Source organism: Carassius auratus, chromosome 41 (genome assembly GCF_003368295.1).
Source record: "Carassius auratus strain Wakin chromosome 41, ASM336829v1, whole genome shotgun sequence".
Classification (NCBI taxonomy): domain Eukaryota; kingdom Metazoa; phylum Chordata; class Actinopteri; order Cypriniformes; family Cyprinidae; genus Carassius; species Carassius auratus.
Genome location: NC_039283.1, coordinates 24,249,897 through 24,317,931, shown reverse-complemented (window position 1 = coordinate 24,317,931; position 68,035 = coordinate 24,249,897). Strand labels below are relative to the sequence as shown.

General features: G+C 36.9%; 1 protein-coding gene across 5 annotated transcripts; it reads right to left on the bottom strand.

Annotated features, from left to right (window-relative positions):
- Positions 1-13,252: 13,252 nt before the first annotated feature.
- On the bottom strand, positions 13,253-66,612 carry LOC113059345 (DNA-binding protein SATB1). Of its 5 annotated transcripts, none has more exons than XM_026227786.1 (13): positions 66,292-66,612; positions 55,895-56,133; positions 53,630-53,806; positions 51,543-51,669; positions 50,003-50,126; positions 44,711-44,822; positions 44,021-44,098; positions 40,678-41,129; positions 35,877-36,089; positions 32,348-32,419; positions 31,379-31,534; positions 18,177-18,383; positions 13,253-15,884 (listed from the first exon to the last, which is right to left on the bottom strand). In XM_026227786.1, the coding sequence occupies exons 2-13, from the start codon at positions 56,103-56,105 to the stop codon at positions 15,321-15,323; spliced, it is 2,493 nt and encodes an 830-aa protein (XP_026083571.1). In that variant the 5' UTR covers positions 56,106-56,133; positions 66,292-66,612; the 3' UTR covers positions 13,253-15,320. The 5 variants fall into 5 exon arrangements, with proteins under 5 accessions (XP_026083571.1, XP_026083573.1, XP_026083572.1 ...); XM_026227788.1 differs by having other exon boundaries at positions 50,078-50,126; XM_026227787.1 differs by lacking the exon at positions 66,292-66,612 and adding an exon at positions 57,304-58,292.
- Positions 66,613-68,035: the final 1,423 nt, after the last annotated feature.

The following is a 68,035-nucleotide window of genomic DNA, read 5'->3' as shown; positions in this document are numbered from 1 at the left end:
ATCCAAATCTGAACACATAAGACTCGAATGTCATCCTTTTGGCTAAAAAGTGCTAGAAAAGTGCCTCCAAGAGGAGCAATTTGCGACAGATGTGAGCATGTACAGTAGGCCTGCCGTGATTAAAGTGCCTCTGGAATAAACAGCACAAATCAATAATGGGCTTCTCTATGAGCTGGATATCAGTCCTTGGATTCCACACTGATAGTGTTTGTCCAGGTGTCATATCAGGGGCACACACTGCCAAAGCTGAGCCACTACACCCCTGGTTATATCCATACCATACCACACACACACACACACCTCCCCCAGCACACACTCCGCAGCGGAGTCCGGGTGGCATCTGGGAGGCTGTGATTGAGAAGTGTAAATAAATAATAATCCCTGGAAAGGGGACCGGCACATCAGCATCTGTTTACTCCCCTGCTAATAGTTTTATTGTGGCACCATCAATTTAACACTCTTTGTTTCAATGGATCCCTCATTCAGGAAGAGATATTTCCTCTTTTAATTGAACAGAACAGCTTTGTTTGAGAATCTTTTTCCTCTGGCCCTTAACATTAAACGCAAAAACAAAAGCTAGCGTAGCCGCATGTCAGAGAGCCTTTTGGGTTTTGAATGCACAAAAACCACCGCAGTGTAGAACTGTAATGCGCCTGCTAGCTTTTATTGTCATTCAAATGACACAATGCACCCTTTAACGCCAAACCTCTATTCAGATTACATGCTGTTCAAGCTAAAAGTTGTCTGAGCTGCTGTTTTATACATGCACGGGTGTGTAAACACAAAAATCTGTTGGTCTTTGGGTCAGGCAAATGGAAAGGATAGAATGGAAAAGAAACATTAGTTTTAGCAATTGCATGTAACTTTTAAGTATATATCAATTGAGTAAATACTGGTTAAAGATTTTCCAAGTAACTATTAAAATAAACATGATTTTTTTTATTTTTCTTTATTATTATTTTTTTTACTTAAGTTACAAAAAATACCTATTCAGTGACAACTGGTTTGGAAAAACTTAAACAATTAAAAATGAATAATTTAGCATTGACTTATATTGGTATCAACAAGTAATAATCACTTATTTATTAATTATTACTTATTTTTAAATAATAAAAGCGAGAAATTTAATTCTAAAACTATTTAAAAAAAAAGATGTAATATGAAATTAAAACATTTAAGAATAGAAAATGATGATACATAAAATAGTGTGCAATCAGTTTGGACATACCACATTGCTCATTCAGTAAAAAGCACAACACTGACTTACAACCATATATATAATTAGTATGGTAAATATCATATTTGTCTAATTAGGTACCAGCGGTGTTTAAAAAGTACATCCATGATTTGAGGTATGTGGCAAAAATAAGGTGGGAGTAACATGCCAAAGTTTATTAAGGAACTTGGAAAACTCTCTTAACACTGAGCAATACCAGAAGTAATACTTTCCAACTTGAGCTGACTGATTTTACTTTCTAATTTTGCCTTAGTTTCCAAAAGCATCTCAAAGTTTATTTTGCATGGTCCACACACATCAATAGCAATGATAAACGACAAAAATCATGGAGTATTACAGTATGTGTTAAAAAGGCCTTGGCTAGTACTGAGAAAAAAAAACTGATGTAAAGCGTTTTTGTGGATATCAGAACATAGCTGATGGCAAAATAAATAAAGCATGCTGGAACATCTGGTCTTTGTTGTGCGTTCAGCTTTTTAATGCCTTCCAAGAGCAACTCCGACGCTTTACTGACTACCACTACTTTCTGCCCGCTTCATTTTAGCATGGAAAAATAAACCATCTTTGGGGAATTGAGGCAGCCTGCACCACTCGTTCTGCTATGCCACTTATATGTCCCCCCCACCCGTTTAAAGAAACTTTATTTTTTACTTAGTTGGTTTTAAATTTTTATACCTCTGGGAACGCAATAGTCTCACTGTAACTGTGGCTATGTATGCAATTAAAATGCATACAGCTCTGTCCTGGTTCGCCTTCTGCTCTCACACTACCTCTGTAGATGGCACTGACTTAGAAAGTTGTGCATTTGTATGCAAGATAGCCGACCAGCCGGATAGGGGCTTCCTAAGACTCAATTAAGAAAAGAGGTAGTGTGCATTAAACACACAGGTTTTAAAATCTGAATGATTAGAGCTGATTTGCTTGGCCGGGACAGCCCTGTTTAACAGCTAGCGTTCATTATGATGATAGCACCAGTTCTCAGACAGAAATTTATGCTTCTAGAAGTAGTGCATGGTGTGATTTAAACATGCACTTGAAAAATGAATCCAATTGTACGGGTTTACATGGTGCATATTAATGTTGAAAAGTTCACAGACATATTTCAAGTTTATATGACTGTATAAGGAAAGGTGTATATCTTTAGATCTGGTTTAAACACGCTTTTACTTTTAATATAACGAAAAACTTTCTAAAACAGGCATTCTTCCCATGTTTTCCACTCAAACATCCTTGAAACAAGATAAGGCAAAATTGCATAAGACTTTAAAACTTGTGTATATACAGTATTTATATATATATATATATATATATATATATATATATATATATATATATATATATATATATATATATATATATATAATATATATCTCAGAGAACATATTTTGTATTATGTTTATTTTAATACCCCCACTAGCAATGGTTTTTATTCTGGTTTTATGCATAAATCTAACAGAACCAAGTGAGGTTTATACATGAATCAAGACATAATTTGCCAGTGTGGTAGGACAAATAAACTTAAAATATATTCTCTGAAGAGAAAAGCTAAATTAAGTTTGTACTTAATTTGATATTTAGGACATTTATATGTTTTGACTGGAAAACAAGAAAAATACTGATTAAGACAGCACTTCAATTGTTTTTGTTTTCTTAATTAATGAGTGCATAAATAGACATGCATTTATGAAAGAATTAGCGAAATGCTGTTTAAAAATAGTTCTGCATGTCACACCACAGCATGTCAACTCCCCATAAGTTTTTTACATCAACTACCTAACATTTTGAAAGATGTTAAAACACAACTAAGTCTGTGCAGATGATATATAATTCGTCTGGAAAGTATGATTGCGTTATTTTCAGAGTTCATTGACTTTAACACACAGTACTTGAAAAGCACGACAGACACCGTTCCCAAGAGAATGATCATTTTGCTCGGGTTGAATTGTGGGAAACGCAGAGGGACAAAGGGCATTTTTATGGCCATGCAGAAATCTCGTTTTGTACTCAATACTGTGAGTTTCTCTGACAGACTTTTATTATTAGAGCATATCCTGTCTCAGATGATGGTGTCGCTCTGCTCTTTTCAGACGAGTTTCAGCATGTGTGAATTACTCGGAAATGACGTGTCTGAAAAGCACAGCTCCCGATAAGAGAAGAAATGCACTCCGGATGAATTGTGGAGCTGTCTAGTTAGGGAAACGATGATGTTGTACAGCATCATTTAACAATTCAGTGGTACGAGAGACTGATGTGTGTGTTGTGGCATTTAATGACTCTGGGCTTTTGTTCTGTCAGTCTATGCACTGTGTATAAACTATTGGGTGACGATGGATATAAACTTACACATACATCAAAAAAGAAAATTTCCTGTGACCAAGTCAAAGCACATCAACATGTGTTGTGCTCAAATTAGTAAAGAGATTCTGGTAAAGCAAGCTTTATATATCACACCCTATAAATACATATCCCAGCTACTCAAAAATAACTGATAACAGTCATTTTCTGGCTATATAAAATGAAACTATGTGAACCTGACATAATTATAATTAACTTTTGTTTTCTAAAGAGCTAGTCATGCTAGTTCCAAATCATTTGACTCTGTAAGACATTTATTGTGAAAATTTTTACTACACTTTTCTGTTTCATTCTTGCATAAAGTATTTGATTTCTGATAGGCTACAATGGATTTTTTGTTCAAATAAAAAGATAAAAATACACGTAGAATTCCATCAAATGACTGACAAATAGTTTGAGATATATTGTCCAGACCTATTCTTAAGCAAAATTTCATTTGAAGTATAAAGGTAATACAAAGGTTGTTCTACTTCATTGGATCTGAATCGACGATACTGGACAAATCTTAGAATTAAGACCATGTTTAGTTGCCATATTCTAATTAATCTATTTAAGTTGCAAATGTCAAGTCTTACTAATAAGGCATAATTAAATAATGTATGCTAGTTCATTTCTCAGTTTATCATCTGAATTTCACAAATATATAGATTAATAAGCTGACCCATACTCAGAATTCGTGGTCTGCTTTTAACCCATCCAAAGTGCACACACACACACGCACACACACACACACACACACACAGCAGTGGGCAGCCATTTCTGCTGCAGTGCCCATGGAGCAGTTGGGGGTTCAGTGCCTTGCTCAAGAGCACCTAAGTCGTGGTACTGAGGATGGAGAGAGCACTGTACATGCAATCCCCCCACCTACAATTCCTGCCGGCCCGAGACTTGAACTCACAACCCTTCAATTGCGAGTCCGACTCACTAAGCATTAGGCCACAACTTCCCTTGTATAATTGGCCATCAGCATGAATACTGACTGTTTGAGCATCTATCAGTGTGAATGCTGTATTACTAGCAATCTCAGGATGTACTGTAATTGGCATACATGGTTAAATCTTTTGTTTTAATTATTACTCAATAAATTCTTATATTTTTCTAGTGCTCAAATAAATCACTAATACGATGTCTAAGACTGGCTCTATTGTTTTATAATTGAAAAACTATGCAGACATTGGTTTAGAAAAATGGTTGCAGGAATCAAATTTTTCATGGCATCTGCTTCAGATTTGAAATAGAAACTCACGACACAGGTGACGTTCAACCCATTACTTTTCTGGATTGCTGTAGGAATGATTTCATGTATTTTTATATGAAAATAGAGACTTCAGTGTCTATATTATCTTTTTGAGCATTATCAACTCTGGATGATGGATAGTAAAGCCCAACGTGTCTTCTTTCCAAAGTCACCTAAATTGTGTGTATACCAGACTGAAGTCAAGAACTGTTGCAATTTTAAGTTAGGTAGAGCACCTTCAGCTGTGAGTCCCAAAATGGGGGGTGCAGGTTAACAGGTAAAAATCTATGGCATTTCTTTCCATCGACTGGTCATTAGCTATTGCAAGGAAATGCTTACATGACAGTAGTGATAAACACAGAGTTTAAAATGTTTTTAATAAATGTAGGGAAGGGACTTTTACTTTGTAATAACTCTTAAACAGGAGCAAAACCACTGGAGGAGTAATTATTTAAAAGTGAGCTTCAAACAAACCGAGGTAAATCAGCCACAAAACAGAGATGTGTTCCTTTGGAGTTTCGCCTGCGTTCAATTAATGCGACAGCCCCACCCATAGCTGCTGAATTAGCCCTATTCATCTCCGTTAAAGCGCTGAGAGGTGATGCTTCACTTTAACTGCACCACACCATGGTTCATTTTCCTGCTAATCAGCATTTAGTGCTGTGAAAATCCAGGTGTGAGACTACTGTTGCAAGTTAAATCTGTTCCCAGTTTTAGACTTTTCCCCCTGAAATCAACCATTAATTAGTCACAAACATTTCTCCTCCATTTCTAACTGGCTTGTATTTGTAAAGATACAGTTAAAGAGAACGTTTAATTAATTAAACATGAAAGTCACACCTTTCAGAGTGTTGGAGAATACAGATGTAATGGATGTTATTTTTTCCCTCCAAAATCCAGCGCCACCATCAGATTTGCTCAACTCTTTATCACGTTAATTAGCACCTCAATCCTGTCCTTTTTGCAAATGAGGCTAGGTGAGAGGTGCGGGTATAATGGTTTAAAATGCACAGAGCTAACAAGTTATTCATCCCTCCACAGCTGTTTCATCCATTCAAACACTTAAAACCATTTTTTTCTGGGTTTTATCTTTATTTTTTCCCCTTCATGATGGCTAGCTAGGTGTAAGTTTAGTGTGTATGTACGGTTGGTCTAGTGACGTACTGTTTTGTGGCAAGGCTTGGTCTCGGTTTGGCTAAAGTAGATCTAGGTGGAAATTATGTTCACAGTTTAAACAAACAGGTGTGAGAAGCCCAACTTGAAGTGTTATTTCACTTGTCACATTAACAGCAAAGGACTTTCAGGCTTAAATGTTAGCGGCTTAGCCGCTTAGTTGTTATACCATACCACAAACACCTCTGAGAATCTTTGTTAAATTAATCATTGTTAAAAGGATTTCAGACAACTATAAAACACATTTCACTCAGGATCAGAGAACAACACCATTTGGGTTTTCGAGTAACAGAGTGAAATGGATTCCATTAACCCGCTGGTTTTGTTTGAGGACACCGATTTTACATTAAACAAGATGCAACCAAATGCAATATTGAAATTGTTATGCCCTTGAACATCAAAATAGAGTGATCCGTTTACTGGCTAAAAGAAATAATAATTATACTTTTCCAGAACTGAAAAAAAAAAGCTGCTGCAATTAGATTTACAACTTAAAATTGGTTGAGATTACTTAAATAGCTAACTTATTAATACTAAACTTATAATTTTAAGTCAAGCGTGAACACTAAGTTACAATGCATTACAGAGACAACACATTATTTACATTATTTTTTTTTTTAAAACCTTCTTGATGTCAATTTAGATCTGTGCATTATGACTCACAGCCTATAAGAAACTCAACACAGTTTGCAAGAAAACCGCAGGTAAGAACCGTACTGACCGTGATTGAATTGCATAACGTGGAGATGAACTGCAGGGAGGTGCTGCTGTTTTGGTCACTGCATAAGTGGAGCCATCAATGTGAGTGGTGTTGCTCATCCTCGAGTTATTGCTTTAAAATGAATGCAGGTAGACAGGCTTCGAAAAGGAAAATAGGTTAAATTAGTACTTCAGATAATAAGAGGCCACTTCAGCTAAATTTCCTGAAAATGAATAAGTGGACACCTAGTGAGTAAATGGCTATGGTTGTGTTGTTCAGAGTATTTTACCCCGCCTGAACCATTCCTGCAGGGGGAAAAAAATAGCATTAGATTGTGGAGTACGCTGCTTGCATAGCACCTGAGAGCAAAAACGTTATTACTCTTCAAAGAAAAAGTGAATATTTTTTAAGAAAACTCCAAAAGGTTAATTTGTCGGGTCTGCTCACAATATTCATTATATTGCATTATATTTTATCAGTAATGACCCAAGTCAAAACAGGGCTTAAATCTCCCCTTGTAAAATGTTATTGTTTGCCAGGTCAAAAATCCAATAAAATTAACTTAATGCTCACTGAACTTAAAATGTTTTTGGAATTTACATAAAACACACTGAAGTAGATACAGTCTTTACGAAAATGTCATGCTTTCCTTTAAAAACGTGTCACAATGCCAGGGCGTTGCTGCTATATGAAGCATTTTTAGCCAATGCTATCTCACGACCAATTCGTAAGTATTTTAGTGGCTTATTCGTACGAATTTGTACGACCTCACTCCTACGACTTTATACGATTTGTCAAACGGTTAGGTTTAGGGGAGGGGTTAGGTGTAGGTCATTCGTACAAATTCATATGAATTGTGCAACTCGTAAAATACGTACGATTTGGCAACAATCGTATGAAATTGTAAGAGTGTGATCGTACGAATTTGTAAGAATAAGCCACCTTGTAAAATATGTATGAATTTCCGTGAGATCGGGTTGTTTTTAGCACATTGCTACATGGTTTCTAGGTGGTTGCCTTTTGACAAACGTCAAAATGTAGCTTAAATCTCCCCTTGTGAGTCTATGAGATTTAAACTTTTTATTTTTCACCAGACAAAAATACTTTTTAAAGAAAACTCCAAAAGATTACCTTGTTGTCTGCTTGTCAGCTCCTAAAATGCACACTAAATTTGCAAAATGACTGAATTTATGACACAAAAAAACACTAAAGTAGTTATTTAAGAAAATATGTAAAGCTTGTCTATTCAAAACACGTCCAGGCTGTTCCCATGTTAGCACATTGCTACATGGTCCAATTCGGCCTAAAATCTTCCTTTGTGGGTGTATGTTTTTTTGAGGCAAAAACATTCATATTTTAAAAGAAAGCTCTTGTTTGCTTGCTTCCACATTGATCAATAAGTTTTTTTTTTTTTTTTTACAATTTACAAATGAAAACACACTAAAGTAGATATTTACTCAAATGATTCATTCATGCCATTTCAAAACATGGGTCACAATGGTATATTTTAACATTTAGCTGTGGTTGCTAGGGTGCTCTGACTGGTTGTTAGGTGTTTGCCTACTGGCCCAAGTCAAAATATAGCTTAAAATATAAATACGGCTAAGTATTTTTGTAGTGACCAAATTGCTAAATCTAATCATTTAGAACGGTTTGTTTAGAAGTTGAGCATCAGCTTAATACTTCAACAAACCCCTAATCTTGCATATAGCCTACATTGAGAAAAGTGGTCAAATTTTAGGAAACACATTAAATAAAGGGTGAAAGTTTGAAAAAGAAAGACTGAAAAGTATCTTTTATTTCATTTATTTATTTATTTTTTGTGCAAAATACTCCAATAATACTTATTTTACAAATTTAAAAAAAGATATAGATCTCTCTCTTATTTATTTTTTTTTTTTACAGTGTTAAGCAATAGTAAAAAAATAATGCTGGCCTTAGCAAACCACTATTTGCACACACAGAAACAGCAATTACATACTATTATGTAAACTTGTACCATCGGAACGCATGGCAGTATGCATTTGCTTGTTTTGTGCAACACCTTTAAACTTGTTCTACAGAAAAAGACAGACAGTCTAGTGTTTCTAAGAGATAAGAGACAACTGGGGACGCTGTAAAGCTGCGCTCCTGGCACTATACCATGCGGTTGCTTGGCAACATCTCAATTTAGCCGCAAAGTGGAGGTGTTTGAGATCGTCGCTGATAAATATTGAGCATGATGATATCTTGATCTCAACCGACCTGCTTTGTAGAGGGTCATCAGTGCTTTGTTCAGGTTTGAATATATTGCATAGGTTTACAGCGGGGTAAAATGGTGCCTTGCTGCACAATTACACCATTAAATTAGATTATTTTTGTAAGGCACCGAGTTTGGGGTGGGTTAATTGAGCTGAGCAATGCTCGTTCAGTGCAGAGACCACAGGCTTGGAAGTAACTGATCAAGAGACTACAGATCTAATTAGTCATCAGGCCACAGACCTAAATCTGATTGGACCTCCTGAGCCCACCTGCATCTCATTAACGTTACACTCCTCGGCTGCATTCAGAATGGAATTCTAGCACACTGCCTACTATATTCTGTGCTGTCTAGTAATTTTTAATAGTAGCATGTGGAACAATACTTAGTTTTTCAGGTTACAAAGAAAACGATGTTGGAACAAGCCGGGGGCAAATAAAAGATGACAAATAGCAGTATTGGTTGTACATTTTGACAAAAGTAGTATGTCATCTGAACCCTTTAGCATGAAAAAAATGTTTGCACAGTATACATGCTGCAAAAAATATATATATACAAGTAGTTTGCATCTCGTGTGCAGTTTCGGAGTATTTAACCCATGGCAGGTGAGCTCTCAGATTCTGGCTACTGAGTAAAATTTTGAGTCCAGCCTTCCTCTGCCCTCTTGCCTCTTCAGATGTCTACTCAGAGGAGCCGTGCTAGCTTTGAATCTATCAGGCTGTTTGGACTGAATGGCTCTTACAATTTTATCAGGCCATCCAGCTGTGCTGAGAGCCACTGCTGTTCGATTTTTCAACACATCTCTTCTATTTACAAGAGCAACACGTACAAACCAGGGCTGCTTTCTCTGAGGAGGCCTTGCATTGCCCTCTCCAAAAGAATATATATATATATATATATATATATATATATATATATATATATATATATATATATATATATATATATATATATATATATAATCAGGTTAAATATTGGATGAGAAAATGGTTTATATTACAGATGTTACAAACAATTACATTTATGCATTTAGCAGACACTTTTATCCAAAGCAACTTACAGTGCATTCAGGCTATAAGTTTTTTTTATCTAACATGTGTTCTCTGGGAATTGAACCCACAACCTTTTGCACTGCTAACACAATGTTCTACCACTGTGCTACTGAATTACATATAATAAAAAATTTTTTTTCTTAAGTAACCCTGTCCAAGAGACAAACAAATAAAGGCCAACCCCAGTTGGCAGCAACGAATTAAAGGTTATGCCCAATTTGAAAATTTACGAGCATGAATCTTTCCTTATTCCTGATTCGCGAACCCGCTTTGAACTCCCGAACTGACTCAAATGATTCGCGATCCCGCTACGAACTCCCGAACTGATTCAAATGATTCGCGATCCCGCTCTGAACTCCCGAACTGATTCAAATGATTCGCGAACCCGCTACAAACACTCGAATTGATTCAAATGATTCGCGATCCCTCTCCTGAACTGACTCAAATAATTCGCGAACCCACTCCGAACTCTCAAATTGATTCAAATGATCCGCGAAGCCGCTCCGAACTCCCGAACTGATTCAAATGATTTGCGATCCCCAAACTGACTCAAATGATTCGCGAACCCGCTCCGAACTCCCGAACTGATTCAAATGATTTGCGATCCCCAAACTGACTCAAATGATTCGCAATCCTGCTCCAAACTCCCAAACTGACTCAAATGATTCGCGATCCTGCTACGAACTGCCGAACTGATTCAAATGATTCGCGATCCCCAAACTGACTCAAATGATTCGCGATCCCACTCCGAACTCCCGAACTGACTCAAATGATTCGCGAACCCACTCCGAACTCTGACATATTTTCAGATATAAATGTAATTTAAAAACTAAATGTATAATTTTTGATTTTCAAATATTGCACCTGTCAAACATAGTCTATTTTGCTGTCAATACTGTTGACGGTGTCCTTTATCAGTAGGCTTTATATGCTCAACATGAAGTATTGATATTGTTGTCATGAATTGTTGTCACCTACAGTAGCAGCAGATAATCCATTGGTTATTGCATTTGTAGCTGCATATAAATAGGCTACAAAAATAATAATAAACATGGTTCTTTTTGTTCATGTTGTGAAAAAATGTATACACCCTTTTATTTATTATGTTATTTGAAGCAAACATGGCATACATGCGCATACATACATACAAAAAAAAAACTAGAGAAAGAAAGAAAGAAAGAAAGAAAGAAAGAGAGCAATGCTAAGCTAAATTTTTTCTTGCTTCAGCCAATGCCTTCTGTCACTCATGTTGTCAGAAATCACTGGCCTTAAACTATAAACATAGTACGAATGTTCCTTTAGGAGTTAACATAATCCCAGAATGCACTGTGATGAAAAAAAAGTCCTTATCAGATGGCCTAAAAGTGTAGTTAAAAATAGTTCAGTCTAACTATATATAGCCTTTCAGTGTGTAATACTGAAAGCAATTGTGAGTTGAGTTTCCTGTGCATTCGAGTCATTTATAGAATGTGCCAAATGTCAGATTTCACTTAGGCAATGTAGACATTACACAGCAATGCACTGCTGAATTCTTTACAAAAAGACCAGAAACATGTTAAGAAAGTACATGGGCAACATGAACTCAGCATTGACCCAATATCACACCTTCTGTGGCCTCCATCTCTATAGAAAGAAAAGTTAGTGAACAGAGCTACAAGACAGAGAACTTATTTTCACAGCAGTTCCAATAAAGCTCACATCATAATATGTTTATTAGTGTTTCTGCTGCATTTCCTGTTTGATTTACTGAGAAGTCCCAGGGGCTGATGGGTAATTGTTGCACACTCCCACTATGAGCCAAAACCTGCTATTATTGTGTCAACCTGTTGAGTCTTCATTTATTCTCCAGGTAAAATATTGAGTTGAGTATTCTCAAAGCATGGCTATGATCAGAAAAGCTAACATGCTGCTCTTTCTGCAGTATATAGCATGTACAGTATAGCCTACAGTATATACTGTATGCTAAATTCCTGCATGTGAATGCCAAGATGTCTATTATTGTGGACCACCTAATATAAAGTTGTGAAATCTAATAAAAGAGGACATGGCAGTTTTTGAATTGGTTTGTATTTTTGTGTTTTAGTAAATTTTAGTAATTTTGTTTTTGTAATCCAACCACCCCCTCCCCCTTTTTATAATGTCTATAGGAGAACTAAGAGTCTTTCATGAACTCTTAGTTTTTAGTTTATTTAGATTTTTTTAAAACTTCAACTTCAACTAAATTAAAATGATAAACATTATCGTGGCAATTAGCTGAAATAAAATTTGCAGTTAATTTGCATTTTTATTTTTCAATAATTTTAGTTTAATTACAATAACCCCAGGACATAGCAGTTTTTGTTTCTAGATTTCTTTAAGATTAAGATTACTATACATTTTAATCTTAAGCATGGGACGAACATTAGGTGGTTTTTAAGGGGTTGTTAGTGAAAATGTTGTTTCAATTTTGTAGTATATATAGTATATTAAGAACATTCAATTAATCTGATCAGATTTACTTCAAAGTGAAAATGTAATGATCTAAAAACAAACAGGAGAAGCTTTCTGTCAGTGGAACACATTTAAGTCAAGGGCCTCTATAGAGTAAAGAATTTTATTACAAATTTCCATGAAATTTGATACCTGCTATTAGACAGTACACATTAAAATATTTAACTTCACATACTTTAAAAGAAAATAAGCTTGCAGTAATAATGGACTTCTGTGAGTTCGACAACAAACGGTAATACGGTTTAACTGCAAAATAGTTTTTTTTCTTTTCGTGTTTCATATATAATTTATGTACATACTCCCCTTCATCTCCTGACACATGTATATGTCTATACAGATTATTTGAAGAAAAACAAGTCATTTACTGTACTGTATGTTGAATTGTTTAGAGCTATTTCCATTTAAACTTACCCTCATCCTGAAGTCTGAGTAAACAAAGCATGCTATTTCTCCTCCTATCATCTCTAAAAATGCTTGCAAACAACACAGTGATGTTTTCAGGCAATCTGTGATCACAGAGGTCACCGATGATTTACCTCCATATGGGCGAGCCAGATTTCCATACGCTTCTTAGAGCTTCACCTGGAGTTCATCGGGAAGTCAAAGCACCTTCTCAGCTTTACACCTCCAATCCCTGCAGATCGACTCATTAACACGGCCTTAACACCTGCCTCTATTTACACTTAAACACACTTCTAATACGACTTCATCCCACCTTCCGCCTGGGAGCTTATTCCTCATAGAAGAAGCGCTCGTCTGACTCGGCCTGCGCTGTGGATATTCTTTAATGCACATTAACTCAAAGATTCAGAGTACAATACAAACAGTTTAATTGTGTCATTAACAATCAGTAACCACTCCTAGTTAGAACATTTCTGCATAAAGAAACTGAGAAACACTTATAAAACAGTCAGTCGTAACAAAATAACTGGTGTTCTCATTGCAATAAACTCATAAAAAAAGAAACACTTTTTTATACATCATATTTATACAGGAATAGCTTTGAATTGAATCGTTAACCAAAGGAAGACACATTGCAAACATCGATTTCACACAAATTGCATATGTTTTTCTCTCTAAGGTGGTCTCTATAGGTTAGTCATTTACCTAAGATTATTTGCATGATAGTAAAAATTGCATACAAGATGAATTGTGAAGCTCGTAGCATGAGTTGCTTGACATACAGCACTTTTTTTAGGCAACCGTTAAAGCACATTTTCCATTTAAAACGTTAAGACACTTCTGATTTTACTGCCCATCAAAATTACATTTATAAATAGAAAAAGATCAGTAAAACGAAAAGCGCCGGGTGACGGAAATGTTCCCGAGACGTAATTACATCAGAACGCAAAATAAATAATGCAGGATGATGCTTGTGATTCACATTTGAAACTGTGGAAATCTAGGATTTTACAGTGACCAAAGTTTGCAAAATAATCTAACATCGGCAGTGCCATATAGTACAAGGCATTTGTTGGCATAGTTTCTTTAAGACTGTATACTTTTTTTACAATTAATATAGATCTCTCTCTCTATATATATATTTATATTTCTTCAAACCAAATAATAAGAGTGAGCTGTTTTCCCCTGGTTTACCTGCAGGTCGTAGGGATCCAGAGAGTGAGCCATCCTTTTTATTTCAAAGAGAATAACTCATTAGCCAGCAGTGCTCGACTCAGTACCTCATCATTAAGGCCTTTGTCTACCCCTCTTCTCCAATTACATGCATTTTTTTCTTCTTAAAAATCCAGTTAACATCACATACGTAAACATCAATGTCTATCAAACTCCGTTCACTTTACTTTTTTTTTTTTTTTTAAATCAGTGTAAAAACAACAGACAACAAGTGCAGTCAGCAAATATCCACAGCAACATACTGTTCTCTTAAAGGAATAGTTCAGGCAAACATGAAAATTCTGTCAGAAAGTGACTTCTAAAATATGCAACTACTCTTTAATATAAAAGTGAATGAGAACTGGGGCCATCAGTGCAGTTCAGATAACCAATTTGTATTATTTATACTGTTAAACATGATATAAAATTACTCATACCATGATATATTTATGAATGATTAGTCCTATTGCTCTTAGTCCATTAGAATAGAATAAAAAATAAATATAAAAATGATAATAAATGAAGATAATGAGAGAAGTGAGAGAAATTATATAAGTATATATATAATTTTTTTTTTTTTTTTTTTTTCGCAACTAACATGCTTGTACTGTCAACGTGAAATAAAATTCCTCATACTATAATATATGATTTTGGTCATGTCGCTCACCTCTAACACATCTACAGTATTTTGTTTCGAACTCAAGTGTTTAATAATTTCACACTTTTTGCACTGATGTCAGACTTGATTTTTGTTTTGAATAATTTAACTAATTCTATTGGTTTGAGTCCATTAGGCTGATTAAATAAAATAAAATATTAAAGAGAGATGAAAAAAAATGTTTTAGTTGTATTTAAAGGGGGAAACAAATCATATACTACCCCATAAAATGACTTTGTTAAAACTTCATATATGATGCTTTTGTGCATTTTGGAGCTTGACTGCCCACGTTACCATTCACTTGAAAGGAAACAACAGTTTCGACAAAGATTTTCATTTAGGAGTGAACTACTCCTTTAGGATTTATTTTTACATTGTGTTTGGTTGTGCAGATTACTGAAATGATGCACGAGTCTCTACAGTGAAATAACCTACGCTTTACAAAACAGTGAAAGTTCATCATCTCTGTATTATTCAGTCTTGTGTTAAAAGTCTTTTAGTTTCGTTCATGGAACACTGGCAGGAGTGAACGAGGATACGATTCTAAGCTAAAGCAAGCCGTCCGTTACTCTTTCGCCTCCTGCTCAGTTTGGGCCTGTCCAATGGTGTGCGTTTCAGGCACCAGGTGCTCTTCCATTTTAATGGAGAACATCGTGCTGTTGGTCTGCACGCTCTCGTCTAGCTCGGTCAGTAGCTCCCTCTCCTTGAAGTCCGTCAGGCCCTCGTCCTTATTGTGGTTGGAGGTGAAGCCCAGGGGTGGCTCTTTCAGCTTGCCGGCGTGGTTGATGTAGAAGCGCTGGTTCTGGAAGAACTTGATGATGGTGTGTTTGGGCAGGTCCAGCTGTGCTGAGAGCGTGTGGATGGCCTCCTCGTCCGGATACAGGCCCACGTCCTGAATGAAGCTCTGGAGGATGCCTAGCGCCTCCATGGAGATGCGGTTGCCTTGGCGGCTCTTGCAGCGGCTCTCGTCCTCGATCTCGGCGGGCGAAGCCATGGAGGGCTGCCGCGGGGGCAGCCGTGGTCCTGTCTGCTGCTGTTGCTGCTGCAGGGGCTGCTGGGATAGAGGAGGCTGTGAGGGGTGCGACAGGGGCAGCGGCGCTTGGAGCTGAGAGGAAGGCTGTTGATGAGTCTGAGAGGGACGAGAGACAGACAAACACGTTACATGTCAAACTCAAGTGAAGTTTTCTGTTAAAATACTTATTCGTATCCAACCACTTAAGCTATTTGACAACAGTTCTGAATTTATCTGAACTCAAGTGCCCAATGATTATATTAAAGTTTTCGCAATTATATGCACTTATTTATTTGTATGGTATAATTTGATATATTGGATTAAGTCCAATATTTTTTTTTTTACCTTTTTAGTGTCCAACCAAGTTGAAGTTGAAGTTGAAGTATACTTTTTTATTTTTATTTTAATGAGCTATTTTTAGATTATGTTTTATTCATTTGAGATTTTGGCACTAATGTTAGACTTTATTAGGATTTATTTGATTTATTTGTTTGAAAAAAATAAAAAAAAGTTAATTGATTTACAAGTTTGGAATAAGTCTCACTCTTTTTGAATGAAAGTTACTCTTCTCAGTCTTGTTTTGAACTCAAGTGTGTTTTTTTTTTTGCATCAAGTTACGAAAATAATAAAATGAAACTAAATTAAATTCAATAAAATACAAAATAATAAATGTTAGTGTGAGAGACGGCGAGATGAAAAATATATTTTTTAGTTGATTTTTCAGAAAAAAATAACTACTTTGTGATATATTACCATGCTATAAAATTACTTGCATTATAATATATGACTTTGGTAATGTTGCCCACTTCTAGCAATCAGATGTGGGGATTTTATAGCTTTACCTGTTTCCTTTAATGCTCTGCTGTTAACAAGAATGTGAACTCTTTCATCAGAATATTCACATAAAAGCGCCGGTCTGTTGATTCCTTATCGAGCTCTATTCAAAAGCTGTTGTTTAACACAGTAAATACAGATTCAATATGTGGCGAGATCTCATTGCGCGAGAACTGCGAGTGAAGTGTGAGCGTTATCGCTGTCTGTGTTTAGGCCACGGTGTAAACATATGACACATTTGCTCTGAAATGCACCATTGTTTGCGAGTTTAGGCCATTGTGACCGGCTGCTGCTGTTTTCCATACACCATACAGACTGCTTTTCCTGGGACATTCCCAAGAGGAACGGGAATGCTTGTTACCATTTTTTATAAATATTTCAGTCTCCTGATAACATATCAAAGACACTGGAATACAATGGGCAGAAATAAATGGTACTTGAGCATGTTGTCCAGCAAGATTTATGTGCATCAAGGTCAAAATCCGACGTGTGTTAAATTAAATCTGAAATACAATTTTACATTTTGAAACAAATAGTGAAGAAAAAATAAGTGTTTGCTCATGGAAAAGTTCTAGTAACAATGTTATTATGAGGTTGAGGTCTCTCTTTCAATGCAAGTCTATGGAATTAGCTTCACACTGTGTGCATAATCTTTTTAACCGTCGTAAAACTCACTATGTTTTAAGTTGTAAAAAAATAATAATAATAATATTTGAGTATGTTTTACAATAGAATCTTTCAATATTCCATGTTTAATTCATTGTTTCTTGCCATATCCATAATTATTTGTGGAATTTGTTAGCAATTTCTGAGAGAAAAATTCCTACACCATTTTTTTTTTAGTAGTAAATGTTGAAATGATCATGAACTAACATGCTGTAGGAGTATGTCATTTTTTTGTGTGTGTTTAATGCCAACTACTGTAGTTAACTAATGTTAACTAACAAATCCTTATCGTGAAGTGTAGTTAAATGTTTTAGTCGACATCTGAGATCTCTAAACCTCCAGCACTCATGCACACATCTCATCGCCTTAAGTGGTGAAAATGGAAGTGAATAAATGTTTTTCTTCCCCTCATGCTTTTTTCTTGGAATGACCATATGCTTGCGAGTAAACAAAATAATATCTGATCAAACACACAGCTGTAACCACAAGAACTGTGGGATTTTGTGATTAAATATGGATTCAGAATATTGATGAATTTATTCAAATAGCTAGCTGTCCTTAATATCTAGATGCAGACAAATGATGTTGCTAATGAATGTTCTGCTTACACAGCAGCGGAGCGCAAAATTACCAGCGTTTGAAAAAGTTCTACAGCACCTCCAAAACAGACTTAATTAGACACGTTTTTGGTAAAAATGGCATTACCATATGGTAAAAAATAAAAAAAGGTGAAAAAACTGTCACATTTTGGCACTAATATGTACATCGGAGATGCTAACATGCATCTTTAATATGCACTTTTAATATGCACTTTTTAGATGTAAATAATGTATCTTCTGAAAGGGTACCGGCCCACTGCTTTTGTACCTTTTTTTCTGAGTGTATATGGTGTGTGTTTGTGCCACTGACCTGCAATGGGTCGGAGGGCATGTGCAGCAGGTGAGGAGGTCTGTCCACATGGTGCTGCTGTCCTCCGTTGCTCTCCTGCTCATATATAGCGTCACGTTCCACTTGGGATAAACTAAGGAAGCGTCGGATCATGGACAGGTTCTCCCAGAGCGTGCGGTTCTCCGGGGACGGGTCCTCTTTCCAGCGCAGCAGTTCACACAGCCAGCCCTGCAGGAGAACACCGAGACGACACGTCTGACGTGAAAAGAAACAACTAAACAATAAATTCAGGCTAAAGTGAAATTTGGGGTCGGTAAGATTTTTTTATGTTTTCAGAATAGGTTTAATTATGTTCACCAATTCAGTAAAAAAATATATATATTTCTGTATTTTCTGCATCATTCCTGCAGTCTTCAGTGTCACATGATCTTCAGAAATCATTCTGATATGCTGATTTGCTGCTCGAGAAACATTTCCGATCATTATCAATGATGAAAACCATTGTGCTGCTTCATGTTTTTGTCGACAGTGTTGCATATTTTTATTTCAGGACTCTTTCATGAATACAAAGTTCGAAAGAACTGCATTTATTTAAAACAGAACTCTTCCATAAAATTCTTATAGTCTTAACTGTCACTCTTGATAAATTTAATGCATCCTTGCTGAATAAAAGTATCTTAATAACTTTTTTTTTTCAATTTTGTATTCACTGAATTGTTTCATTGAATATATAGTAGAAAATAACATAACAAATAGAGAACAGTGACAATTTTAACACTACACCATTTATATAATTTTGTATTTCAAGAGTTATGCATGGCTGCAATGCAAAATACAAACATTGTAACATAATGAAGACGTTGAACATAATCGCATAATCAATATTCATGAGTCAGCAACCAAGTTTAATAACTTCTCACGCAATTAATGCTGTAAACAAACTAAAATATGTATAAATGCTAAATATAGGGTGGCCATATGCGCCGTTCATACGGGACACATCCCAGCCAGGATTTTAATTATGCCTAAAATATCCAGGTTTGGTTATTTGCACTGTGCAGGTTGATCGTTTTGTAACATTCATTCAAGAGCATTCAAGAGCAGAGCAGACAGCTCCTTATGCTTTCGAATTGCTTTAAAGTGTTTGTTCGTTTGTTTGACATGAAGCATTGTGGCAGACTTTGTTTTTTGGGGGATTTGTGCGTCAATCGAATGAACAAACACGTGCGCATAATTGTATCGCTTTGAACGTTCCCTCTTGATCTCACCTTCTCACACGCAGCCCCACGATTGGTCGATTATGTACAATACCTGCATGTTATTGGTCAAACTGCTCTGGATGTTTTAGGCAATATTAAAATCCTGGCCGGGACATGTCCCGTATGAACAGAGCATATGGCCACCCTAGCTAAATATCACTGATTTTGTTTAGTTTGAGAGAGGAGTTTCTTCCTGAAAAGTACTAAGGGATTGGTTAAGGAACTGGGAAAGGAATCGGAACGATTAAATTCCTTCCAATTCCTATTCCTAATATAAGGTATGGAAAAATCTGAGTTCAGGAAAGGAAAAGAGGAAAAAGCAGCTTTAGTGTGTGTTCCAGCAGTCGAGTCCTGGCACACTTACAAACGTGATGCCCTAATCTCCAGGCCAGTGTGTGGCAGCACCTTTCATTTCCACAGGATTACCCAGCACACACACACACAGGGAGCAGAAGCCAGAGCCACACCAGAGCCCTGCACGGCAAAGATAACTCAGCATTTCTGTTGTCCCATGTTCCTGCTCCTCCCAAAAACCATGTAAAGCCCCAGAGAGAAGCTCATCACAGCTCACCTTGTTCCTCTGCCACGTTTATTGTCAAATTTTGTTTTATTTGCACGCATAGGGATTTGAGTCCCATTCCTGCTGTGATGTCTGTTGCATGACGCGGTTCAAACACGCACACACCTTATCACAGCCATTAAGCGTCTATCGTAAAATAATCCTCAATCAAACATCTGCGGATAAAACACCAAACAAATCCCACTGAGGCAAAGAACGAGCCACCAACATAAATAAATCAATCAATCGTTGTAACCAAACCGTAAAAAGTCAACATAGGTATTGGCATTAATGCTGTTGTATTATAGAACAAAAACACAAACACTTTTGCATTGGACAGCCATACAGAGCAATGCTCTTTGGGCCTTTAAGACCCTTGTATTTGTCTAATTACATTGCTTCCACCATCTTACCATAAACAGAGAGAGCTCACAGAGAGTCGGCCTGGAAACTGTAACGTTACTGGGATTTGTTCAGCCAATTCTGATAAACACTATGAAGGATAATGCATATCATTGGAGAAAATGGAGATAGGAAAACTAATCATGTACATCTAACATGGACTAATGCTTGGCTAGTGATGGTAAAAGTGAATTGCGCTTCATTACATTATGTTTTAACGTTCCTCCTAAAATCATAGTGAGAAATAAAAAATTACCATTGAGTCAATAGTTCACATACAGTGAGGGGAAAGAGCCATACAATTGAATGAGAAATGCCTGAGCTCGCAATGAGATCTTCTGACTTTGGTGTCTTGGCAAAACTAAGCACAGATTGAGAAACTCTTACAATCACTTTTGAAGCACTACATGATACATATATAATAATTTTAGTATATTTAAAGTATATATAGTATATATATATATATATAAAGTATATTTAGTATATATAATAGTATATTTAAAATAGAATAAATAATATGCCTGATCTTCTTTAAGCCAAATTCACATTAAAAAATGTGTGAAATAAACTAAAATAAACTATTTTATTTAAATAAAACAATTTTATAATTTTTTTTTTTTTAATCTTAATCTTAATATTAAAACAAATTTAATTAACTCACCCATTTATAGCTCAACTTTATAAGATCATGTTACCCAAACATCAATAAAGGCCGTGGACGGGTGGACGGGTCAAGTGGTACATGAAGAGAGGGTCCAGGCGGCCCACTAGAGCCTCCATTGTGTTTGGGGTATAAATAGCAGTGGTACATTCAGATAAAAATATTTCTCTGGTGCACAAAGGCTGAATTCATGCGTAAGATTGACCCAGCTAAGCAGGATATGGTGTGTCTATGTGTGTGAGGGCCGAGCGGTCACAAGCTGCCAATGAAACAAGCACAGGACACTACTGTGAGAGAACAGCGTGGTGTTTATGCCCTCGTCCGGACCCAGATGAGTTCAGGAGCCCCAGACAGTTGTGGTTTTCCACATCACAGTCACATGGCACCATCAACACCTTTTTATTATCTCATTTGCTCCTTATCGTCCCCTCCGCTCACCCTGTTCTGCCAGGCCTCAGACTCCTGATACCCGTCTCAAATCACTTGGACCTTGATGTCGCCAACAGTCCCAAATCGGCCAGCATCACTGCACCGCATCCCAGTTTGCATACTTCTACTATGCACTAATAGTGTGTACTTGGGTAGTGATTGTTAAAGAAAATACCTTAATTATAGAGGGAAATTATCGAGACTAGTATTGGAGATAAGTATTTGGCAGCTTGCTATGGTGTAAACTACCCATAACGAAGAATAGGAAGCTACATTAAAGTTACAAACTAAAACAAAATTGAAGCGATTTAAGAGAGCAATATTTTCCCTAAATAACAATCACATTTTATCTGGTAGCAAAACATTATTTTAAACGGCACTCTTGGTGAGGGTAATAGCATTAAACAGCATATGAGCAGATCAATTTACACTAAATACCACCTATAAAATTAGGGGGGAAAAATATTAATATATTTCAGTAAGAGAAAAAATTACATTTTAATTATTTATATATAAAAAAAGAAGATATACCGTATACACTAGGAAAAAACATTATAAACTAAAACAAAACAACTAAATAGAACGTGATAAACAACGTTATAGTAAACATTTAGTAGCAAAAAATAAATATGTGTGTGTGTGTGAGCTTGTTTATGTGGTTAACGAGGACACAAATTTGTATAATGACATAGGTATGACACAGGTATCACAATGAGGAGGTGGTTTATGAGGACGGACATTTTTTGTGTCCCCGTAATTCAAAACGCTTATAAATCATACAGAATTAGTTATTTTGAAAATCCAAAAGAGTTTCCTGTGAGGGTTAGGTTTAGGTGTAGGGTTGGGGTAGGGCAATAGCAAATACAGTTTGTACAGAATAAAACCCGTTATGCCTATGGAGAGCCCCATAAACCACATATACCAACATGTGTGTGTGTGTGTGTGTGTGTGTGTGTGTGTGTGTGTGTGCGTGCACATGGCTGATGATTTTTTCTTGTTTTGATACAATATTGATGCAGAATTATACAGAATATAAAAAAATATTACTCTTTTTTTTCAATTGAATTTTATTTTGATTTCTAATTATATTTTTATTTATCATTTTTATTTATAGTGCCCACGGTTGATGAACATTATACCTCCATACACCAAGTCATATTACTGAAGATTTGGGATGCTCTAATCGAATCGAATCGAATCTAATGTAGGATCAGCTGGTCACGGCTGTCTCCAGATCAGTGCTGTGCCCTCTATGTCACGGCTGTTGGTTTATCAGTCATCACATCGTTGGATGCCGCTCTCAAACAAGCCAGCAAGTTTACCCAAACTCCTCTATTAAACAAACACACAAACCTGTTAAAAATCGCAGTCAGGGGGCAGATGTTAAAGAGCTATTTCCATTGTTTTTAAATAAAGATGCTAATCCATTGTTATGGCTTCAGTGTCGAGCAAGTTGAAGTAAAAACAAAAGCGAGAAGCAAACATCTTGATGTCAGGCAGAGGCCTGCAGTGTTCAGCAGACAAAGCGTTATTGTTTCCTGCTCTACCGCCCCTCCTGAATCTGGCACCGACTCAGCTCTGGCAGACAGTGTCATGCAGATCAATTCAAAAGATAATACAGTATGTTCAAACCTGTTTTCGTCTGCGTGCGGGGCCCTAAGAGCGAACCTGTGTGGGGTTTGCGGATATTTGAGCGAAGAAATTGGACCCGCTGCATGCGCATCAAGTCCATCTGTTGGCTGAAATATATTAATGCGCCAACACAGCATATGTGAATCTTCTGCAACAATAAGGACCAAAAATAGGCCAAAAATGCACTGACTTTTTGGATTTCTTACTATGCAAATAGATCTGCTCCCAGTATTTATTCAAATGGTCTTGGCATGGAGGAAGAGAAGATGAGGCCAGTGCCCCAAATGAACTCTAAACACACAGAAACTCGTGCGTTCCCAACAGATCTGGTCAAGCGAACACTGCTACTGACTTCATCGTCAGGCTACAAAAATATTTAAGATGGGAATGCATCGCAAAAACACTAACAAACCTCCAAACTCAAGGGGGCGATAGAAAGAGCTTCCTTTAACCAGCGGAGATTCTCCTCAACTGTTGTATGATCACATTTGACCAAAACTAACTGTAGAAGAAGAGTAGAGTAAACTTACTGAAGTAAGAGTATTTATTGCTCAGCACGTTCATATTTCTCACCATGTATGTAATGCTAAAGAGTGACATGTCCTGTCTTGTTTGATTGCAACATGTAAATGTATAGCGCTGTTTTTATGAGAAATACCCTCGGGGTCAATAATGCCTGTCTGTTTGTCTATCCCTCTATCTAGAGATCTGTAACCAGAGACAAAAGGGTTGTTACAGTATGTGCAGGAAAACCTGCTTAACAGCATGAATATGATGCAGTTAATATGTTCCTTGTGAGTTTTCTAGAAGTTTTAATACACTTTGACCCCAAAAAGTATTTGGATGCTTAAGCTGCATTTCAGAAATGAAACAAACACACAAACTCGTGCGGACGCCTGTTAAAAATCGCAGTCAGGGGGCAGATGTTAAAGAGCTATTCTTTCTTTTTCACTCTTTTCCATTGTTTTTAAATAAAGATGCTAATCCATTGTTATGGCTTCAGTGTCGAGCACGTTGAAGTAAAAAAATTGAGAAACAAATATTGCATTATATAAAAAGTGTCCATTTTTGTAAATATCATGCACTTTAAGCAAATCATTTTACAACGAAGTCGACAAAAAATGCTTTTCAGCAGATGATTAAAGGATAGTGAACAGAAAACGATCTGTATTTAATTGCAAATCGCATTTGCTTGGTATTTTGTCTTTTTCTAAATTTTGCCAGGTCATTTCACATAGAAGTGACCTCCTATGTGAGCTTAACTGACCAAAACTGCCCAAAACAACTTTGCACCTTGATACAATGTCAACAAAATGATGCAAGGAGGTTTATCACAACATAATTCAAACAAAGAGCCTGCAAGGAGCCCTCGACACACAAGCAACCTATGAGAAAACACTAGTCCATCAATTATAAGCGTGTGATTGAGATTTAATTCAAAGCTGGAGTTTAATTGCTAATATCAGAGAGTAATTAAGCATATAAATCATGCCTGATCTTATTGAATTATAGATTAAAATGGTATAAAACCTGCAAATTGTACATGTCAGCTCCAACAGCACTCTTAATTAACACAAGTTTGCTTTAAAACGGCAAAAATATATCAAGTCGTTAACTTTTATGGCAGAGGCTTCTGAAGTGTTTGATGATGTTTGATTAATTGTTTTATTGCGCAGGGTCAGAGTGTAATTTTTTTGGTAGCGTGTGTATACTGTATACACATAAAGCAAAATAAATTAAATGGCATCAGAATACTCTGAATGAAGTATGTGGATAATTTTTGATAATTTTAAAATTTTTTCACTTAACTTTTTCCAATATGTCCTTCAAAAATGCACCTTTTGTTTTGCATACATGAGTTAAAGTCATTCAGAATAATGCGAGGCGGAGTAAAATAAACCAACTGTGCAAATGCATTGGTCAATAATGGAACAAATGGATGGATATCGACCAATTTATCTGGTCACTAATGTCCAAAAAGTGGCATAAAACTAGAAGAAAGAGAGCAAAGAAGGGGAAGTGCAGAGCAGGCCCGGCGCTGTTGCGGCCATTGGCTGCAGTTAAATTGAAATATTTCACAGCGTGTGTCAGAAGCATGCAGAATGGTAATTATGACAGATCTGATTAACCGGGCGAGTCGGGGGCCGGGCGAGGCGGCTCCGGGCTGCAGGTGCGACCTTGTGCATTCCTGCGTATGTAAATAAAATTAATTACAAGCATGGGGGCGCGTGGTGCGTGACATAGCTACGTGCAGGGAGTCCCACAGGGGGGACCCTAATGGAATATTTTCCCGGAGTCTAATAATACAGTTGGTATTGACTTGAGGTAATTAGGGGGATCATTAAAGCCGCTTTTCTCTGCGTATTTGCCTGCCTGATCAGATTAGCGAGAATGGGCCTCAGAACAAGCCCTGTGTGGTCTGACAGAGGAGAGTGCAAGAAACCGGGCCACCTCTAACGCTACCTTACATGCTGAGGAGAGAGAGAGAGAGAGAGAGAGAGAGAGAGAGAGCATAACAGATGGAGAACAAGCTGGAGAACCACAAGATGGTCAACGAACGAGTTAAACAACAAGGAAAAACATTCGTTTGGAAGCGAGCACTGTGATAAATCATACGCGGAATTAATTTCCCAGACATCTGGGTCTCTGGTTCACGAATATTGTGTCTTTAATAATACAGGGGGACTGCAGCTGTTTCCAAGGCAACCTAATAACCAGGCAGCCAGATAAATAAATAAATCAATTAATAATCAGTCATCATGGCCCTATTTCCACTCTCACAGGCCCGCCGCTCCCATCTGCCTCGCACACACACCTGGGAGACAGTGAATTCATAACCGCAAACAAACAACTCTTCAAAATGAAGCATGATAATGAAAACATATATTCTCTTTCAAATTATAGGGTCCATCAGAACAGGAAGAGGGAGGACTGAACTTCCATATACAGTAGGAGCGTAATTTCGTTTGCATCCAGCATTGGGTTCTTGTGCCTTAATGAAAGCAAATGCAGAAGTGCAGAGGCAGAGGATGAGTCTAACTTGCCCTGGAAATACAGACCAAATAAATGCTATTTATTTAGGCCACGCCTGCTCCTCAAACGCCCCGCCCACAGGAACAGCTCAAACACAGCTGATCAAATGAACAGTTCACTTTACAGCCTACTTGCTAGTCAGAAGCAGGTCTTATCAGGAGAAGGGAACGTCTCAGTCTAAATTTTACTAGACAAAAATCTGCACGACACCCCTGAGTGCAAGGTGATGTCATCAAATTTGCTGATCTGTTTTCCTGGAAACTGTTATTGGGATTGCCTGGTTACATTAACCTGATTACAGATACAATACAAATTTAAAAAACACTTATTTTACACAATATTCAAATCAAAATTCAATGAAAAAATATCTGAAAACAGAAACTTTTAATAAATGAACCAGGCCAAGATTTTTTGGTTGACTGATAGGCCAGGTTGATATATATTGGTTTATTAGAAGTGTAAACATTTGAATGAATGTAGCTTCCTATATATATATAGGAAGCTACATTCAGTTATTGGTCAGTTATTAAAATAACTGACCAAAATTTCATAATTTTTGTAATGGTCAAGTATTTATGATGGCCAGTATCAAAACACTATGTACAAGTGTATAATGGTAATATATTATAATTATGTAATTGGAAACTATGAAGTAGAATAAAATGAATAAAAAAAATGAATGAATAAATAAACATTTTAAAATGTAAAAAAGCAACAATATATATTTATATATATATATATATATATATATATATATATATATATATATATATATATATATATATATATATATATATATATAAACGGAAATGTTATGATTAGAATGACTGATAAATGCGGGGTTTATCATGTTGACAAGGCTGTGAAACTGATACAATTGGGACACACCACAACTGTTAAATCAACAAAACAGCTTATTATCTGCAAATAGATGATAGTTCACCACCAGTTAAAATTACAACCGCAATTTTGTACTGATCATATACAAAGTCAATTCTGCACATTTTTTATACATCTCTCTCTCACACGCTCACTTTTGCCGACCCACTGTTCCCCCCTAGAGAGCAGCGAGCCAGGCGCTCAGTGACAGATGGCACAGCCTCCTCTACCCCCCTTCATACACACACCGGCCTATCGCCTGCCCCCCTGTACTGCGGCAGATCACTGACATTCTGTCTCATTAGAGCCCTGCTAATTACCACAGCCTCTTCCAGGAGCGAGAGAGAGACTTACAGACACACAGAGAGAGAGAGAGAGAGACAGGTCACTCCGAGGGAATGGCTCTGGGTTCTAAAGGGCTTGTCTTCTGACAGCAGGGGCCGTGATTGTATTCACCATCAGAGGGTGTCAGCACAACTCCCATAATGCCCCTCTTCTCTCTATTCTCCCAGCCCCAGCAGAGCTCTGTGAATGCCAGTTCAGCACTGTCATGTCTGTATTAGTGGCGTTTGCTCAGTCATACGTCACTTTCACTATTGCTCATATTCAAAATTAGGGACTTTAACAAACCCCTAAATCTACTCAACATGAAATCAAGACTGATCCTATTTACATAATATTACATGTTCCTTCTGTGTCTTATAGTGAATGATTCATCAGTGCATCGTGTTATTCCAAATTATTTTTTAAATATTGTGTGTATCTGTATGTATATATATATATATATATATGTGTGTGTGTGTGTGTGTGTGTGTGTGTGTGTGTGTGTGTGTGTGTGTGCGTGCGTGCGTGTGTGTGTGTGTACATACACACACTATATATACACACATTATTTTAATACATATTGAAATTAATAATGACTATTAAATTATTAAATCCCCATTAAAATTGGTATACACTACCATTCCAAAGTTCGGAGTCAGTAAGGTATTTTAAAATTATTATTAGCTTCATTCAGCAATGAAAATGGCATAATAAACTGATAAAAAGTACAGTACAGCCACTTATAATGTTATACACACACACACACACACACACACACACATGAGACATGTATATAAACATATGCAAATCAGCATATCAGTATGGTTTCTGAAGATCATGTGACACCGAAGACTGGAGTAATGATGCTGAAAATTCAGCTTTACATCATAGGAATAAATGACCTTCTATAATACATTTGAATAGAAAAAGATTGTTTAAATTGTAATAATCTTTCACAATATGACTGTTTTTACTATATTATTGGGCAAATAAATGCCTCCTTCTTCCAAAAACAAACAAACAAAAATATTGTACCCAATCTTAACTCATCAAAAATGCATTCGAAAAATTTGGTTGTGAACTGCACTTTATGTTGACCTTAAACTTGGGTTCATGAATTATGCCATATGAATTATATTTCAAATAAAAACTACAAATAGACAGGCGAAGATATCCTGAACTGAAGGAGGGAAGGAAAGAAATTCACCACTACAACCTGCTTTCGTTTCACCTCCAAAACGTCAAAAAATTTTCGCAAAATCTGCAAATCAACGAGAGTGTACAAATAAACAATTTATACGTTTCTTTTTCAGTTTACAAGCTGCAGAAATTTTGGTTTTTCTGTGGTGCAGGAGGAGAAATTAATTGAAATGCTACTCGGAATATGAAAGTGCCACCAAATAGATAAAGCCTGGCACTCACGTCCTGTATGGATGTGTGCCCAGAGAGGGGGACGGCATGGCTCCAATCCAGTGCCCATCCCCCAATAAACAACACACACACACTCATTTACACCACAGCCATACACACTCACAGACACACATGATGGCTCTCTTTAACCCCCTCAAACTACTGTTTACGGCTATGAAAGCCCAGGGGATGAGTGCTGCGCCTCCCCCTCAACACCTCCCACCTCCATGGCTCTCGTCGAGGGCAGATCTGGGCCGAGCCTGGAGCCCCGTGGCTGCGGAAGCCAGACACACATCCTGTGCCAGATCTCTAGCATGTGCTGTGGCCAGTGCTGCTGCAGTCTACCTCCGTTACGGACGAGGATTCCTGCACTGATGGACGCGCCAATTAATCTGACACGCCACGGAAGATAAGCATACGGCAAAACGCCTCCCACCACACGCCGTCTGGGACCCTGAGGTCCTTCAGCACGGGCTGAGAGGGACAGACAAGAACACACAGACTGTGGCTACTCTTTACGATAAGGCTTCATTTGCTAACATTTGTTAACTATATTTAAACTAATTATGAAAAATAGCATTTATTAATCTTAAAATCAAAAGTTGTATCTGTTATTAATATTATTTAAGTGATCTCAGGGCCCTTTAAAATCTAAAGGCTGTTTTGTTTTGTTTTTTTATGTAATCAAATAAAATTAGGAAATCAACCCCCCCCCCCCAATTCTGTTTTCAGTTGAATTTTTTTCTGAATTCTGTTTTATGATTCAATACACATTTATAACCATAAGGGAGGTGATCATTTGAATGTATAAACCCTAATTTAATCGATCTTTTAAAATGCAATAAAAAAAAACTGATCAATCAAATGAAACTATGATTCAAATATAGACAAAAAATGTATAATGTTTTAATAACTGTATTATTATTGCTATTACTTTGAGAAATACATTCTACTTTACAATATATTTCTGTCATAATTTCTTCAAATTAAGGCAAGCGTTAACATTTTAGCAGGTTGTAGTGAAGGCTTTTGAGTTTTAATGGGAACTTATTGTGAATTATTACCAACTTGGTTCATAAAATCATAAACCGGACTTAATTTACATAATATAATTTAGTTTATTTATTTTGCTATTTTACATTCTAAAAAGAAACGTTCTAAGAACATAATTTGCATGTAGCTTTGGCCTGTAAGGAACTGTATAATAATACAAATAAAAATAATGTATTATTATTATTATTACGACACAAAAATCATTTATTTATTATTTCATAAACTATCATTCTAAAGTTCGGGGTCAATGCAACTTTGTTTAAGAAATTAAAACTTTAATTCAGGAAGGATGCATTAAATTGATCAAAAGCGACAGTAAAGACAATTAGAATGCTACAAAAGTTTTCTATTTCAAATAAATGCTATCTATTCATCAAATAATTATGAAAGAAAAATGTTTCACCGTTTCCACTAAAATATTAAGCAGAGCAACTCTTTTCATCATTGATGATAAGAAATGTAGCTTAAATGACAAATGACAAAATGAGTATGTTCAGGTAAGACCGATCAACTATTCTTCATTAAAAAGACTCAAAATGCGACCAAACTGACCGATCAGAATAAAAACGTACTGTAATTATGACTGATATCAACTGACTTCCCTCTATGATTCTTCAATCGTCTCACCTCAAATGAAAAAGAGCTTCCTCACCGCTAATTACGACATCATAGCCCCCGTTTTGTAAATATGATTGCTCTGCATCGGCACCGGCCGGACATTCAGCCGGAGGGCCCCGTGGGTCCCGCAGAGGGGGCTGGGAACGGGAAGGAGGGGGTACCAGCTGCCCGGGGAGCACACATTACGAGATGGAGCCGGAGATAAGTGCTCTCCCGGGCCCCTTTTTCAGCTGCGTAATTAGCACAGTTCTTATCTGCTGCTCAATTCACATTCACACCAGCCATGAATGGAGCACACGGGCTCAGACAGAGAGGGGCTCTTTTCTCTCAAACCGGCATTTTATACGAGAATCTTAACGTGAATAAATGCCCCGGTTTGTCTTTTCTCTCCTCCACCCTTCTCGGCTTTGAACTCGCTTCGACAAAAACAGTGGTTTGTGCATCAAACTGTAATTTGGTGAAACAAAAGTATCTGGCACCGTAATCAGTGCAATCAGCAAAAACCTGCTGATATTTCTAGATTATTTAGGGCTTCTATTCACATCAGATGTAACTGTGAAAATCTTTAAGTGTGCACATAGATATGTGAAACCTTTAATAATGGGGCTCGCCTTGCGTTTCTTTAATTAGTTTTAATAGGCTAAAACAGACGGTAATGTCTCTCACAGAGGCCTGTATTCAGCAGAAGGCTGTTCGCTATGTGAGATAACGGTGTGAATTATATAAACACATTTGTTTTATGTTGCAACACTGTCTGCTGTTCACAAACCCACAATAAAGCAGAGCAAGTCATTACGGCCCTGAGCTACCTGTGAGGCTTAACAAAGCCCTGCTTTTAGGCTTTTATCTGGCTATCTAAGCTTTCTGTAGACTGTACACAGAAATGTTTATCAATGTTTTGTCAACCGGACGAGCGGTTCAAGCATGATAGGCAGCTGAAAGTCGAAGTGGGAGCGGGCCGTACCTGGCTCTTTGAGGCGGCGACCTTGGCGAACATGGCCTGGGACACTTTGGCCCTCTTCATCTCCTGCTGGATCTCGTCGTAGATGGAGGAGTTGATGTTTAACACGCAGTTCTCCGATTTCCCGTTCCACTCTGAGGTCAGAGGGCTGGGCTTCACCTGAGCAGAGGAGAAATCATGCAACAACAAAAAAAAATTAAATAAAAGTTAGTCTACAAAAGTTAGATAGACTGACTTTAAAACAAGAAGGTTAATAATAATAATAATAATAATAATAATAATAATAATGACAACAACAATATATACATATATTTTATATATATATATATATATATATATATATATATATATATATATATATATATATATATATATATATATATATATACATAAATCACTGTTCAAAAGTTTGGGGTCAGTAAAATTTGTATTTATTCATTTATTTAGATTTTTTTTTTTTTTTTTTTCAGCAAAGATGCATTAAAATTATCAAAAGTGACAGTAAAGACAGTTAAAAAGGTTAATAATATAATATCATAAAAGTTTAATATTAAATTGACATTCTAATATTTTTTTGAGCAGCAAATCAGCATATTAGAATGATTTCTGAAGGATCATGTGATACTGAAGACTGGAGTCAAATTCAGCTTTAGATAAATAATATATTAAATCTGAAAAATGACAGTTATTTTTCATATTTTTATCATACAGCAGTTAAGGAGGTTTAAACATATTTTAAAATATGTTATATAATAATTATTATTTTTGCTATTATTATAATTATTATTATTATTATTATTATTATTATTATTATTATTATTATTATTATTATTATTATTATAGATTATCATTTATTTAATTAATAATTGTTTTAGCAAATCTTTTTAATAATATATATGTTTATAGGTTTATAATAAAGAACAAAATCATGAATCACTTTTTGCAATAACAGTGGACCATATGTGCACTCACGGGAGAGATGCCCACTGGAATTCTGGGATTCCAGTCTTCTGGTCTCACATTGTTACAGTCCTCTCTTCTGGGCTGTGAACACACACACACACACACACACACGTTTAAAGCAACAGGTTAAAATAACACTCTAGTCACACATGGTGAGATTTCTATCACACAGCAGTGATTTCTGCAGGAAAATGACTTGGAAACATGGCTATAACATGAAGGGGCTCCAAACTGCCAGCGCAGGAGCGTTGAAGAGGCTGTCAGTGAAGCATCAGTTACATGTGAAGAAGCATCAGTGTCTAGGCAGAGTTATTTTGTGACCATATCTGATTATAAAGGGATGAGCGTCTGCAAACTTGCACACTGTCTGACGATCCATTAACGTATGTGTGAGAAACATTCCTTCACATCCGTTTTTATGACCTCCATAAAAGCCTTGCAGCGCTGCAAGACGTGCCACCCTGCTGATTTACAGCAGAAAATCCTGCAAACATCTCACTCATATCTGTCAGCATCAAGCTGCCATGCATCTAAAGACTTCCCTCTACATGAACCTGCTTTATCAAACATTTTATGCAAAAGAGCCAATGATGGACAAAATATTATCTGACTGATGGCATGTTCAAAAACAGACAACAAAGCTCATCTAAACATGCACATAAAAGACATCAAGTTCAAAAAGTATTATATTATTTTATACTATACTATATTATATTTATATATTATTTTATTGAATATATAATATATAATTTATTAAATGGTAACAAATACCATTAATTATTTTAAATTGAAAAAAAAAATGTAAATATAATTTAGAATGTTAAAATAAATAAAATACTGAAAAATACTAACAAATTAATAACATTAATTATGTTCAAATAAAATGTAGAATTTTAAGATTAACCAATATTTTTGCATGCTAAACATTTTTATGCTTATTAGATGCTTATATGCTTTTTGCTGCCTATGTAGAACGTTCCAAATCTGGGGCTCCATATTTCAGTTAGGATGCTGTCTATGCACCAAGGAAGCACTGGGTTTTGGAATACAGCCATTATGTGTCAAGCAGTGCATCGATTTGCTCTTTAATTCAAAACTTCACCAGTTTGAACAAATATCATCAGATAATGGATATTTTTGCCGAGCATTGTACGAGACTGACGAATTAGACGCAGTTGCTGAATAATCAGGTTACAGAACCATCTGATAATGGGATCTGAACAGGAAAGCAGCATCTGGTTTGCACACACACACAAGGACATGACGCACACAAACACACACACAAATGCGTACACGCTTGAGTGAACACTGATGACATTTCGTTCTTTACACATTCTGTGTGTGAGGGAGTTTTTCTCCTGTATAAAAGAGCCTCCTCAGTCCAACACACACAGGAAGGCTTTGTGTCCGATCCACTAAGACACACTCAACTGCGTTTGAAGGAGACTCTGCATACCTTTCTGGCCCTGCTTGAAGAGTTCAGAGCTCTAGAACAGCTGCGGGTGAAAGAAACGCTTCCTGATATCTTTCCTGCATTAAATGTTTCCACCAAAGTACAGATGCATTGATGAATTGACACTTTTGCATTGCTAATCGCCAATAACAATACAGAATAAAAAAAAATAAAAATAGAGGTGGTGCATTTAATATTTGAATAAAAGCGTCTGCTAAATAAAATTTACAATGCATAAATGTGATGTGTCCAGCTGTTAACACCTCTATTAATAAATCCAACACTGGACAAATCAAACTGTTATTAAATTTTTTCTGAAATGTTATGTTATATATGCATAAGAGGCATTATATAATTAAATGTGCATTAATTTGCAGAACAGAAATCTTAACACTGGCTAAAGCCAGTTTCTAAATAGTTTTCATTTGTTGACATTACAGGTGACATTAAAGACTTAAGGCAATTTTGGATTTCAGTTTATCTCTTCATAAATCAGAAAATATTGCCAACAGGCAAAAAAAAAAAAAAAACATTTTCACTAGGCATAAAATGTTATACATGCACATTTTATACCTAGAAACATAAATAAAAATACAATTGCTAAGATGGTTAGATTTAAGTGCTACTGAAATGGAAATGTCTGTCTTTAAACATTTAAAACATATTTTGATGTTTTCTTTTCACTAGGCTAAAAGTCATCACATTACATAAGTCAAAGTCAAACGTCTTGCTTTTGTTTAGTCTGTATTAATGCATCTGTAGTTAACTGCATGTCGGTCAAGATTTGTAAATACAGAGATCTAGTTGTGGGGTTGTAATGAGGTGCTTGATGTTGTGTTAGTATTCACCATCATGTGTGAGCTCCTGAACAACACATTACTGTAATACACTGTCATTTAAAGCCGCAGTGCATCATTTCTGGGCATTTCTGGGCCACTAGACACACCAAACATAACTGCAAAAATAATGACCTTTACCAAACAGGTTTTCCCCATCTTCCATTGCTAATACAATCTTACACTCTTTTCTTGTGAGTAAAGCTGCTGTGGAATTTTTATTTTTTTAATGCATGTTAAAATAAAGTCATTTTTTCCAGCAGTTGGCAGGGGTCCTCAGGAATTTACGCATTACATTCCTGTCTGCGCAAAGCAAATATTCTGACGATGACTGATGAAAACACAACTTTGCTAATCACTCATTATGTTAGTGAGTGAGAGCATGCTAAATATTTGTTCTGAAACTGAGTCTGAGTGTTCACTTTCATGCATTTACATAAAGTGAGAGTACAGAATCTGTTTAAATTTAACATGACCCCATTTACTGTATTAATGTATGTCTGTGGTCTTACTGTGTATGAATGATCTGTGCATGTTATAAAAAAAAAAAAAAAGATATTAACAAAATTGCAAAATATAAATGAATAAGACAGAAAACATATTTAAGCCTGTTAGATTTATGAATAAAACATTTACCAACAGAGAAATGGAAATTAACCTAATTCCAGATATATTACTTATATATTACATTGATAAGTGAAATGTATCCAAATAAATCCATCTTGTTTTATCTTTTTTTTCTGATTATGAATTAAGATCATATTTTCTTGAATTAATGTTTTACATGTTTTATGTTAGTCATTTGTACTCTTTTTTTTATTTTTATAAAAAAATATGACCAAGAAAGAGACCTTATTTAAATCTGTTAGACTTAAGCATAAAATACAGAGTAAGAAAAACTCATTTAACTCAAGATAGATTGTTTTTTGTTTTTATAATATATAAATAAACAAGACACAGAACCTATTTAAATCTGTTAGATTTATGAATAATAATAAAAAAAAACATTGCCAAAAAAACAAAAGAAAAATACATCTAAATCAATATATATCTGTTCTGTCTTTGATAAGTAAAATGTATCCAAATAAAACTATCTCATTGTAAGGATGCATAGATATTTTAACTGGAAAAAAAGACAAAAATACAATAAATAAATAAACAGTTTTCGCCATGCACCAAAGGTTACCCCCCTACAGCAAGGAGAACCGATGGTTTAGTGCCCATCGAAGTGCACTTTTGAGTGTGTTACCTGTACAGGGCGTGTGGGAGGGGTGCTGATGAGCGGCGCAGGGCCCATAGCAGAAGCCGCAGTCAAGCTGCGCTCCCTCTCGTCCTGGTAGATGCGGTCACGCTCCGCTTCCGGTAGCTGCAGGAAGTTCTGCATCGCTCGCAGGTTGACCAGGAGCGACTGAGACGCTGTCTTGGGGTCTTCCTCTTTTCTAAGAATCTCAGATAGAAGACCCTGGGGGAGAGACACAAATAAACACGTCCTCTTAGAAAAGAGCAACAATTAACACTTTCTCTCCACTACATATGCGACAAAGCAATTGACCCATAGAAATAAATTGGACATGTCTGTGCTTTTTATTAAAGTAATCTAATGCAGTGCTAAAACTTTTATGGATATTATAATTTGTTTTTTTTGTTTTATTTTACAAATATGTTATTTATACAGTAATGTGATTAAAACTACAAAACTTGGAAATCAGAATCAAAAACGCTTCCGAAAGTTACTGAAAAATGTCATTTTCGTTTACTACTATCCAAATACACAAGATTTTAATAAACTTTAAATTATTTTATTAGAGAAATGAATACTCAGAAAGGATGCATTAAATTGACATTACAAAAAAAATGTCACAACAATGTATCGCTTTTTCAACAAAAACATAAAGCAGCATAATTGTTTTCAACATCAGTAATAAGAAATGATTGAGCAGCATATTAAAATGATTTCTGAAGGATCTTGTGACTGGAGACATGATGCTGAAAATTCAGCTTTGATCACAGGAATAAATTACATTTTAAAATATATTTAAAAATATGCGCAAAATTTTGTGTATTTTTGATCAAATAAATCTGGCGTTTGTGAGCATAATTTTTTTTTTTTACTGAACCCAAACATTATTTTTTTTTTTTACTTTAACAGAAATGTACAGTGTGTTAGAAAAGAGCAAAAGAAGCCTGAAAGTCTGGTAGAAGCCAAAGGCTGCTATGCTAGGATTAATCAGTAACACTTCCGATCAAATACTATCAAACACCATCAAGGTTAATGAACTGCATGATAAAACCTAAAAATGGCCCACCAAACCCACATTAACTTTTTGATTTTGAGATGACACGACATGCCACCACGTGCAGCCATGATTCACGTTTGAGGATGGATGTACAATTAGTATTTAAGGGCTCTGTGGAAAAACATTAAATAAAATAAAAATGCATATTGCAAATTCTTCCCAGTGCAACTAAAGGCCAATTTGTGCAAACACGCCTGTCATGACGCGGCCTCTGATTCCTATAGATTCCTATCGCTATAACACAACATTAAAGTCACTTCCTGCCAAAGGGGGGTTTTATGCAGAATGTTGCGAGACATTATCTTCCCGCTGTCTCCAGCAACAGTCGCTCATGCGTGCTGCGGTGACAGTCTGCGGCCGAGCCAAAACCCACCCCCCGCCGCTGGCACATGGCCAGGGGCGTCTCTCTTTGTCTCACCTGATGATGGCAGACAGTCATCAAGGCTTTCGGTTGGAATTGAGGGGCGCGGCTGTACTAATAACAACTAGTGAAGAATCCCCACAATGCTGAGTTCATCTGACAACTTTCCCAGTATTTGCTATCATGTATCGAGACAGGGACAGAGTATTAGGATATTTTACTTCCCAATATGGTACAGATATTATTACCATCAAGACTTACTATCACTGATCAAATATATTTGGTGAAAATTTTAAGATTGTGAAAATGTAGATGTTTTTCATATATTTTGCGTTTTTACTTTACACTTTAAAGATTCAGATTTTTTTTTCTTTATTAGTGTTTCTTTTTTTAATATGTCTGTATAGCATTTATCACAATTTAGTTTTTAGCTTTTGTCTTAATTATTTTAGTATTTTAACTTAAAGGGGTCATGAACTGAGAAATCTAAAAATTCAGAACTCAAAGCTTCCTTGTTAGTCTAAAAACAGCTTATATTGAAGCCAATCTGCCAGGTCGAATGTGACAATCGTGGCTGATCACCTACCGATTCTACATCACTGCCTGTTTAGCCCCACCCACCGATTCTACATCACTGCATGTTTAGCCCCACCCACCGATTCTACATCACTGCATGTTTAGCCCCACCCACCGATTCTACATCACCGCCTGTTTAGCCCCACCCACCGATTCTACATCACTGCATGTTTAGCCCCGCCCACTGATTCTACATCACTGCCTGTTTAGCCCCACCCACCGATTCTACATCACTGCCTGTTTAGCCCCACCCACCGATTCTACATCACTGCCTGTGTAGCCCCGCCCACTGATTCTACATCACTGCCTGTTTAGCCCCACCCACCGATTCTACATCACTGCCTGTTTAGCCCCACCCACCGATTCTACATCACTGCCTGTGTAGCCCCGCCCACTGATTCTACATCACTGCCTGTTTAGCCCCACTGCTTGTTTAGCCCCGCCCACCGATTTAACATTGCCGCTTGTTTACATTTACATTTATGCATTTAGCAGACGCTTATATTCTAAAGTGACTAACAGTGCATTCAGGCTACACTTTTTTTTTTCAGTATGTGTGTTCCCTGGGAATTGAAACCACAACCTTTTGCAATCCAGACCACGTCAGTAAGAACTTGTAAGTCTATATTGGATCCACAGTAATGTCACAGCACTCAAGTGTGTGGAACTGTTTTTATTATGTGTTCACTATCGCTTTGTTATTACAGATCTTTTGACATGTACTGAGTATTTGTGCATCTTTAACCTAAATCACAGCAGTCCATCTAGAATTTATGCATATTTATAGCTTCTTTTTTTTAGTAATTAACCTTTTTTAGGGTTATTTAATAATTGTATTTTGCAATAAAGACATGTTTATTGTTATATAAAAAAATCTAATAAAATGCTTCTTTGAACTTTCTATTCATGAAAGAATAAATGTTCAAACAGAAAACATTTAAATTAAAAAACATTCACAATAAGAATGTTTTTGCTCTATTTTTGCTCGAATAAATGCATTCTTGGCTAGAATTAGACAATCCGTAAAAAAAAAAAAAAAAAAATCTGACCCTAATTGTATGACAATTTTTTTATATCTAAAAAATAACTAAAGTAGAAAATCATCATATTACCCTATTATAAATGAATGACGATTTCCACTCTTAGTAGTTGACTCATATATTGTTCAGACAATAATCTGTGGCCCTTTTGTCTAGTATCAGTAAAAAAAAAAAAAAAAATCCAAATATTTTAATAGTGAATTCTCAAAAACTTTCAAAAGTGAATTTTGCCTGTTAAGGGGCTAACTGTAAATCTACACACCTCGCTCAATAAGCTGCACAATTTGAGGTATCCTTCATACACAATGACACAGCACAAACAGTGAGGAATGAGTTTCTGGTTGGAAAATGTAAGAATTTGAATGAACAATAATAATAGTCATATCTGCCTTAGCCTACGCCACAAATAAGTGTCCTGTCACAGCTCAGGGCTGACAACAGATCGCGTGCAGTGACGAAAAACAAGGTCAAAGCCATGGGCGTGCAAACCAACAGACATGAGTCAGTGATCAGTTACTCCTGCCAGGAAGCTGATGATTTGTAAAGTTTCTGATTGAATGATGAGATGCAATATCTGTCAGAAAAGTGCTCGTCTGCTTTTGTCGTGATAACCCTACATTTACTTGATGATTGGGCACTTTGTGTTGATCCCAAAACAAAAGCAGATAAACCATCTGACTGTGAGTGTTCTGCTGTCACTATATTAGCAAGGCAGGGTGAATTTTAATGATGTACAGAGCGTGTAGTGGCAAGCATCACTTGAACATGTCACAGCTAATGTATGGAGCTGGGGCAGAGCTGGGCATCTGATTCAGCATTTATAATAGTCAACAAAATAATTTGACACATCTACCAAAACAACATTCTTAATGGCTCTGTTCCAAATCCTAGGGATCTGCCTCACTGGACACCACCTACGTATACAGCTGCCTTCAAAGACAGCATTCTACACAAAACATCTAAATAAAATCACTGTCAATAAACATATGCGCAGTGAGTTTCAGAGCGATATGCAGCACTGTGTTCATTTACACGTGTGCAGCTCATTATTTGGTGATTTCACAGTAAATGCTCCATTACTGCAAGTGCTGGGAGTTTGGGTCTCTTGTAACGTGCATTTGGAAGTGCAACGTGCCAGTGCTAACCAATTGACTAGATTTGAAAAAAAATATATAATATATATTGTTCAGGATGAGTAAAAAGTAATTAAAAAAAAAGGTTAACATTATTTTTTAACATTACATAGATTCTTGACAAAATCACCCAATCATTTTAAAAGATTACTTTGAATTCTTTCCAGACTGAGCTATTTAAATCACCTCTTGAAAATTCCTCTATTTTGCTATATCCCAGTAAAAGAAAAACAGAAAAACAAAATATTGCCATCAAACTAACTAGACTGGAATATTTTTATCAATATTTTCCAGTATTGAAGGCTTTTATCTGCTGTTTTGGTTGCATTTCTTCTACTCTGCTAGTTGCAGTGCATTATGGGAATGTCCAAAAAAGATGATATCTTAGAAATCAGCATGATGCGTTGCATAAGAGACTTCTTTCAATAATATAAAAAACAGTTTGTTTGCCAATTTTTATAACAAAAATAATGACTAAAAAAAACAACCATCAAATTATTATGTAGACAGCTTGCTAGGGTTTTATAGCTGATGAACCAGGGTTAGAAAACTTTGCAACAAAATGTTGCCCCATGTAGTATGTTTATCTTAAATAGCATTTTTATTCCAAATGTTTAATATATTCTAATCCAAATAAACGTACCTGTGTCCTGTTGAAGGCTACACGGGCAAATACGGCCTGGGAGATTCCTGCCCTCTTCAGCTCGTCTCTGACCCACTGGTAAATCTCTGATGAGACCTCGGCATTGGTGGACACCTGTGCGTCCAGCGGTTTGTTGAGTGCGCGGTTGACGGGCGGGTGGTTGAGGTACTGCTGGCTCAGGGACTGCTGGGCCAGGAGACGGTTGACGGCGTATTGCTGGTTGAGGATCTGAGCCATGACGATCTGCTGATTCACCAGCTGAGGGCTGATGGGGCTGGACACCAGGCCGGGGTGCAGGCCGGGGAGCTGGGCACGGCTGGGGGCCTGACTGCTGTGGGACAGGGGCACCGGGGACGGGGACTGCTCGGCCGTGCTGCCCGGGATGGGCTGCTGGCTGAAGCTGAGGTGGTTGGTTCCGGGTGGAGAAAGATCAGACAGACTGTCCATCTCAGCTAAAAGTGGACACAAAGAAGATGATATTGTTTCAAGTCCTTATACATGTAAACAGTCTTTGACAGAGAACACGGAATGTGCTTTTCTCTTTTTCTTGTCAATATTGTGTTGTTGGATTCAAGTTTATTAGGTCTAATGCGCAAAGAGGATCTGACTTTAAGATGAAATGTTAGTGTTTACATTATTACCTCATAAAAACATATTTGCTTTTCAAAATGCAATTCAAAACTCTATTACATACTAACATTAAAAAAATATTCATTTTATTTTAGTATCGACTTGGTACCAAAAAATACTGATACTTTTACGATCTCAAGCACAATAAAATTTAGAAATGAAATCTGAAAATGAATGAATAAATGTTATTATAAAAGGGAACTACAGAAACTATCACTTAACTGGACAAATGGGCATGCTGGGGTGATTAATTGCCTAATCACTACTCTATGATGAACAGAAGTCATCACAAAATACCAATATCAAACAGTAAACACTTTCATAACATATTGGACATGACTAGAAGTCAAAAAGCAAGAGTTTCAAGCTAAAGAAACACTAATCAAACCCCTTCCAGACTGTCATTACTTCAGTAAACCAATACAACCTCTCTAAATAAAGGGGCACATGTGTGACCTGTATCTGCATAAACTGGCAGAACCAGCAATTAGTTTATAATGTCCATGGCCAAATCATGTGAGCAATAAAAACACAGCAGGACGTCTTCACATGGACAAGACAGAGAGGCGTACACTTGAATCGCTCTTTATGCTCTTAATTCTAAAACAAGGTACACAAGCTGGCTAATATGAAATTTTGGGAAAGTCTAAATATAACCGGAGCGTGTTACGCTAAGCCCAGAGCATGCATGCTCTCTGAGCAGAGAGAAAATAAGGTGTGGCTGCAAACATGCTTGAAAATCTGAAAATAAAAAGCACTTATGAATGTGTGAATATAAAGAAAAAAATCTGTCACTTTTCTTAAAAAGATGGACTTCTTATAGGGTGCCTTTTTTGTCCATTTCACAGCTTATTGCAGCTTTTCGACAGATGTGGTCACTATGAATATTGAAAAGAGCTGCTTGAAGATTTATTAAATTTCTCTTTTTGTTTTGCATGGAAAAATAAAAGCATATGGATTTGAAACAATGTAAAGCTGAGTAAATATAGCAAAAAAATTTAAACCAATCCTTAAAAGGACTTAACCGTTTCCTGAACCACAGGTATTCAGCTGAAAGATATTACAAAAAAAATACAATGCCCATCATCTACTAGCGCCCGCCGCACAACTCCATCACAATCAAAAGTCACACAAGAACGCAAACACATGTTTTAACCGACAGTGAGCACAAAGCCATGGCTGTTCTTTTCAATATCAGCAGAAAGTGAGAGGGAAAGGAAAAACAAACAAACACAAAAACTGGGTAATAATCAAAGCTCTCCGATAATCCCTCTCATTCCTGTGCTCGGATGTTACGGTATGCCTCTCAGTTGTCTTTTTGGTGTTGAAAACTGCTGGGGGGCACACGCTTTTCCATGCAAATCGAAAAGGTTGGAAGAAAGCGTTCACAGGCCCCGTTTGCAGCGGCAGCAGTGGTGACACAGACAGAGAACCGGAGTCCCTCCTGTGGAATTCACCACAAAGCAGGCTGGGATTAGGAGCACAATGGGAGAGAGAATATGGGCTGAGGGGAGGGAGGTAAAACCCAACGGCACGGCGGGCGCTCGCACTCCAGCCCGGCTGCATTTGAATGGGACCACTACAGCGTTAGAGACGGCTTGCCACACTCTGCAAGATCATGTGAGACCGGCCTCTCACTGACCACTTATGAAACACAATCCACTGAAGACTAACCAGTTACAATAGGGAGTGAATTCAAGACATGCACTTTATCATTAGCAGTGCACTCTGGGAGTTAAACCTTGGTAAAACTATAGCCTCGCATTCCTGTAGTTTAGACAATAGAGCAATGTCAAGGTTATGGGTTCGATTCCCAAGGATTGAATGAACTGATTAAACCTATAACTTGCAATGTAATGCAATATAACATATAACTTGTTTGCAAAATATGTGACTTTGAAAATAAGTCATCAGAGTCAATTTATTTATGAAGGGCTTTACACAATACCGACTGTTTCAAAACAGCATCACAGTAATAAACAGCAAAATAACAGCCTTAAAAAGGCATAGTTCACCCCCCAAAAAAAATCATCATTCACAAAAGAAGATATTTTGAAGAATGTAGGTAACCAAACAGTTGCTGGTAGCCATTGACTTGCATCAGAGGAAAAAATCCTCTGGAAGTCAATGGCTACAAGCAACTGGTCGCTAAACATCATTCTTCAACAGTAGAAACAGTAGTGTTTTCCATACTATGGAAGTCAATGGGGACCAGCATTTGAAGGTGAACTATCCCTTTAAGGGTGAATAATTATGACAACTTTCTTTTTTGGGTGAACTATGGAATCTTTAATGCTGCAAAAGTCTTCCATTTCAGTTGTGTAGCAGCTCTAAAATGTCAACAACGTCATGATTCAGATCAATTTAGTCCAGTCAGACCATTCTGTTTTTGCTTCTAATTTAAAAATCAATACAATTTAGATAAAAAATTCTAATCTGTTAAAGCGACTATAAAGCATGAACCGCAATACAAATACCTTTGTTTTGATATGGCAAAACATTTAGAGCCACAACAAAAGAGTTTACTGTTTGTGTACAGATGTGTTTATGTGTACGTTTTTTTTATCATGGAAGATAGCTTCATCTGACATCATTAATCTCGGCCTGCCGTCAGGTATTAACACAAAGTTACGGTGTCGCCGCCATTGGAATGTGAGCACATGTGCTCATGAATAATAATGTGGGGAGGGTTGCGGTGCGTCACGTGACCTACCTAACGTGGTGGCACGTGGACTGTCATGGAGGACACACGTCCCCAGGTAGCCCTCCAGCTGGGAGGGCTGGCGCACGACTGCGCAGACCAACACACAAACACACGACACATGCATTCACAGGTGTGGAGAGAGAAAGAGAGAGTGTTAGTGGGGGGGGAAAGTGAACGTGTGAACAGGAAACAAGAGGCAGATGTCAAGAGCTGTAGTATAACAACCTGACTCACAGGTGTGTGTGTCTGAACACTAGAAAAGCTCAAAATCACAGTGCTGTTGATTATTATTATTAGCATGGCAAAGACATATTTTTGAAGTCAAAAACATCGCTTTTTGTCCTAAACATTGGTCTATATTTGACAGGAATTTGTTAGATTTGCATTTTAACTAAATCTAAAGAACAAACAAATAAGGCACTTTAAAAATTAGACAAAGAATAGACTAGGCACGCAGAAATACATAGAAAAATTGTCAATAGATAGATAAACATAGACAGAGAGATGGTCAGACAGACATATTAATAAATAATCAATTGATATACATACATAGAGAGACAGACAGACTGATTGATAAACAGATAAACAGTCAGACAGATAGAGAGAGACATATAGACAGGTACATACACATAGACGGATAGTGACACATCTCTTTTTTAGATGGGATTTTCACAAATGTTCGTTAAGCATTGGGCTTACCTATCATGTCTTTTGTCTTCTTGAAATGTTTATACCAGCGTCCGAATTCTTGACACTTCGCCGCAGAGACATTTGCATAGTAAGTGCTGTTAACAATTGAAGAAATCATACTCTGCAAGACAAAATTCGGTGTCGTTTAAAATGTATGCTTACTCACAGTACAACAAAACAGAATCCTGTACTACGCACGATTTAGCTTTATGTATATGGTAAACAGTGTCATATATTGATCCAAAAAAACATATGCAAAGGCGATTCATGCACAATTTTTTCTGCACAAATATTAACTAAAAAATGCATGTCCCTTTAACAAATGCCACAGAGTATGAAAGCGGATGCATCCAGGAGGCTCTGTGAGGCAGACAGCAAAGCAGATGATGCTTTGGGGATTTCTGCCCTATATGAATGCAACTCATATTTGCAATCTGTTTCCACAGCCGGAGTTGCATGTTGAGACCACACAGCGAGTTCACGTCTCCTCGCTGCCCTGACAGCACATTTCCTACTCATCTCCTCTGCTTTTTCTTCTGCTATTTTAATACATTCCACTCCAAAAAAAAAAAAAAAGCTGAGATTCTTTTTCATTAAACCCAACACTTAACACCCTAATAGCCCTTGGCTACATAGCGCAGAAATTGTTTTGATTGTTATAAATATTCAAAAGATGAAACCATCTGTTTTTAAATTACAGGTACGGCAGCTTTATCATTTTTATAACATGAGCACTTGGGGACTGCGGAGGTGCGGAGGAGGGGGGCTTTGCAGTGTACGATAGAGTTTGAGTTTATGGATAGCTTCAGCATTTCCAAATGCATCTTGAAGACCTAGAGATGTGCTCTCAATAATGAAGGCTCTTCAGAGGCAGTTATGCATCTCTTATCAAGAATCATTTTCCCTCTGAAGGGTTCTTGATGTGACTGGAAGATTCTTTGGAGATTTGTTTTTGATGTTAGATTATAGGTTGGTGTATTTGACATCATTAATATTTTTCTTTGATATCAAAACTATAAAATATTCTCTATAATGTGGACTTTTAGGTTCTTCTATAATATATGGAGATTAAAACATTCATACAAAACTTAGAACGGCTCTTATCTGACATCATATAGAACCTGACTGTTTCTATGACATCACATGGAATTTAAAATGGATTTTCCATGACATGGAACTTTAAAATGTCCTCTATGACATCATATGGGGTTCTCCTTTAACATCGTATGGAACTTTAAAACATTTTCTTATGGAATAATATGGAAATTTGAATTGTTATCCTATGATCCTATGATTTAATGTGGAGTTGAACAAACTTAACTAGGATAAAATATCATATGAAATTGTTCTTACTAAGATAGAAACAAATTGTTCTTCATGTATTTCCTACTGAGTTTAACAAGGATTCTCTCAAGGTTTTATTTGTTATTTTTGTTTGCTTGTAGCATAATAACTAAATGTAAAATGTTCTGTTATGACATCATACAGAACTTAAAAATGATCTTCCATGACATCATATGAAATGTATTGTAAATTGATATGCAAGGAACTTAATATTCTCTATGACATCATACAGATTTAGAAAAAGCTCTGTGACATCATTTGAAATTAAAAATATTTGCCTCATGGCATAATATGGAAATTTTAATTGTTCTTTTTTGATATCATATGTAGTTTTAAAAAGCTCTTTTATGACATGAGAGTTTAAAATGTTCTTAAATTACATGAAATTCAAATGCTTCTCCTATGACATCAAATGGAAGTTACATGGCTCAGAACTTAAAAATTAAAATGCAACCTTTTTGATGTCAAATGGGAACTACAGTAAGTCACTATATAGCATTTTTAAAGGTTCCCCAGCAGCATCTCCAGCACATCTCCATGAACAGGTGCACAGTTCAGCAGGTCCAGCCAGACAAGGGTTAACCACTCACCAAAGCACACATCGCTTGAGAAGGACTATTAACCTTTACTGCCAAAGCTTGTGCTGTCGGAGAACTGAAAAGTGCATAACGGTATCCAAGACGAGCAGAAGATGCTCTCCCAAAGCAAGGGTGGAATATGAAACCACAGTGCCATGCTGATAGGAGGCCAGGTCCAAACCACATCTGAAGGCCAACTGGCGTTTTTAAATGTCATGGCCTCTTTTATCGCTGATCTGAAACAACAATCCGGATGGAAAGGAGCTTACAAACAAAAACGGCAACTAACAGAGCAGCAATGAAAGTACCAAGATTTCATGAGTCATCGAAGATCTGTTTGAGATCTGATGTGAGTCAGACGCTCATATTGGGTACAGTTGACACAGATGTTGTGTAAATCTCCGTTCATTAATCATTCGTCTCAAACTCTGTACGATGCCAATGCAACACAAGACAAACCACACGCCAGGAGCCATCAACAGGTAATGGGACAAGCCTCTTTAAAAGATAACTATCATGAGGCTTATCGGTGTGCCCAGGAAGTGTGTCACGCCGTTATCGACCCAAACCATCTATTTGGCTTTCTGTCACCGGAGTGTCTCATATAAATGCTCCGTATCTATCCAGACACTCACTGTTTGTACTTCCTTCTAACATGCCATCTTTTAGTCTCCCTATGGAGAGACTGTTTACATTGTGTTGGAGAAGTGGGTTCATTCCCCCCCTTTTCATTTTTTTTTTTTAAATGTCTTAATTACAGCTTCTTTTTCATCCATTGCATGAGAAAGGAGGGAAAGCCCATGTCAAACCCGAGCAAAGATGGCATTTGACGGCTATTTGCTGCTATGCAACTACACAGCTGCTCTTTCAGGGCCACGGTGGGTGGGGAGCTGTATTGTTGCAGTCGTCGGAGGGGACACAGGGGTGAAGTTTGATCACAGGGAAACATTCGTGTGCTGAAAGACGGCTGATGAGCAGGAGGGGCCCCGCACAAACCTGGAAGTGCAATCCACCTTTCTCCTTTCTTTAGTGTTGCATGAAAAATCGGTCTGAAGGCAGGTGAATTACATTCCACTATTAACAATATACTGTTATTGTTTTGTTTTTTAACCAGGTCACCTTATGCCCAAAAACTCAAGCTAGAAATGGGTGGTCAATTATTGAGGTCATCTGGTGTGCTTATCTATGTATGTATGTATTTATTTATTTTTAAGTGACACTCTTAATAGTGGATAAACTTTGAAACTGTATAAATATAGATATACACATACATACATACATATATATATATATATATATATATATATATATATATATATATATATATATATATATATATATATATATATATATATAATATCAATGCAAATGCAAATATCATATATATAAATAATACAATAATAACTAGAAAAAGTAAAGTCATGAGAAAGCACATACATGCATGCATAACATGAATGCGTTTGATCTTATTGTCACAGTTGTTGACCCTTTGGTTGCTTTATAAGAATGAGCGTTGGAAAAAAGTCAAATTAAAACTACTTCAACTTTAAAAAACGCATCAAGACTTCTGATTCAGTTGAACTCTGTCCGGCTTGCTAGTTTTACTAAGAAAAAAGTCTGGTCGGTTTATGACAGTCCATCTAATCAACATAATCACATAAAGCTTCCTTTAAGAATGACTAGCCGACTAGTCACGCACAGAGTTCCCCCGCTACACTAGAACGAGCAGCTCTGTTAGCGTGTAAAACATGCAATGTAGCTTTGGAAAACAAGCACTATATTAACAATCCCCATCCTTTCTGGTGTAATTCTCCTTCTGATTCTCCATTCATTAACCCTTTTAAGAGCAGGGAGTATCATGCTGAAATAAATCCTATAAAAGTTGACGTTCGTTCTTAAATCGGCCTGATCTTTTCAACACTTCCTGTTCAACAACAAGACTGTTCAACTAAATGAAAAGGTCACCTCTACTAGGTTACCGATCAAAGAAGACCCTAAAAGTGTGGCAGATGAGGCTTCCTGTTCTAACCTGAGAAGTAATGACTTCTTCATGCCAGTGAGAGAAATCAGTAACAACAAAAGCAGAAAAAACTCTCCCAAAACTTGCAGCACACGCGTGCAGGCCACCCAGCCTACAGCAAGCAGGCTGTGAGCGGACTCTAATTCAGTGTAAGTACCGGGCCGCCGCTCAGTGGGAATAACTCACATACGGACTGTAAACAGAGTGATTAGAGAGATGTGGAGCAGCACAGCCCCTGCGCTGCCTGAACAGCACCCTGGGACTCTTTACATCACCACACACACACACACACCTGCAGGTAAAGAACGGCCTTCCCTGAGACCAAATAGACTGTGATTGGCGCCAACTCACGAGCTGAAACACTCGCCTTTCCTTACGCATTTAAACAGCAGGTCTGCTCATTTAAAATGGAGTGTGGTTTTAAGAGTGAATCTCATGAAATCATGTCCAGATCACATTTCACTGCAAAATCAAAAGGAACAATTGGGAGAAAGCATTTAGATTTTAGATGTAAAAATGCCCATATTTAGGACTATTAAAAAAAAAAAAAAATTCAATACCATTAAGCAGATTCTACTGAAATAGTCTGGATGCTTTACATTTCACTTTTTTTTTCATGATTATTCTGAAAAGTCTCCAACATAATACTATAATGCCGTAAAAAGATTTTATAAAAATTGAAGATTTGAACAGAAAAAAATATTCACTTCACTTGAAGAAAAAAAAAACATTAAGCTTACTTAAGATCTTTTTAATTTAATTTAATATATTTATTTTTACATTATTTTCATTGGCCATTAAGCAGACTTTCTCCCATGACTTTGCCTGATTCTGATGAGATTTTTACTATGGTAATATATATATATATATATATATATATATGTATGTGTTTTTTTGTTTTTTTTTATTAAAGCATGAATTAGATTATTAAAATATAATTGTTTAATTTTTTTTTTTTTTTTTTTTTTGCATTATGGTAATGGGAACATGAGCTGCAACTGTCATTAAAATATAAAAAAAAAAATTAAACATTTTCCAAAAGTGAAACACAATTCTTTTTTAAGGTTAAAACACAACATGTTGACAGGTTTCGTGAGATTCACCCATAACAGTTCACAGCTTGTAATGCATTATCAAGATCATTGTGGTTCGCCCATTGTTTACCCAACAATACTCTCATTCACAGCGGCTAGCACTGCTGCAACAGCATCAGAATAAAGTGCATTAATCCACGGGGATGACAATGGCTATTGATTTGGATTTCTATGGCAATTCTGTTCATTTCCACTCTATCAGACTCTGGGCATTTGAAAAGGGACACTTGCGATCTTGGCAACTAGACGTGGAAGGCTCCAGCACCTGTGATAAGGGACATTCTTTTGCCAGAGTGCTCTGGTTCATGTCTTTGAGTAACTCCTTGAGCGCATTTCTTACTGTAGAGTGGGTCCACTGCTCTGGAGGAAGGTCTTCCAGTTTAGGACAACTGCAGGAAAGGATAGAACAAGAGAGAGATTGAAAGGGACGCAAAAGAAAGAGAGAGAGAAAGAGAGGACGGTGAGCACTGGGCTTTGGTTTGCTGCTGCAAGCGTCCCTCTAAGACAGACAGATTTCATTTGGCGCATGAAGCAGATGCATCTGGAGTCTCTCCTCTCTCTCTCTCTCTCCTGATTGTTCTGATTAGTTAATTACTTTATACAACACATCTGCTGTATTGATGCATGAATTATACATCAGCTGCATGTGGTGACTATTATTTCACGTTACTTCTACCTTCCTGCCTTGGTGTGCTTACTAAAACAATTTAAGGTGTTTCCATATAGATTTTGGTACTAGATGCATTAAAAACTCCAGCATCAACTATCATCTAAATACTTCATAAAAAAAAAAAAAAAAAACAGTATTCAGAACATTTATGCATGTGTGTTGGGGGAATAATGAAAACACAGCTGCATTCAGGGTGTCATTAATGAATGCTTGTTCAATAGGACGCAATAAACGGCAAGCTGGCAAGAAAATATCGCAACACTCCATGCAAAAAAAACAAAAAAAAACCTTCAGATATGTTTGACACCAGCACGCGATGAAAATTAAGGCTAAGGGGCGAGTCATTTCTACACCACTTGTGTGACAAAACGGCAGACAGGAAACCTGTTTGGTAACACTGATAGAACACCAAACTGAAGTATTACAATAAGTATAATTGTTTTGTGTGTGCCTGTACATAAACACGCACATACTACACACACACACACACACACACACACACACACACATACACATGCATATACATTTTGAATTATATACATAAGCTGTTTAAACAAATACTGTATAGAGATTAAATTAGTTATTTTTTTTATATGTCCTACTTTATTCATATTTATAATATCTTATATATATATATATATATATATATATATATGATTCCTACTTCAGTGTAAATGAATGGCTTTTTAAGGTACACGAAGCTGATGCTGCAGAAAAAAAAAAACTAAAAAAATACTTCTTAGTCTTGAATTTGTATTTTTTTTTTAAAAGGCTTCCAGGATTAATAATTAAATATTGATGGTTTCATAGTTCTTTAAAACACTAGAATAATTGGATGAGCGGCAGTACTGCTGTAATGTTCAATTAAAACGTCCATGTTTGCACATAGACACACACACACACACACACAAAAGGAGAGACTGGATCCGGCACACCTTAAAGTGAGAGACAGCCACACAGCCTCTGGAGATGACACAGAGACAGAGACAGAGACAGACAGATGTACATGGATGTCACAGAAAAAGGAAGAGGTGTGTCTGCGTGTGCCCACAGCAGTGGCTTGTGGGAAAAACAGCACTGTATGTGGCGGCACAGCTGCGTTGTGTTGTGGGTACAGTACATGGGAAACACTGACCTGTGTAGCTGGATTTTCAGTGTGACCACATGGTACACATCCTGTAACATGTCCGCTACTGTGGCGTCGGGTGCATCTGTCACGTAGGAAAGAGGCACGGGGTTCCACTTGCCCACCTGAATCAGACCTGCGGTGAGGCCAAACCATGACCACAGTCAGACACACAGGAATGAAGGACGCACATTTCTATTAGTCCTATTCAAAACAATTGTGTAGTACTTTGATAACCATATTCATGAACAACGCTTCTATATATTAATTTGAACAGTAACATACTTCAAAGAATAACATGGTATTACATCACAGTAATGTCTATAGCACAGACCCAAAATCTAGTGAACTGTCTACAAACAGTAGCAATCTACTTTTGCAGGCAGCAATACATGCATCTTTTGCGGACAACATAATCCCATAATGCACTTTAATTTAAAAAATCTATCCAAGACGGCTGGTGAAATGAGAGAAATGTTGGTTATAAAAACACATTTAATGCAGAGATATAATTAAGATATAAACATTATTTGTGTATGCTTTTTTTTATTACTGTAAAGTTTGGTAAGGTTGGTGGAAGTTTTCAAAAGCTTTTGAAATGAGTCTCCTCTGCTCGAAAAGGCTGCATTTATTGGATCAAAACTACTGTTAAAGCAGTAATATTGTGAAAAAAATATTATAATTTAAAATGAATGTCCTCTATGTTAATCCATATTAAAATATAATTTATATCTGTGATGCACAGCTGAATTTTCAGCATCATTCCTCCAGTCTTCAGTGTCACATGATCTTCAGAAATCATTCTGATATGCAGATTTTATTTTTATTGAATAAAAAGAAACGATCCACTCGAAAGGCAGGACATGGATCGGTGAGCTGCGTCTCGGGCCAATGACATCACTTCCAGGGAGGCATGTTGTACACGCCCCCGTCCCTTGACTCCACCCCCACATCAAAACAGTGCCACAAAGAGAGACATGCAAAAAAATTTAGCACAAAGGGAAAACTGTATATCGCAAGCTCAAACTAGACTGACACACAAAATAAAAGCAGCATTGCAGATAAATTAATAGATATGACCATGGAAAATATGTATTGCAAAATCATTGTTTCATTTATGTTTTGCAATTCTTAATTTTTGTTTGCAAAACTTTATTTTCTTTTGCAAATCGCAATTTTTTTTGCGTATATATAAGGCGTTATTTTGACTCCATACTGATCTTTTTTTTTTGGGGGATTGATGAATGAAATGAAATGTTTGAGAGTTCAGCATTTATTTGAATTAGATTCTTAGCATTATACATGTTTTTGTAACTTTATCAACTTAATGCATACTTGCTGAATAAAGATATTGATTTGTTTAAATTTGAGCAGTTCTGATTTATGCACATCACATTAACCTTACCACATTATAATGACAAACTCTACTGAAATCAATCAGCGAGCCTTTTGAGAACCGTTCTATTTGTATGATACATTTGTATGTTGACGTGCTGCCTACAAGGTTTTGAAACACAGCCATAGTCTTTTCTAAAGTTAATTTTTTTATGGTAATACCATGGTCTTTTTTATACAGGTTTGCAAAAAGGCATTCTTTAAAAAAAAGTATTGCTCGACCATATGTTGTCTGTCGGCTGCCACTAAGTAACAGAAAAAAACTAAATCCAGAAGACTAAAGAAAAAAGTAATTATGATGGACAGCATGCAATAAATTACAGGCTGAAGGCTACGGCTCTTAAAATAGCCCCCAACTCCATAAAGCGAGCAATTAGAAACCGCAGGCCCACCTCCACACTCGTTCCCATTGAGAGAAGTGTGATTACAGGGAGCAGGAGGTGCACCTGTGTGTTCCTGCCGCTACCCACAACCCCCCTGACCTCGGCATCAGGTCAGCCCGAGCAGAAGCATGCATGCAATACCAGAACACAGCCAACTAATCACTCCAAAAATAGCCTCCAGAAATATCCCTGCATCTGCCCAGCATTTTATGACTCATGATTCTGATCTAACAGCAAAGAAAAACACATGCAAGTTCTGGAGAAATAGGTAGAAATGTGTCTGTATGCCATGTTTTGGACAGTATTAATGTGCCATACCTTTAGCCTGTGCAGCCGAACTGTGTGAGTAGCCCAGGGAGAGCAGGGCCATCTCGATTAGCTGGTTGAAGAGCATGTCCTTCCGGACCAGAACAAACTCAGCATGTTCCTCTTTGCTGTCAAACTCGATGGGGCTCTCGTAGTGCTCCACCACACAAAACACTGGCAGCATGTTACCTAGCAGAAACAAGAGAGCAAGATTTACACCGCTGCACAGCACACAAAAGAGAGATGCTTTAAAGGGCCACAGATTTTGAACAACAGTTTTATTTTTGTTGCATATTCGTCCAAAAATGCAAATGCAAAGAATACTCAAGCGAAAAATCAAGTTGTTTTTTAATGATAGCACATTGCTATTTGATTGTTAGGGTTGCAGTTTTGAAAAACATTGAACCCTAAGCGTAAGCAATAGGAAGAATGGCATTTGCCTTTGCATGCAACCTCCAATAACACCACCTTGTATGAATTGTGGGGTGCTGATTCCAAAAGTAGCACCCGTTTTTCTCTAACACATCATATTTTTCTTACAAAATGATGCATTTGACAAGCATTTATAAAGTGAAGAAGTCTTCTCTTATCTCTTAATCGACAGTAAAACAGCCACAAAGACACAATTCCCATAATTTACAACTATTTTTTTTTCAATTCTCACATTCATGACATTATTTTATGCCTAATCCTGATCTCAAGGTTAGAATTATAGCCAGTGATGGAAGAAGACACAAACATAGGACAGATATTTTCTGCTTCATCTGGGTGTTTTACTAAATCCAAACAGCGACAGAAAATGACAGTTTTTGTGAAAAAGCTCATATGATTTATTAAAGTTGTCAGATTATGTAAAACCGACATTCAGTGGAGTATCTGAACATATTTTCCCACGTGTTTGATTAAAAGTTGAATGATACATTTTGATTACTTTTTTTTTTAAACAGAATTTATGTGAAATAAAAAATATTTTGCAACATTATAAAATGTATTTGTCACTTTTGATCAATTTATTAAGGCATCTTTGCAGAACAGATGTATTTAATTTCTAAAAAATAATTAAAAGTACTAAAATTCTTTGACATTAAATTTAGTTTTTTAGCACATTTTCACTCGTTTGCTGATTGTAAATTAAAAATTGTAGGCATTTTTTTGCTAAACAGCTGAAACTATTTTATATTTTTCATGCAAGGCTGTGTTATGAATTGTTTATTATCCACTGTAACAGTGTTACAATAAAGCAGCATTGTAACATGCATAATTCAATCAGAATGCAGAACAAGCGGAGACGACGTCAACGAACCAGCTCTGCTATTTAAACGTGTTAGAAACACTAAAAGGTTAGAGCTCATCGCAGGTTTAGCGCTTTATTTATTGTTAAGATGCTCAAATCACATTAGAACACTTCTTTAGGCAGATCCCAGTACCCTTCCCATGATGCTGTGCAGCAGCTCCCAATGCACCAAATAGCCTTGAGGTTTTACGAGTCTGTGTAAACAGTGAGCCGCTATCAGGAAAAAACCCGAAGAATCTCCATCCAAAGCTGTCATGTGTTCGGGTTTACTGTGCAAATATCACATAATACCAGCCAGCTGCAACACTCCAGTGATGAAATTTCAGGAACTTCATGATCTCTTGGACCCAGGATCTTTATTTTTACAGGGTTTAATAGAGGCTGGGGGTAATATCAACGCCGTCTATCCGGGGCAATCGTAATAAATCATATTTCTGCTCCACGCAGTCGCAGTTTCCTAAGAATGCGAGCGTTTTCTGGAAAACAATCAATAAATAGGGTAATCATAAGCAGATGCCAGGGAATGTGCTGAATTGAAGCTTTTCCATTTTTAATAGATAAAGATCTAACAATAAAGACTGCTGTGTCGGTTCATTTCAGGATCAATACATGCTTTGTTCCCAGAGAGCTGAGAAAAGCCCATGGTAAATATTATTCAGCTGAAACAATGAATACAGTAGCTTCCAAAGTTCAGCAAGCACTCAGCAGAAGTTCACTTTTCCCATAAATAATAATAACAGTTACCCAGAGAGCTATAGAATGCAGCCGGGGAGTGAAAAAAAAAAAAAGAGGGGGAAAAATATGTTTCTTTCAAGAACTGTTGACTGAAAGGATCTTTGGGGAACAAATTATGGTTCTTCTATTGCACCACTGTGAAAACTCCCTTTCGGAACCTTTATTTTTAAGAGTGCTCCACGGATTCTTCATGAAACCATCAATGCCTTTATATTTAAGAGTGCAGTGGTAAGGAAAAGCAAACTCACCCCTCTTGTGGCAGGCCTTCAGATGATGTCCAGGGGGTTTAAAGTGCACTCCGGACAGTTTCGCTCCAGTGCTACCTAGACGAGACCTGCCAAGCGGGCTTCCGTTCTGTTCCAGGCGGGCCATTTTGGCCGGAGGGGCCTTGGTGTCGTTCAGATTATTGACCATCTCGCAGTTCTCCTTCCCCTGGCATGTTTCGCTGAGATGCTCCATGGTTCTCAGCACCACTGCTCACTGTCACCTGAAGGGAAAAATAACAAGACGAGCAGCGGCATTAGGATGGCTGGAAAATCAAGTGCCATAAAATAAACATCATACATTTTTTCCCCCCTATTATAAAGATTACTGAACCTAAAAAAAAAAAAATATGATATTGCAACATAAACTTTGTCTCTTCCATGTAGACTGAGATGTCAAATCAAGCCTAATGTTACACGGCATTTACAATGTTTCATCCAACAATCACATTCCCATTTCTAAGAGCATGTATTATGTATGTCTAACCCACTGCAGAATCCCATGTGGAGAGCAAACAAGCTAGAGGAGAGGAGTCCACTTCAGTGATCAGCGCACCCTACAATGAACCCTTCCATGCAAGAGAGACAGGCTGTGAAATATTTAGTGGATCAGATCTCTTGTATTAAAACTGAAAGACCCTGAATTCTTCATTGAAGCGAAGACATGCATCTAAAACAAAGTGTGAAGATTTTTGGTTGCAGCTACTTGTATAACACCTGTATAATACTTGTACAACACCCAAAAAGTGTTTCCCAAAATGCCCAAACAAAAGAAAAGCATTGGATTATCTAAGATTACTGGGAAAGGGACATGCACCTTGTCTCAGCTTTGCATTCACAGCGATAAAAGAAAATTGAATCAGACACCATGACAGACGGGGTTAGATTTCATCTAACAGGCCAAACAAGACATCAGACATGCAACAATGAATTCCACAGCACTGAACACCACATGAACTTATGTGACTTTATGTGATCTAACAGGTATAGAGGATATAGATATAAAAAGATTAACTCTGTGTAGGCTACTTTTGAGGAAAAGAAAACCTTATGTGTGAATGCAAACACTTTCATATATATATATATATATATATATATATATATATATATATATATAAACATATCCTTGTTGTTGTAACCTAATACAGGTTGATTCAGGAATATATATATATATATATATATATATATATATATATATATATATATATATATATATATAGTTATATATATATATATATATATATAGTTATATATATATATATATATATATATATATATATATATATATATATATATATATATATATATATATATATATATATATTAGATAAAAAATTACAAAAACAATTCAATAAAACAAAGAAACAAGGAAAAAATCGTAAACTTGAACTCACCACTTTAAGAGGAGCATATAAAGGAGCTGTGGATGAACAGCGACTTCAAGTTTTGGCAGGAGGAGCACAAACTTCACTCAAATATCAGTTTTATGTCAGCTATTCTATCCTAAAACAAAAAAAACTTCCAGATCTTCCACACCATAACCTAATATCAAACGCTAAGCCGTGAATCACAGCGCATGACACACGTAGAACCACACAGACGAAGCGTAAACTACTTTAAAATGTGATGAGCGCTAAAGACCGTAGACGCATGCAATCAAGCCAAAATGCAACGATCTCCGGTGAGTCTAGAGTTCCATAGAGTTTACGATCACATCCACCGTCCGTTCTGTGCGCAGAATAACGCTTAAAAATAAAAGTAACCCCCAGCGTTCCCTACACATCCCACTGAGCTTCAACAACACGAGTCTATAGGAGCAGAAGCGCTCGTGAATCGCCTCTCATCTGGCCAAACAACAGCACGAAGCCCCGGCGACCTGCCGTCTCATCTCCAGCCGATCCGCGGATCCGAAGCAGCTTTAAAAGTGCGCGAGACACTTTCGAACGTCGAATGAAACGTCAAAGCATCCGAACATTCCTGACGCACGTCAGCGCTACATTGTATCTTCCGCTTGTTACATTTGTAACATTCGCGCTCGGTCCTTTTCTTTCTGTTTCCCTTCTGTCTCTGTCTCTCTCTCGCTCCCCGTCTCTCTCTCTCTCTCTCTCTCTCTCTCTGTCTGTCCCCATTAAATTATGAGTTGCATCGGCTCATCCCTCCCTCTCCGCGCTGCCTGCCGCTTCTCCTCATCTCTAAACCTCGTAAACGACGCGATTGAAGACCGATTTCTGGTCCTCCCGCGTCTCTCTCGCTGTCCTGGAGGAGGATGGACGCGAAAATGAAGTAAAAGTGCAGGAGAACGAGGATGATGATGATGATGGTGGTGGATTTCCGCCTGCACGCGCGCAGGAATTTTTAATCAGCTTGATTAGAGTGAGGCGGTTCTGCATTTATCTACACACACATCCTGTACACACACACACACAGCCTACAGGACACACACGCAGCGAATAGCGCTATAAAATCACTTTGCATTTCTTGATAGAAAATAAACGATCTTTGTTTGTGAGCGCGTGGGTTTTGATGCTGATGGTGTGTGTTCAGATGAGTTGATCAGCAGAATCGGGGGTAGAAAGCACACGAATGATCGGATTGAACGAGTGTGATGATATTGTAGCGGGGGTTTTGACGCGGTTCTGTTTTTAAAAAGTTGCAAAAGAGCCTCAGGAGTACAATATTTCTAATAGCAAAAGGACACGCCATCTGTCAGTGATGCTGGTGCATGACACACACATATGTGCAGGTGACAGCAAACGACCAACCCTGAACACACACACACACACACACACACACACACAGACGAGATCTAATTCCTGCAAATATGTTACAAAAATAAACTAATGCACACCAGTCCAATAACAACAGAAGTGTTTCATTTCGAAGAGAAAATGCAGTAAAAAGTAAAAATGTGCATTTTATAAAATGGTATAGATAATATTAATAATAATAAAAAATAAAATTTGATGCATAGATTATTAAACTAAAACTCTTAAGTATTATTATTATTATTATTATTATTATTATTATTTAATTTTTTACATCAACACAGGAATGGAATCATTCCCAATCTTATTTTATTTAAAAATAATGCCCACTGCAATAAAATAAAATAATAATTGCAGAGGAATTATGCTATCCAGAATGCATATTGTCATAAATAAAATCATCATGCAGAAAAAACGTCATGCAGAAATATGCGCAAGAGTCAAATCACCCTTGGGGGTTGGGAAGTAATGCCACATCCTGAATGGTTCAAATGACTTTCAAAGATCTGTATTTACTATATTGTGTTCATGATTTCAACATGACTTGTATTGAATATATTGAACGTATAATATACAATTTAGATAGATAGATAGATAGATAGATAGATAGATAGATAGATAGATAGATAGATAGATAGATAGATAGATTTTTTTCTGCTACTGTATGTTATTATAATGCCAAAACAATTATTTGTAAAAAAAAAAAAAAAAAAAAAAAAAGATTGGTTTTAAAGGTAACCAAGCACATATGCCAGTGCCGGAATCAACAATTATAATGACTAATGGGCCCAATAATTAATTATAGTGTAGACAGTGAAATATGTTTTTTAAAAGCAGGGTGTGTAACATGTATATAAACTGAAGATGAAGAAGCTATATGAAATCAGCACAGGTGCTGATCTAGAACACGAAGCATCACTGCTGTTAAAAACAGGAAATGTAAAACAAAAGCGATGACCAAAAAAGGTGAATGCATCTCAAGGGGTCACAAAATATGTTAATCAATTCAACATAGGTAAATAAGTGGGGTTTTGTTTGTTTGTTTTTGTTTGTGTGTTTTTTAATGTTACATATGAATCCAGAATTTCTGGTGTGCCATTATTACAACGCTAAACACGTATCCGGGATTGACTGAATTTGCACGAAGCTTGTTTTGCTGTCTTGAGATGTTAGTCCTTGTGCAACACATTGGGTGGCGCAGCAGCTACAGTCATGCTCTAGATATAGGCCAGAAATGTATATAGCTAACTTAACATCAAAAACATTTGCTGCAGTGGCTCTTTTCCACAAGAAACATTCAGTATTTCAATGCAAATTCTTAAACTATTTTAATCAGGTCTGACCCTTCAAATCTAGCAAAGTTGATTCAGTAATAGTAAATAACATGACATTGGGACGTTGTTTTATCTGGTGCATTTCTGCTCCCACTATCCATCAGTAGCATCAATTTCTAAAATGCGAACGGATTGTGTAGTTGCATTGGTCCACTTTTATTTCCACAGTAAATGGAAAATGCAGGCGAGTGCAGTAGTAAGCGGAGCGTGGTCGCCATGTTGACGTGCTGTGGCTGCAGTCTCCTCTGCACTCGTACAAGAGCATCACACAATTTCTGCCGGCCTTGCCAGGAGGGTCCTGATGCTGCCAACAGGTGCAGACACTGCCAAGAGCCCTGGCACACACACACACTTCCCAACAACACCAACTCCAACATACAGAAGGGCATGCAGATTCACAGAGAAGAAACGATTTGATCAACTGTGGTTATAATTCAGCTCTCGCCTATTTAAAGAAGGGCTCAAAGCCTGCTCAAAGCAAACAATAATGAACCCTAATATGACAGTGATTTAAAAAATAAATAAATAAATAAACAAATTCATACTAATAAAATTAAATACTTGAGGTATTCAAATTGGGGTATTCAGGAAAAAAAAGAAAGAAAAGAAACAGTTATCAAAATGGTATTTTAAATTTGACTACAGTAGACTAGATTTTTTTCCAATGTATGTTAAAAAACTACAATAATAATAAAAATAAAAATAATTGCAAAAACTGGATTTTAACAATTATCTAATTTTATAGCATACTAAAGATGTTGCATAGTTTATTTTGCATTTTTTCCATACTGTTTATCCTGGAATATCTGAGAATTTGATTTCAATTTATATTGACATGAAATATTTGGTCATATTTAAATAACATGATTTAACAGAGATTTTTCAGCAAAATGAAACAATTAACAAAATGTAGTTTTAATTTTGACTACATTTAAATTTGTAAAATGAATTCATATTTCAAAAAAAATAAAATAATAATAATCGAATTAAAAAAACAAATCACCTTTTATTTAACACTTGTAATCAGAGAGGATTTTAACACCCCCCCCCCCCCCCACCTTTTTTTTTTTCTTTATCTTTTTGCATCCTAAAGATGCTTCATTGCTTCTTTTGCCTTTTCCCAAGATCATCTCCCGGAATAGTGTCACAATATGTGTAAGTGTACATCCAAAGTTAGAAACCCATATGACAACAAGACAGTACAGTCTTCCTCTTTTTAGCTGCACTGGAGGCAGTTTATCACTCGGCACATTTCACCAGCACTATTCTGACTGCTCGCACGCGTAGGTGTTGTTTAGTCTATGTGCTTGCCACTTCCGCAATGTTAAATGTGCATTAACAAGATTATTTGAGGTAGTGTTATAAATCAGAGCCAAGAGCATCTCGGCAGTTTGATAACACAGACAGCATGGGGTAAAGTCATCAGTGCCCACCACATACCGAACAGAGACACTGAATCAATGCACAGGCAAATGGGCAGTATACAAATCTCCACTAGATGCATTCAAAACAAACATTTCCTGGAAATACAAACATTGAACTCACTACAGTCTTTAAATATTAGTGGCTAGCACATTTTTAAGACAGAATAGAGGAGCTGTGATACCCGAGCACATTAATACAGTAGTTTGCAGTTGACTGTGCACTACTCACATGACTTGTAAGTCTATTAAATGATAAAAATAACCTGCAGTAATAGACTTACGTGCATGAGGGGAGTCTAACTTCATAACTTTTTGTTTTGACTAATTATTTAATCGTTTTATAAATGCATGCGGTGGCATAAACCGATACAGCACAGTGAACAGTCATTTCTGTGTACTGCACACTGTGTTGTTGAACCTCTAGTGTGCACTGTAAGAGTCCCCCTGTGGCTTGCTCGCATCTGAACACCTGCCAAATAAAGTATGCAAGACTTTTAAATCAGTGAAAGTGCACGAGAGCTGAAGTCCGGCTGCACACACGCCGATGACAACAAAAAGATCCTGCTCTTTGAATCTCCCTCAGGAATCTGGATTAATTATTTAAAAAACAATTACTCCCTCCAAGCACACGGGAGAAGCTCTTTATCGGCTCATCGCTTGTTTATTCCCCGCTTTTATCGAATTATAAAACAAATCCGTCATCTAACGATCAAGCGAGATCAGTTTCAAGGCCCGGGAAATTACTTTCTGTCACTGCAGTGGGGCAGCATCACATGATCGAATAATTAGCCCTCTAATTTCTGCCTCGTGGATTGCGACGTATCAACAATTAATAGAGTTAAAGCGACGGAGAGAAAAACGCTGTGAAGCTCTTTTTGTCTGAGCTTTGAGATGCAGCGCGTGGGCCCACGCTCATACTGCACCCGCAGAAGTTTTAGCAAAATTGCAACGCCCGTCATTCACAAACTTCTACACATTTTGGCTCATTTTATTATGCTTTTAAGCTTTCAAAATGAGTGCAGTACTCTCACTTGCAACACTTAATACACAATTATAGAGATATTCCCACCAAATTATTGCAGAAAATGATTTAAAAGTCAGAGTATGCTTGTTTTTTATACATCTCTGCAGTTAAGCATGCACTAAAAGATTCACTTTTAAAAAAGAAAGCTTATTTTGCATTGCATAAAATATTATTTATAGTGAAATAAAAATGTATTTTAAGAACTGAAAGATTTCAGAAATACAAAGAAAAAACATTTATAAAAAAAAAAAAAACGCACAGCACTTACTCTAAGGTCATCAGCCTCAAATTTGAAAGGGAACTGATATATCTACCTTAAACGTTATGCATAAAAGCATTCAATCAGACTTCAGATCAGAGATCAGAGGCCTGCTGACTATAGACAGGACATGTAGTTTTATCAGTATACTTCTTTCTTCTCTTTTAGTGTTTCTCTATATGTGTGTGTGTGCACAACAAATCAAAAGCAACAAATGAAAGCTCTTGCTTCTTTTCAGTTGACTACACTGCAAAGGCAAAGATTTGAGTGGCGTTAATCTGCGTCCCTCCAAATCTCTATAAGTGCATGTGTGTCTGTTTGCACTGTAAAAGAGAGTATCTTCTTTAATTGTTTGCTGCGAGTATGTAGGTGGGTATTAAAACCCTGATCTTTTGCAGTATGTGCATTCCTGTGATATATACTGCTTTCTTTGTGTCGCCTTACCAGAACAAAGGATTCGAGAAAACCTACACAGATCGGATAACGACAAGCATAGAAATAGGAGACAATAATGTGAGATCAAAACATATGGAGTGTCTAAATTTGGGTTATGCAAAATTTTAAAAGGTTTTAGGTGGAACTGAGTGCGTATATCAAATTGTATTAGTGATGGTGATGCGGAGAATGATTATATTGCTCTTCTGATTTTACACAAATGTCATTTAGCATACGCATGACTAAATCGACATGACGCACTTTTGACGCTTTGCCCTCTGAAAAAGATCCGGCGAAAATTCTCAAAACCAGATAAAAGCAGGCAAATATGTAAATAAAAATGCGAGAGATAGCGCTTGAGGAATTAAACTCAAGCGTCAAATCGCTGCTGATATATGCAAATCATCTTGGAAAAAGTTGGAAAATGGTGCTAAATTATTCTCGAGTTGCATGTGATCGTCTGCCGTTTTACATGCTTGACTCAGAGCCCAAGCATGCACAAACAATCCTTCATTTTCCTTTCTTCTTATTCCCAAACTGGTTTGAGCTTGTCATCAAAAGTCTCTGATTCATTGTTACCTTTCCTAACTATTAGAAATCATAACAGCTTTTTCCAAACAGGGTGGAATCTCCAAGCAGCCACATATTAAAAACCGAGACAGACCTCTTATTTGCTGGCGACAGTCTAATAAATGCATACACTGGCAGCTAAACAGGTATTTACCGTGCTCTAACCACAAGTATAATTCTTCTCTTTGCTGAGCTGTTATTTCAGCCTATCGTTCAGTACCGCTGTGGTAAAGACGATTAATGGAAGCAGACACAGACCAACCAAGAAGTTCTTCATCTTCCTCTCATGCACCTCGATTGCTGTCACTTACAACAGGACAAATCATGCGAGATGGAGTGGAAGTAATTCATCAAGGACGAGTTGCCTTGATTATACTCTCAGGTGCACGCTGAAAATAACCGATGCACCGCGCCAGATAATTGGTCTCAAAGGGTCGGAAGGGGCAACGAACAGCGTGTTTCTGACTGACAAAGATGCAACTTTGGTCACCACTGTGCGTGTATCAACGTTAAGAAGAAAAAACTTGCATTATGATGGGTTTATAGAGCAGTTTAACCTTTCCGACCCCCAAATTGGAAGCCACATGGAGTTGAACAGCATTACCTTCCCTCTCAGAAGCTTCAATGACTTCCTGTTGTTATTTGCTGCTCGAGGATGTGCTACGCATTTATGGCCTAACTGACAGTATTGATCTTAGCAGACATTTGTCTCCTACAATCATTTTTAACACATTTTCATTATGTATAGTCTGTCCGAGCATGCCAGACAATGCCACTGTGCATAGATTTGGGACAGCGATATCATCGCAGATTCAGGCTCAGTTATCATATCAAGGTGAGTATCTGAACAACAACAACCAGCCGTGGAAATGGGGTTAGATGATGGCAATAAAAAATGGTTAACAACTTTCAAGTCGAGATCAAGGGGACCCACGCGGTTTCACATCAGCAGACTGTACAGTACATTAACGTGACACTGTGGAGAAGATGTCAGAATGAAACAAATGAAGAAAAACCTGCATAATAGCAGGGACTTTGAAGTTAAACAGCACTTACAAGAAGCAAACCTGACGCTGGCAGGAAAAGCTCACGAGCTCTGTTCTGAGAAACACTGACCAGATCAACCGCACTAATTCTACCCCAGATAACTAGTAATCTCAAGAAGAATAACCTCGTTTTTTACCACATTGACCTGTTAATGAGGAATCAGATATAGTGTGCACTGCAAATGAGACTGCAAAAAGTGTGTCAGTCACCCACATAAATAATATTCCAGGTGTGCACTTATTACTGTCCTCGGTTTAATTCTAAATAATCAATGTTATCACTGATTAACTAATTACAGGCACATCATTTTTGCACTGCCATAGTCTAATTTCCACAAATGTGATTTTTAGGACAGCACCTTGCCCACGATTAACCGTTATGAACATCATGCAATTCTTACAAATGCTCTGTGCTCTTCATCAACATACCAAAGTGTAGCATAATAATATTAATGTACGGTTGCTACCCATAACCACAAGAGTAACGTACATAAATTTAAATGCAACATTTAATGAACCACTTTGTGAAATAATTTATTGTGTCACACCCCATATAATATGTGGATATGAATTACAAGCACTGAGATGCATATATTTTTATTGAATTTGTTCAAAGAGCCTTAATGCAAGCATTTCAGGTCAAAAATGTGGAAACATGATTATTGTTAGTACTAACACACACCGATCTGGCAGTATTATAAGTACTTTCCTTAAAATGCACTCAGTCACACATGTAGATTTAAAAAAAATGTAAATGCATATATTACAGTGCATTAAGAATAGATTTTCAGACTAATGTGCATTTAACAACCTTGTCTTTAGCGTAATATGATCATTTCTGCATTATTTACATTCATTTCATTAAATATTATTGCTCTCAAATGTGTGCATGCATCTTAACTCCCTAAAGTCAATGTTTTTTTCTTTGCATGTAAATGCATATCAACCCATCTCACGTTTACAGATGTGTTTTTCACACTTAGATGCACGGGGTCCTGACCACTGCATCCTGAGACGTTAAGTTTTACATCACACCAGAAAGAGGAAAGTGTAATGTGATGCTCTGCAGCATGACAGTCAGATTAATTTAGAATCATTTAGTCATATTAGTCATTTCATCTTATTTAGGAGCATGTCTGCCTCTTGACTCCATAAAATTGGATTTTTGTTCCTTTTTTTTCCAATTTAGATCTTGCGCACATACATGCATGTGTACAAGTGTAAAAACCATAGGTTTGTGTTTTTATAATCTGAATTATTATCTAAAATTTACTTTTTATAACCAATATACATACATGGCTATATATATATATATATATATATATATATATATATATATATATATATATATATATATATATATATATATATACATGAATGACCCCCCCACCCCCCCTCTGTCAATTGTTTATCTATTGATAAGACAAGACAGCAAACAGATCTGACTGGTCGTTAATATACAGCAGCTTTGCGCTCGGAGCAGATGCTCGGAGACATCACAGAGAGAATAGAAATACTACAATACCTCAGAGAAGTTAGCAATCTCCACGAAAGCGCTCGTTTTCCATTCAAAAGTTGAGCAGGCTCGTTTAACTTCGTCCCCGCGTTGAGAGATCCAAAGCCGGCGCGCGTCCGCAGCTCTGCTCGCTGATGGAGATGGAGATGTCCCTGCGCGTACCGCTGAAGTTGGGAGCGCACGGACTGCGCGCAACGTGGGCTGCGATGCGGGATAGAAGCACAAGAGAAGGGGGAGGGTTCGAGCTCGATGAGAGGGGTGTCAGGTAAACGAACCGCCCCTCCCCGTCGACATAAGACGATCTGCCAGCTGTGGCGCACCGCGTCTTCTTGCCCCACTTTGATTTTTGGAGCGGCGCGTCTCTATGCGCGCTCTCCAGGGACTCATCCACTTTCACACTCAACCATTCTCATATTTACACACCACATGTTAAAAAATGTCAGGAAGGAGCACTGTATAAAATTATTTAAAACTTGCCATCCGCAGCCACGATGGGGTTCGACTTCTAGTCATTTGATTTCACGTGCGACTTCACACACAATCACGAGAAAACCACAAGAAAACATTACATTTGTCCTTTATAGATCAATAAGTTTTCAATTACGCGTGTGTGAGATTAAAATCCAAATGAATACAGAGACAACAAAATCTTGTAAAGAAGAAAATGCGCATTATAAGCAGATGCTGATTTTCAATCTAAATATAGCCTATATTATTTAATAATGATCATATAATAATTTTGTCACTACGGTGTAGGTTCATTTCTAAAGTTTACGCAATAGAATTCTCTCTCATTTCTGTCCGAATGCTGGTTTATGAGCTGTAGATATTTCTTTTCTTCCGTTTTAATCATTACATTTTAGATACACACTAAAGCGGGAATTTATGCCATAAAGTCGTAATTCGTATCACAAATTAAATATGTTTTATAACCTACTCTTACAAATTTCTGTAATTTAAAAAAAATATATTTTAATATGTTATCATTTATTCCAGTTACTCACAGTGGCAGATATCGATTTAAAACACAACCACCTCGCGATAGAAACATTAAGAATCATATTGATATTTTATTTTAATATCCAATGCGAAAAAGGAAACTATTCAAACTGTAGCTCTGCAGGAGTTTTGCACCAGATATGATGAGAATGAATCCTTCCAAATGTGAGTCATCCGACCCGAAGCTCACGTTATTAGAAAGCTTTTACACCATAGTTCATTTGACATTTATTCGACATAAACATACATCTGATAGCATCATCTCCGATGCAGATTTCCAGTAGAGCTTCAGCATTTCCTCCCTTTGATGAAGGGGAAATAAGCAACGCTGCACGCTTTTGTTTCTAAACACGAAGTTTTGATTTAAAAAAAAAAAAAAAAAGATTAGCCATTTTGATCTGAAAGAATTTGAATTGGTTTGATTGTGAAAATCCTCTCAGCCTGTTACTTTTCATCCACACACAGAATAATGTCAGCATGCTTACTCATAACTGTAATGCAAACATGCATTGTTATCATATAGTAATTACAAACATGATGCAACGTGAGGAAACCTTGAATGAATAGAGCAGACCACCAGCCTCCTGAAGTGATAGTGAGAATTTGTGTTAAAAATAAAGTGGAAAAATTATTTATCTATAATTTGACATGTAGATGTTAAATGGCAGAACTGGTGTCATTGATATAGAAATCAGTCTACTTCTATTTGGCCCACAAAATAAATACTAAATAGGCCTGTGTTTTATTAGCACAT

Coding starts and splice junctions, on each gene's coding strand:
- LOC113059345 (XM_026227786.1), bottom strand. CDS start 56,105: ATGGAGCATCTCAGCGAAACATGCCAGGGGAAGGAGAACTGCGAGATG. Junction 50,127..51,542: donor CTGAAAATCCAGCTACACAG/GTCAGTGTTTCC, acceptor CCTTTCCTGCAG/TTGTCCTAAACTGGAAGACC. Junction 32,420..35,876: donor CTCCCACACGCCCTGTACAG/GTAACACACTCA, acceptor GTGTGTTCACAG/CCCAGAAGAGAGGACTGTAA.